Source organism: Coregonus clupeaformis, chromosome 28 (genome assembly GCF_020615455.1).
Source record: "Coregonus clupeaformis isolate EN_2021a chromosome 28, ASM2061545v1, whole genome shotgun sequence".
Lineage (NCBI taxonomy): Eukaryota > Metazoa > Chordata > Actinopteri > Salmoniformes > Salmonidae > Coregonus > Coregonus clupeaformis.
Window position 1 is genome coordinate 11,896,765 of NC_059219.1, and position 70,535 is coordinate 11,967,299.

General features: G+C 45.8%; 5 protein-coding genes across 7 annotated transcripts in view; 3 read left to right on the forward strand and 2 right to left on the reverse strand.

Annotated features, from left to right (window-relative positions):
- LOC121556926 (tubulin polymerization-promoting protein-like) overlaps positions 1 to 8,853 on the forward strand; it is a 28,974-nt gene extending 20,121 nt beyond the window's left edge. For both annotated transcript variants that reach the window (XM_041870810.2, XM_041870811.2), the window contains exons 4-5: positions 7,053 to 7,206; positions 7,591 to 8,853. In XM_041870810.2, coding sequence (XP_041726744.1) covers positions 7,053 to 7,206; positions 7,591 to 8,007 — 571 coding nt within the window. In that variant the 3' untranslated portion in view covers positions 8,008 to 8,853. The remainder of the gene's footprint in view (positions 1 to 7,052; positions 7,207 to 7,590) is intronic.
- Positions 8,854 to 15,961: 7,108 nt separating this feature from the next.
- On the reverse strand, positions 15,962 to 23,636 carry LOC121556915 (centrosomal protein of 72 kDa-like). The gene is given in 10 exon segments (XM_041870799.2): positions 15,962 to 16,559; positions 18,105 to 18,216; positions 19,080 to 19,486; positions 19,573 to 19,666; positions 19,990 to 21,651; positions 22,072 to 22,162; positions 22,165 to 22,176; positions 22,301 to 22,493; positions 23,094 to 23,221; positions 23,506 to 23,636. Coding segments are annotated over 6 exon segments (726 nt in total). The 5' UTR covers positions 23,579 to 23,636; the 3' UTR covers positions 15,962 to 16,559; positions 18,105 to 18,216; positions 19,080 to 19,486; positions 19,573 to 19,666; positions 19,990 to 21,422.
- Positions 23,637 to 23,647: 11 nt separating this feature from the next.
- Positions 23,648 to 24,863, forward strand: LOC121556916. The gene is made up of 3 exons (XM_041870800.1): positions 23,648 to 23,695; positions 23,971 to 24,103; positions 24,246 to 24,863. Exons 2-3 carry the CDS (start codon positions 24,014 to 24,016, stop codon positions 24,783 to 24,785), a joined length of 630 nt encoding a protein of 209 aa, XP_041726734.1. The 5' UTR covers positions 23,648 to 23,695; positions 23,971 to 24,013; the 3' UTR covers positions 24,786 to 24,863.
- Positions 24,864 to 34,261: 9,398 nt separating this feature from the next.
- On the forward strand, positions 34,262 to 57,970 carry LOC121556914 (kinesin-like protein KIFC3). Of its 2 annotated transcripts, none has more exons than XM_041870797.2 (20): positions 34,262 to 34,486; positions 34,934 to 35,126; positions 36,445 to 36,550; positions 36,993 to 37,165; positions 37,798 to 38,059; positions 46,078 to 46,271; positions 49,885 to 49,950; positions 50,255 to 50,392; positions 53,046 to 53,243; positions 53,402 to 53,575; positions 54,098 to 54,245; positions 54,441 to 54,571; positions 54,837 to 54,948; positions 55,076 to 55,260; positions 55,440 to 55,544; positions 55,711 to 55,841; positions 56,055 to 56,175; positions 56,692 to 56,821; positions 57,117 to 57,346; positions 57,639 to 57,970. In XM_041870797.2, exons 2-20 carry the CDS (start codon positions 35,028 to 35,030, stop codon positions 57,768 to 57,770), a joined length of 2,835 nt encoding a protein of 944 aa, XP_041726731.1. In that variant the 5' UTR covers positions 34,262 to 34,486; positions 34,934 to 35,027; the 3' UTR covers positions 57,771 to 57,970. The 2 variants fall into 2 exon arrangements, with proteins under 2 accessions (XP_041726731.1, XP_041726732.1); XM_041870798.2 differs by lacking the exon at positions 34,262 to 34,486 and adding an exon at positions 36,100 to 36,183 and having other exon boundaries at positions 35,042 to 35,126.
- Positions 57,971 to 59,527: 1,557 nt separating this feature from the next.
- Positions 59,528 to 65,201, reverse strand: LOC121556913 (coiled-coil domain-containing protein 12). The gene is made up of 6 exons (XM_045208320.1): positions 65,197 to 65,201; positions 64,063 to 64,136; positions 62,874 to 62,935; positions 62,708 to 62,742; positions 62,522 to 62,598; positions 59,528 to 60,000 (listed from the first exon to the last, which is right to left on the reverse strand). Exons 1-6 carry the CDS (start codon positions 65,199 to 65,201, stop codon positions 59,918 to 59,920), a joined length of 336 nt encoding a protein of 111 aa, XP_045064255.1. The 3' UTR covers positions 59,528 to 59,917.
- Positions 65,202 to 70,535: the final 5,334 nt, after the last annotated feature.

The window sequence follows — 70,535 nt, forward strand, 5'->3', positions numbered from 1 at the left end:
TTGCCCTCAGTAACAGTCATGTTGTGGGGTGTTGTTGCCCTCAGTAACAGTCATGTTGTGGGGTGTTGTTGCCCTCAGTAACAGTCATGTTGTGGGGGGTTGTTGCCCCTCAGTAACAGTCATGTTGTGGGGGGTTGTTACCCTCAGTAACAGTCATGTTGTGGTGGGTTGTTGCCCTCAGTAACAGTCATGTTGTGGGGGGTTGTTGCCTTCAGTAACAGTCATGTTGTGGTGGGTTGTTGCCCTCAGTAACAGTCATGTTGTGAAGGGTTGTTACCCTCAGTAACAGTCTTGTTGTTGGGGGTTGTTGCCCTCAGTAACAGTCATGTTGTGGGGGGTTGTTACCCTCAGTAACAGTCATGTTGTGGGGGGTTGTGTCCCTCAGTAACAGTCATGTTGTGGGGGGTTGTTGCCTTCAGTAACAGTCATGTTGTGGGGGGTTGTTGCCCTCAGTAGCAGTCATGTTGTGGTGGGTTGTTACCCTCAGTAACAGTCATGTTGTGGGGTGTTGTTGCCCTCAGTAGCAGTCATGTTGTGGTGGGTTGTTACCCTCAGTAACAGTCATGTTGTGGGGTGTTGTTGCCCTCAGTAACAGTCATGTTGTGGTGGGTTGTTGCCCTCAGTAACAGTCATGTTGTGGGGTGTTGCCCTCAGTAACAGTCATGTTGTGGGGTGTTACCCTCAGTAACAGTCATGTTGTGGGGGGTTGTTGCCCTCAGTAACAGTCATGTTGTGGGGGGTTGTTGCCCTCAGTAACAGTCATGTTGTGGGGGGTTGTTGCCCTCACTAACAGTCATGTTGTGGGGGGTTGTTGCCCTCAGTAACAGTCATGTTGTGGAGGGTTGTTGCCCTCAGTAACAGTCATGTTGTGGGGGGTTGTTACCCTCAGTAACAGTCATGTTGTGGTGGGTTGTTGCCCTCAGTAACAGTCATGTTGTGGGGGGTTGTTGCCCTCAGTAACAGTCATGTTGTGGGGTTTTTTACCCTCAGTAACAGTCATGTTGTGGGGGGTTGTTACCCTCAGTAACAGTCATGTTATGGGGGGTTGTTGCCCTCAGTAACAGTCATGTTGTGGGGGGTTGTTGCCCTCAGTAACAGTCATGTTGTAGTGGGTTGTTACCATCAGTAACAGTCATGTTGTGGGGGGTTGTTGCCCTCAGTAACAGTCATGTTGTGGGGGGTTGTTGCCCTCAGTAACAGTCATGTTGTGGAGGGTTGCTGCCCTAAGTAACAGTCCTGTTGTGGGGGGTTGTTACCCTCAGTTACAGTCATGTTGTGGGGGGTTGTTGCCCTCAGTAACAGTCATGCTGTGGTGGGTTGTTGCCCTCAGTAACAGTCATGTTGTGGGGTGTTGTTGCCCTCAGTAACAGTCATGTTGTGGGGGGTTGTTACCCTCAGTAACAGTCATGTTGTGGGGGGTTGTTGCCCCTCAGTAACAGTCATGTTGTGGGGGGTTGTTACCCTCAGTAACAGTCATGTTGTGGTGGGTTGTTGCCCTCAGTAACAGTCATGTTGTGGGGGGTTGTTGCCCCTCTGTAACAGTCATGTTGTGGAGGGTTGTTGCCCTCACTAACAGTCATGTTGTGGAGGGTTGTTGCCCTCACTAACAGTCATGTTGTGGGGGGTTGTTGCCCTCAGTAACAGTCATGTTGTGGGGGGTTGTTGCCCCTCAGTAACAGTCATGTTGTGGGGGGTTGTTGCCCTCACTAACAGTCATGTTGTGGGGGGTTGTTGCCCTCAGTAACAGTCATGTTGTGGAGGGTTGCTGCCCTAAGTAACAGTCATGTTGTGGGGGGTTGTTGCCCTCAGTAACAGTCATGTTGTGGGGTGTTGTTGCCCTCAGTAACAGTCATGTTGTGGGGTGTTGTTGCCCTCAGTAACAGTCATGTTGTGGGGGTTGTTGCCCCTCAGTAACATTCATGTTGTGGGGGGTTGTTACCCTCAGTAACAGTCATGTTGTGGTGGGTTGTTGCCCTCAGTAACAGTCATGTTGTGGGGGGTTGTTGCCCCTCAGTAACAGTCATGTTGTGGAGGGTTGTTGCCCTCACTAACAGTCATGTTGTGGAGGGTTATTGCCCTCACTAACAGTCATGTTGTGGGGGGTTGTGTCCCTCACTAACAGTCATGTTGTGGGGGGTTGTTGCCCCTCAGTAACAGTCATGTTGTGGGGGGTTGTTGCCCTCAGTAACAGTCATGTTGTGGTGGGTTGTTGCCCTCAGTAACAGTCATGTTGTGGGGGGTTGTTGCCCCTCTGTAACAGTCATGTTGTGGAGGGTTGTTGCCCTCACTAACAGTCATGTTGTGGAGGGTTGTTGCCCTCACTAACAGTCATGTTGTGGGGGGTTGTTGCCCTCAGTAACAGTCATGTTGTGGGGGGTTGTTGCCCTCAGTAACAGTCATGTTGTGGGGGGTTGTTGCCCTCAGTAACAGTCATGTTGTGGGGGGTTGTTGCCCTCAGTAACAGTCATGTTGTGGAGGGTTGCTGCCCTAAGTAACAGTCATGTTGTGGGGGGTTGTTACCCTCAGTTACAGTCATGTTGTGGGGGGTTGTTGCCCTCAGTAACAGTCATGTTGTGGTGGGTTGTTGCCCTCAGTATCAGTCATGTTGTGGGGGGTTGTTACCATCAGTAACAGTCATGTTGTGGGGGGTTGTTGCCCTCAGTAAGTCATATTGTGGGGTGTTGCCCTCAGTAACAGTCATGTTGTGGAGTCTTGCTGCCCTCAGTAACAGTCATGTTGTGGGGGGTTGTTGCCCTCAGTAACAGTCATGTTGTGGGGTGTTGTTGCCCTCAGTAACAGTCATGTTGTGGGGTGTTGTTGCCCTCAGTAACAGTCATGTTGTGGGGGGTTGTTGCCCCTCAGTAACATTCATGTTGTGGGGGGTTGTTACCCTCAGTAACAGTCATGTTGTGGTGGGTTGTTGCCCTCAGTAACAGTCATGTTGTGGGGGGTTGTTGCCCCTCAGTAACAGTCATGTTGTGGAGGGTTGTTGCCCTCACTAACAGTCATGTTGTGGAGGGTTATTGCCCTCACTAACAGTCATGTTGTGGGGGGTTGTGTCCCTCACTAACAGTCATGTTGTGGGGGGTTGTTGCCCTCAGTAACAGTCATGTTGTGGAAGGTTGCTGCCCTCAGTAACAGTCATGTTGTGGGGGGTTATTGCCCTCAGTATCAGTCATGTTGTGGGGGGTTGTTACCATCAGTAACAGTCATGTTGTGGGGGGTTGTTACCCTCAGTAACAGTCATGTTGTGGAGGGTTATTGCCCTCACTAACAGTCATGTTGTTGGGGGTTGTGTCCCTCACTAACAGTCATGTTGTGGAGTCTTGCTGCCCTCAGTAACAGTCATGTTGTGGGGGGTTGTTACCCTCAGTAACAGTCATGTTGTGGGGGGTTGTTACCCTCAGTAACAGTCATGTTGTGGGGGGTTGTTACCCTCAGTAACAGTCATGTTGTGGTGGTTTGTTGCCCTCAGTAACAGTCATGTTGTGGTGGGTTGTTGCCCTCAGTAACAGTCATGTTGTGGAGGGTTGTTGCCCCTCACTAACAGTCATGATGTGGGGGGTTGTTACCCTCAGTAACAGTCATGTTGTGGTGGGTTGTTGCCCTCAGTTACAGTCATGTTGTGGAGGGTTGTTTCCCTCAGTTACAGTCATGTTGTGGGGGGTTGTTACCCTCAGTAACAGTCATGTTGTGGTGGGTTGTTGCCCTCAGTTACAGTCATGTTGTGGGGGGTTGTTTCCCTCAGTAACAGTCATGTTGTGGGGGGTTGTTACCCTCAGTAACAGTCATGTTGTGGAGGGGTGTTACCCTCAGTAACAGTCATGTTGTGGGGGGTTGTTGCCCTCAGTAACAGTCATGTTGTGGGGGGTTGTTGCCCTCAGTAACAGTCATGTTGTGGAGGGTTGTTGCCCTCAGTAACAGTCATGTTGTGGTGGGTTGTTACCCTCAGTAACAGTCATGTTGTGGAGGGTTGTTGCCCTCAGTAACAGTCATGTTGTGGTGGGTTGTTACCCTCAGTAACAGTCATGTTGTGGGGTGTTGTTGCCCTCAGTAACAGTCATGTTGTGGGGGGTTGTTGCCCTCAGTAACAGTCATGTTGTGGGGGGTTGTTACCCTCAGTAACAGTCATGTTGTGGGGGGTTGTTGCCCTCAGTAACAGTCATGTTGTGGGGGGTTGTTGCCCTCAGTAACAGTCATGTTGTGGAGGGTTGTTGCCCTCAGTAACAGTCATGTTGTGGTGGGTTGTTACCCTCAGTAACAGTCATGTTGTGGAGGGTTGTTGCCCTCAGTAACAGTCATGTTGTGGTGGGTTGTTACCCTCAGTAACAGTCATGTTGTGGTGGGTTGTTACCCTCAGTAACAGTCATGTTGTGGTGGGTTGTTACCCTCAGTAACAGTCATGTTGTGGGGGGTTGTTGCCCCTCAGTAACAGTCATGTTGTGGGGGGTTGTTACCCTCAGTATCAGTCATGTTATGGGGGGTTGTTGCCCTCAGTAACAGTCATGTTGTGGTGGGTTGTTACCCTCAGTAACAGTCATGTTGTGGTGGGTTGTTACCCTCAGTAACAGTCATGTTGTGGGGGTTTGTTACCCTCAGTAACAGTCATGTTGTGGGGGGTTGTTGCCCCTCAGTAACAGTCATGTTGTGGGGGGTTGTTACCCTCAGTAACAGTCATGTTGTGGGGGGTTGTTACCCTCAGTAACAGTCATGTTGTGGGGGGTTGTTGCCCCTCAGTAACAGTCATGTTGTGGGGGGTTGTTACCCTCAGTAACAGTCATGTTGTGGGGGGTTGTTACCCTCAGTAACAGTCATGTTGTGGGGGGTTGTGTCCCTCAGTAACAGTCATGTTGTGGGGGGTTGTTACCCTCAGTAACAGTCATGTTGTGGGGGGTTGTGTCCCTCAGTAACAGTCATGTTGTGGGGGGTTGTTACCCTCAGTAACAGTCATGTTGTGGGGGGTTGTGTCCCTCAGTAACAGTCATGTTGTGGGGGGTTGTGGCCCTCAGTAACAGTCATGTTGTGGGGGGTTGTTGCCCTCAGTAACAGTCCGGGGGCAGGATTGTTCACTCTGCTGTTTCCCCAGATGCCTGATGTAGTCATCATCCTCTACTGCCACAGGGTCGAGGTCATTGATAATAGTATGCAATGACCTCAATAAGAACCCAACACACACTGACTGAACAGTGTTTGTTGTGGGGTTCTGTGTTCGTATGTTCTTTGTTGGGTATTGAATGGTTAAGATGCTTTGAAAGGCATGGGGGGATATATATGAGAGAGAGAGAGAGAGAGAGAGAGAGAGAGAGAGAGAGAGAGAGAGAGAGAGAGAGAGAGAGAGAGAGAGAGAGAGAGAGAGAGATTTATGGGGGAGGGGATGTGTTTTAAGCTGTTTCTGACTTGAGGCATGAGCAGAGCTGAGCTGGGGAGGACGTGCCATCGTGCCAGAGATGATGCAGATGGAGCCTTTCTTTTAATCAGAGAGTCAGAGCTCACATAAACAATTCAATGGCTTTATGGCCACTGTCTGATGACTATATGGCTCAGTAAATCCACATTTATTCAGGGTGGAGATTGTCTACTGTACCACTGGGTTTCTGTGCCATGATATAGACTATGTAATGAGGCTCTATTGTCATGCCATTTCATTCCAGTGATGATCCATTCCAATAAAACAGATCCAGGGCTGTATGTGTCAAGCTTCTCAGTGCTGATCTAGGATCAGGTCCCCCCTGTCCTTATTTATCGTGATCTAAAAGGCTAAACCGATCCTTAAATCAGCACTCCTACGCTTGGTACAAACTGTTATATATTTGTGATCCCGTCACACGCTCCTGAAAGGGTCATTTAATGGGTTTCCAGAAGACACAGAGCTGTCCTCCTCCTCTCTTCAGACGTGCCAGCTGGAAGTCCTATGTCCCATCTGACATTAGACAGCATGGAACAGGCATGGAGGAATGTAGCTCTGAACTGTTCAACACTGACGGATGGCCCAAACAAAAATCTGTCAAATTAATAATAAACCTCAAACAGGCCTGTTTACTGTAGCTTGTTGCTATGACAGCAGGTTACCCGGGAGACTGTTTGGCTTTATAGGCTTTTGTTTAGCAGATTTATCACCACAGCAATGGTTGTTTGTGTTTGTGTTACTATGCACGACGACGTCTGAACTGAGAAGCAGAATGGTGTATAGTCCGATTAAACAGCCGTACGCATGGCCCCTCGGTGGGGTGGATGTGATTGGTTGAACTATAATAACACCTGACATCATGTTGATGACTACTAGGCTGTATCCCAAATGGACCCTGGTTCGAAAGTAGTGCACCATATAGGGAATAGGATGCCATTTGGGACGTAGCCCTAGTAGAAAGCAGAACATGGAACTCCAGAAAATCTAAAAACTCTTGTCGCCGAGAAGTTCACTTTCACACATAAACACATAATCTGTCTCTGTCCAGGTAGTGCCGAAGACGCTTCTCCCTGTGTTTATCTGTAGAAAACACCATTACACGGCATGGCCATCAGATAGCTGACACGTTCATGCTATCACACGGCTTTGTATACAGTGTGGTCTATTCTCCTTTGAAGCTCTCAAACTGTGATGAGGGGCATTCAAATGACAAGCCAAATCATGTCTCGAATGGCACCCTATACCCTTTATAGTGCACTACTTTTGATCTGGGTACTATATAGGGAAAAGGGTGTCATTTGGGACATACACCCATAGGGCGGCAGGTAGCTTAGTGGTTAAGAGCGTTGTGCCAGTAACCGAAAGGTCGCTGGTTCTAATCCCCAAGCCGACTAGGTGAAAAATCTGTCGACGTGCCCTTGAGCAAGGCACTTAACCCTAATTGCTCATGTAAGTCGCTCTGGATAAGAGCGTCTGCTAAATGACAAAAAAAAAATATATATATATATATTTATGATGTGACACGGAGACAGAGGTCAATGTCAACAGCAGCAGAATTCTCTCACTGAGTTCAACAGACTCTTCACTCTGTGACATCTGTAGTTTGGCATTTCTAAGTGGCTGGTTGGTTGTTTTTACATTTCAGGAAGAAATCCTGTCGCACCATCACGTTTGACGAATTCAAGGCAGCGGTGGGAGAGCTGGCCAGAAAGAGATTCAAGGAGAAAACGGGAGAGGAGGCGGAGGGGGAGGTCTTCAGGATGATTGAGGGGAAAAAACCTGTCATTAAAGGAGTCACGGTAAGGTCCCAAAGCAGCAGGAAATGACACCCAATAGTACTGACGTTAGATAGGAATTAATACACGTATATAGATATGCTACGGACCAATGTGAGTTTGTCCGAGCCAGAACGGCCCATAGGGCCCATTCTGTAGCTTGAGGCAGCTTGAGGCACCAGTAGCAGTACATCCCCTGGATAGGATGCTAGTGACCACTGTGATGTGTATATAGAAACAACTGCTGGGTATCACTCAGGGATGCTTCCCAAATGGCACTCTAATCCCTTCATAGTGCACTACTTTTGACCAGGGCCCACAGGATGCCATTTGGGACGCATTCTCAGAACAAACTCAAATCATCATCATGCATGACCTTTTTTAATGTGACTTTCTTTCTGTCCACAGAGAGCGGTGGCTTCTCCGACCGTGTCTCGTCTGACGGACACCACCAAGTTCACTGGGTCACACAGGGAGCGCTTTGACGGGAGTGGCCGTGGGAAGGGGAAGGCAGGTCGCGTGGACATGGTGGACACATCCGGGTACGTCGCAGGATACAAACACCATGGGTCATATGAGAAGAAAGTCACCAAGCCCGCCGGGCCCCCTGGAGCCGGGCCCCCTGGAGCCGGAAACCCTGGAGGGCCCCCTGGAGGAGGGCCCGCTGGAGCCGGAAACCCTGGAGGGCCCCCTGGAGCCGGGCCCCCTGGAGCCGGAAACCCTGGAGGGCCCCCTGGAGCCGGAAACCCTGGAGGGCCCCCTGGAGCCAGGCCCCCTGGAGGAGAGCCCCCTGGAGGAGGGCCCCCTGGAGCCAAACAAGTGTGAGGACAGTAGGAAAGAAAGAAACAAACAGAAACCTAAGACCAACTACTAGGATAATACTTTTCTAAAGAAAGAACTCCATGAAAGCACAACAAAAATATAGGATTTCATATTTTCCCAGCCATCTTGTGTTTTCATTTTGCGCGTGGGATGTTTTGAGTTCCTCTCTTTCTGTGATGTGTGAGAACTGGAAAACTGTTTACATCTATTTTTTACATAGCTATCAGCATCTGGTACATTCCAAACAGATAGCAAGTTACTGCCAAACGTTAAAATGAACCCACCAACCAACAAGGGAAACCAACTGCTTTGCTCTGTATTTTTGAAACCTCTTTACTATGATAGGGCCTTAACATATTTATTATAAGCACTATGAATAACACGATGCCAAGAAAAACTAAGAGAAGAGGGAAGAAAGGGTTCGCCAAATAGTTTAACAAGATTGCACTTTGCTATGGAAAGGCTATAGCTTATTTTGCTATATTTAGTTGAAGAAATGCATCCTTCATTTCATACTTTTTTATAGTTAGATTTAATGTTTATTGGTGTAAATTGGTGAAGTAGATATACTGGTAGTTTGTTAGATTGATCATACCATCTTCAATATCAACAATCTGCCTTTCCTCTGGTCAATGAAGTCTGCTGTATGAGTCTTCATTTACTGTCTGGCTGTCTGTCTGTTCTCCTTTATAGTTCATCATAGTTTACACATATTGATGACTACATAGTTTGCCGTTCAATTGTTCTTAAAATAACTCAACCTTCAACAGGATATGTAGAAGTTCTGTGTCTTCTTGTCTTTAGATACATACAGTACCAGTCAAAAGTTTGGACACACCTACTCATTCAAAGGTTTTTCTTTATTTTTACTATTTTTTACATTGTAGAATAATAGTGAAGACATCAAAACTATGAAATAACACTTATGGAATCATGTAGCTCTGGATAAGAGCGTCTGCTAAATGACTAAAATGTAAATGTAAATGTAGTAACCAAAAAAGTGTTAAACAAATCAAAATATATTTTATATTTGAGATTCTTCAAATAGCCACCCTTTGCCTTGATAACACTTTTGCACACTCTTGGCATTCTCTTAACCAGCTTCACCTGGAATGCTTTTCCAACAGTCTTGAAGGAGTTCCCACATATGCTGAGCACTTGTTGGCTGCTTTTCCTTCACTCTGCGGTCCGACTCATCCCAAAGCATCTCAATTGGGTTGAGGTCGGGGGATTGTGGAGGCCAGGTCATCTGATGCAGCACTCCATCACTCTCCTTCTTGGTCAAATAGCTCTTACACAGCCTGGAGGTGTGTTGGGTTATTGTCCTGTTGAAAAACAAATGATAGTCCCACTAAGCCCAAACCAGATGGGAAGGTGTATCGCTGCAGAATGCTGTGGTAGCCATGCTGGTTAAGTGTGCCTTAAATTCTAAATAAATCACAGACAGTGTCACCAGCAAAGCACCCCCACACAATAACACCTCCTCCTCCATGCGTTACGGTGGGAACTACACATGTGGAGATCGTCCGTTCACCCACACCGCGTCTCACAAAGACACGGCGGTTGGAACCAAAAATCTCCAATTTGGACTCCAGACCAAAGGACAAATTTCCACCGGTCTAATGTCCATTGCTTGTATTTCTTGGCCCAAGCAGGTCTCTTCTTCTTATTGGTGTCCTTTAGTAGTGGTTTCTTTGCAGCAATTCGACCATGAAGGCCTGATTCACACAGTCCCCTCTGAACAGTTGATGTTGAGATGTGTCTGTTACTTGAACTCCGTGAAGCATTTATTTGGGCTGCAATTTCTGAGGCTGGTAACTCTAATGAACTTATCCTCTGCAGCAGAGGTAACTCTGGGTCTTCCATTCCTGTGGCGGTCCTCATGAGAGCCAGTTTCATCATAGCGCTTGATGGTTTTTGCGACTGCACTTGAAGAAACATTCAAAGTTCTTTAAATTTTCCAGATTGACTGACCTTCATGTCTTAAAGTAATGATGGACTGTTGTTTCTCTTTGCTTATTTGAGTTGTTCCTGCCATAATATGGACTTGGTCTTTTACCAAATAGGGCTGTCTTCTGTATACCCCCCCCTACTTTGTCACAACACAACTGATTGGCTCAAACGCATTAAGATAATAAATAAATAAATTCCACAAATTAACTTTTAACAAGGCACACCTGTTAATTGAAATGCATTCCAGGTGACTACCTCATGAAGCTGGTTGAGAGAATGCCAAGAGTGTGCAAAGCTGTCATCAAGGCAAAGGGTGGTGTCACGATCGTCTGATGAATGAACGGACCAAAGCGCAGCGCGTTGAGTGAACATGATAACTTTAATAAAGTAAAGCACGTAAATACAAAACAAACGACGATTCGTGAAGTCCTCTGCTAAACTGACAGAAACGGAACAATAACCCACAATGCCCACAAGAAAACATACAGAATAAATATGGCTCCCAATCAGAGATAACGAGCCGACAGCTGACACTCGTTACCTCCGATTGGGAGTCATATGACTAATCAACATAAAACCCAAACCTAGAAATGAAACAACTAGATCCCACATAGAAATACACCCAACAGAAAATGACAACCCTGGCTCACAACTAAGAGTCCCGGAGCCAGAACGTCACAGTACCCCCTAAAGGCGCGGACTGCGACCGCGCCACAACCCCACAATAGGGGGAGGGCTGGGTGGGTGTTGCTCCCCGGAGGCGGTTCCGGCTCGGGCTTGACCACCACCCCACTATAGTTACTACCCGCCTTCTTAACCTCCTCCCAATGACCACCCTCCACTTAAACCCACCTGGATTAATGGGCAGCACCGGACTAAGAGGCAGCACCAGGCTAAGGGACAGCACCGGACTAAGGGGCAGCACTGGACTAAGGGGCAGCACTGGACTAAGGGGCAGCACCTGACTAAATGGCGGATCCTGGCTGGCTGGCTCTGGCGGATCTTGGCTGGACGGCTCTGGCGGATCCTGGCTGGACGGCTCTGGCGGATCCTGGCTGGACGGCTCATGGCTGGCTGACGGATCTGGCTGCTCATGGCTGGCTGACGGATCTGGCTGCTCGTGGCTGGCTGACGGATCTGGCCACTCATGGCTGGCGGAAGGCTCTGGCTGATCCCGTCTGGCGGAAGACTCTGGCTGCTCCTGTCTGGCGGAAGGCTCTGGCTGATCCGGTCTGACGGAAGGCTCTGGCTGCTCCTGTCTGGCGGAAGGCACTGGCTGATCCTGTCTGGCGGAAGGCTCTGGCTGATCCTGTCTGGCGGAAGGCTCTGGCTGATCCTGTCTGGCGGAAGGCTCTGGCTGATCCTGTCTGGCGGAAGGCTCTGGCTGATCCTGTCTGGCGGAAGGCTCTGGCTGATCCTGTCTGGCGGAAGGCTCTGGCTGATCCTGTCTGGCGGAGAGCTCTAGCGGCTCCGGTCTGGCGGACGCCCGCTCTGAAGGCTCATGGCAGACGGGCGGCTTTGCAGGCTCAGTACAGACGGGCAGTTCAGACGGGCGTTGGGCCGACGGACAGTTCAGACGGGCGTTGGGCAGACGGGCAGTTCAGACGGCGTTGGGCAGACGGGCAGTTCAGACGGCGTTGGGCAGACGGGCAGTTCAGGCGGGCGTTGGGCAGACGGGCAGTTCAGACGGCGTTGGGCAGACGGGCAGTTCAGACGGGCGTTGGGCAGACGGGCAGTTCAGGCGCCGTTGGGCAGACGGGCAGTTCAGACGGCGTTGGGCAGACGGGCAGTTCAGGCGGGCGTTGGGCAGACGGGCAGTTCAGGCCCGTTGGGCAGACGGCAGACTCTGGCCGTCTGAGGCGCACCGTAGGCCTGGTGCGTGGTGCCGGAACTGGAGGTACCGGGCTGAGGACACGCATCTCAGGGCTAGTGCGGGAGAAGCAACAGGGCATGCTTGGCCCTGGGGACGCACCGTAGGCCTGATGCGTGGTGCCGGAACTGGAGGTACCGGGCTGAGGACACGCATCTCAGGGCTAGTGCGGAAGCAGCAACAGGGCATGCTTGGCCTTGGGGACGACATAAGGCCTAGTGCGGGGAGCAGCAACAGGGCATGCTGGACCCTGGGGACGCACATAAGGCCTAGTGCGGAGAGCAGGAACAGGCCGGGCTGGGCTGGCGACGCGCACCGTATCTCTGGTGCGAGAGGCCGGAACAGGCCGGGCCGGGCTGGCGAAGCGCACCGTATCCCTGGTGCGTGGAGCAGGAACAGGCCGGGCTGGGCTGGCGACGCGCACCGTATCCCTGGTGCGAAGTGGCCGGAACAGGCCGGGCTGGGCTGGCGACGCGCACCGTAGGCTTCGTATGAGGCTCAGGAACAGGCCGGGCTGGGCTGGCGACGCGCACCGTACACTTAGTGCGAGGGGCCGGAACAGGCCGCACTGCACTGGGGACACACACTACTGGCTGTACCTCGGGATTAGGAACGGGCCGGACCGGACTGGTTACACACCCCAGTACCTCTTGCCGTGCCTCTACACCTTCCTTCCCTGCCTTCCCAGTCGCCCCTTAACCTGGTAGCCTCCTGAATCCGTCCCTTCTCTGCCTCCGTCAGCCCCCTTAACCTGGTAGCCTTCTGAATCTGCCTTGTGGCAGCCTCCTGCTGCTCAGTCGCCCAAGCCATGTGCCCCCCCAAAAACTTTTGGGGGTTGCCTCTCGTCCTTCAGACAATGGCCCTGCCGATGCCGTTGCTCCTCTCCTGCCAGGTTCTCCCCCTTCATCGCCCTCCGGTACCGGACGGCCTCCTCCTGGGTAATATGTCCCCAGCCGAGGAGGACATCCACCAACGTTCTCTCCTGACCCGGCGCCTCCCATGTCCAGACCCTTTGCTCCTGGACGCGCTGCTTGGTCCTTTTATGGTGGGTTATTCTGTCACGATCGTCTGATGAATGAACGGACCAAAGCGCAGCGCGTTGAGTGAACATGATAACTTTAATAAAGTAAAGCACGTAAATACAAAACAAACGACGATTCGTGAAGTCCTCTGCTAAACTGACAGAAACGGAACAATAACCCACAATGCCCACAAGAAAACATACAGAATAAATGTGGCCCCAATCAGAGATAACGAGCCGACAGCTGACACTCGTTACCTCCGATTGGGAGTCATATGACTAATCAACATAAAACCCAAACCTAGAAATGAAACAACTAGATCCCACATAGAAATACACCCAACAGAAAATGACAACCCTGGCTCACAACTAAGAGTCCCGGAGCCAGAACGTCACAGGTGGCTATTTGAAGAATCTCAAATATAAAATATATTTGGATTTGTTTAACACTTTTGTGGTTACTGCATGATTCCATAAGTGTTATTTAATAGTTTTGATGTCTTCACTATTATTCTACAATGTAAAGAATAGTAAAAATAAAGAAAAAACCCTTGAATGAGTAGGCGTGTCCACATTTTTGACCAGTAGTGTATATCATATGAATGACAATAACATTTTATTTTAGTTCATTCTACTGTCAGATATTAAGTTTGTTATCTATGAGTCAACTTCCCTTTCTCGTGCATCTTGCTTTTATTAATGTTCTGTGAAGTTATATCGGTACTGTACCTTATGTATTTACAACACAAGGAGAAGAATGATGCTCGGAATTATTTGATATCCTAAGGCAACGTCTTATCTTGTTCATTCTGAAACCCTCATCAATTATTTACACCCAACATATTAAATAAGATAATAGGTCCATGACCCTGAAATTATTATCTCTAATCGTTAATCTAAATCACACACAGCGTTTTGCTAACGCTCCACAGTTCGTTCACACTACGTTGGTTGTATTAGCTTGACCTCTGCAACTAAGAGGTGAGCTGGGGTGTTCAGGTTTGTATTGTTCAATATTTAACTGATATGATATTGCTATGCCGTCAGATTTATATAGTTCTAATATATTGGTGGTAAGAGTGTGGCCGCATGGCTTAATTTAAGACACTGACTGCATTTATGTTTTTCTGTCTATTGCTGTATCTTATGCATGATGTAGTGGAATGCTACTACGTTTGATTCGGAAGTTACCATTAACAATAGGAAACACAGACAACATGTTTCAGATGTCTCATTTGAACTGCCGTGTTAGTGACTCAGTTTTAGTGACTTGCTCTGCTCCTATGTTCTGGTAGAGTAGTCGGACCAATGAAATTAAAACAAAACAACTTCATTTTGAGAGGACCAAGTTGTGGTTAAATTGTGAGTGTACAGAGACCATAGAGATCCTATAAATTACTATGGTATTGACTTAACATTTCAAGAATATCAAAAGGGACATGTGTGGCCAAGGAGTTGGGTGACATTATCAGGTGATATTATCATTGAACAAAACTTCCAACAGTATTATTAACCATAGATGATAGGCTACAAAAGCAATGCCAGCAATTTGAATTGTGTCAAATCGATGCATATCAAACTAGAACGTTTACATTCTAAATGAAAAAGACTGACATGCCCATAGCTAATACAGTTAGGTACATATGACTAGTGACTCCATCAGTATTGCTTGTGACCCTTGAACTCTTGTCTTTGAAGAAGTTTTAGAAAACCTTTTAGTTGAAACACTGTTATTCTGACAATTTCTATGGCACACGTTCAACAGAATACAAAAGCAGGGGTAATATAGTACTGTAATATTTGATGGAATTACTGTATGGGGGTAAAGGGGATGGGCAAAGAAGAAGGCTTTTGTAGGACATTTATTTTTCCAGCATAATGATGACGTCCTCTCCCTTTCATACTGGTCACCCTACCTTACTGTATGTAGCCACTGCTGACCAATAAGACTCACGCATTGATTGAGATCAAACCAACACCCGTTAACTAGTGGAATCGTAGTCACTTTAGTATGATTTGTGTTGTGTGCTTAATGCCAAATACTTTGCACCTTTCGTGTGGAGGAGCAATACTGTCTTATTTTTCCTAAAATAACTTGTTAATGTACTATTATTGGTTCCTGGTGCATGCTTTGTGTTTTGGTTCTTGTTCTCGAGACCTGTGTGTTCATGATTTGTAGCATTATTGAAAATAAAAACTCCCCATCCCAGAGAATCATAGGTGTGTTTCTAATTTCCTCTACTGATCTGATTACTTATTGAGAGGATCAGTTGTCTCCTCTACTGATCTGATTACTTATTGAGAGGATCAGTTGTCTCCTCTACTGATCTGATTACTTATTGAGAGGATCAGTTGTCTCCTCTACTGATCTGATTACTTATTGAGAGGATCAGTTGTCTCCTCTACTGATTACTTATTGAGAGGATCAGTTGTCTCCTCTACTGATCTGATTACTTATTGAGAGGATCAGTTGGCTCCTCTACTGATCTGATTACTTATTGAGAGGATCAGTTGTATGTTATTACCTCCCGTCTGGACGGAATCCTTCCTTACATTTTCATATTATTATTCGTTTTTTCCTTGCCAGAAGTTCAGGACCATAAAGGGCACACTAACCACAATTCAGATCCCCATGCCAGTGTGACTGACAAGCTGCATTCATACTGATCTGGTTTAAGTGTAAGAGTGTGTGTGTGTGTAGGCATCTCTTGAACCCTGAGGCAGAAATAAGGCCACGGTGCAGCTGTAATCTAGACACATCCATTCCACCACGGCCGTGATCAGCAGGACGGAGAGGCCACGGTGCAGCTGTAATCTAGACACATCCATTCCACCATTGCCGTGATCAGCAGACGGAGAGAAGAGAACTGACCTCAGAACCAGGCTACATATCTGGCTGGGGGAGGCCTCATCTAGCCCCTGACTCAGGAAAAGGTACACCATGCCTGTTCTCTCCTCATATGTTATAATAATATATTATCCCCAAAATATGTTCAACCGAGACAGGCCTTACATGCTAGAACTGACCCCAAGCAGCATTGTGTTTAGTGAAGAAGCTCTTTCCCCCACTTCAGTTTCCGTAAACAACACAAAGGCAGAAACACCTTTAACACAATAAATACTTTATCATTTAAACATGTCTAGTCATAAATATTGAGATTGTAAAGGGTGTGTAAAGTGTAAAGGTGTGGATACAGTCAGTAAGGAACAGTGTAAAGGTGTGGATACAGTCAGTAAGGAACAGTGTAAAGGTGTGGATACAGTCAGTAAGGAACAGTGTAAAGGTGTGGATAGTGGATACAGCATGATGATATACAGAAGTTTTTAAAGACAAGTTTACGTGCTCAACATGAATCCCAAAGCGTCAGAAGAACAGTGTAAATGCTGGCACCAGTATATATGGAGCTAAGATGAAGGAATCTGGTGCTGGTGCTCGTTCAGCAGGACAATGTCGTGGAACGTTCAGATAGGAATGTAGAACTAACACTCCTCTCTGACATCATGTAGAATAAGGAATCGGCTCTACTCATGACATTTCTACCTGCAATCTTCCATAACATTTAGCTACTGAACATGGCCCTGGGGTTGTAGTTGTGGGCCTGCTGGTTGTTGTAGTTCTGACGTGAAGCTGCCCCTCCCTCTCCTGCTCAGAGCCGTCTCCCAGTCCCCTCCAGTTCTCTCAGCAAACGCTCATTAGTTGCAACCAGTGACCTGCAGCACAAACACAACACCATTTATTTAGTCACAAACACTAACAAGCACTTTATTCACCCATTGGGGTATAGTCTAAACTTTATATTAGAATAAACAATCTGGCATCTCTTATAATGAATATCTCATTAGGTTGCTTTTAGTCAGACCGTGTTAAGATTTGTATTATCCCAAGTGTCAAGGACTTTTACTGTCCCTAGAGTGGTTGTATGCTTTTCTTAGCTCCAGGTGGTACTGGACATAGTGTAGTGTAGTGTCTTAGCTCTTGGTGGTACTGGACATAGTGTAGTGTAGTGTCTTAGCTCTTGGTGGTACTGGACATAGTGTAGTGTAGTGTCTTAGCTCCAGGTGGTACTGGACATAGTGTAGTGTAGTGTCTTAGCTCCAGGTGGTACTGGACATAGTGTAGTGTATTGTCTTAGCTCTTGGTGGTACTGGACATAGTGTAGTGTAGTGTCTTAGCTCCAGGTGGTACTGGACATAGTGTAGTGTCTTAGCTCTTGGTGGTACTGGACATAGTGTAGTGTAGTGTCTTAGCTCCAGGTGGTACTGGACATAGTGTAGTGTAGTGTCTTAGCTCTTGGTGGTACTGGACATAATGTAGTGTAGTGTCTTAGCTCCAGGTGGTACTGGACATAGTGTAGTATCTTAGCTCCTGGTGGTACTGGACATAGTGTAGTGTCTTAGCTCTTGGTGGTACTGGACATAGTGTAGTATCTTAGCTCCAGGTGGTACTGGACATAGTGTAGTGTAGTGTCTTAGCTCCAGGTGGTACTGGACATAGTGTAGTGTAGTGTCTTAGCTCCAGGTGGTACTGGACATAGTGTAGTGTAGTGTCTTAGCTCTTGGTGGTACTGGACATAGTGTAGTGTCTTAGCTCTTGGTGGTACTGGACATAGTGTAGTGTAGTGTCTTAGCTCTTGGTGGTACTGGACATAGTGTAGTGTAGTGTCTTAGCTCCAGGTGGTACTGGACATAGTGTAGTGTCTTAGCTCCAGGTGGTACTGGACATAGTGTAGTGTAGTGTCTTAGCTCTTGGTGGTACTGGACATAGTGTAGTATCTTAGCTCCTGGTGGTACTGGACATAGTGTAGTGTAGTGTCTTAGCTCTTGGTGGTACTGGACATAGTGTAGTGTAGTGTCTTAGCTCCAGGTGGTACTGGACATAGTGTAGTGTAGTGTAGTGTCTTAGCTCCAGGTGGTACTGGACATAGTGTAGTGTAGTGTAGTGTCTTAGCTCCAGGTGGTACTGGACATAGTGTAGTGTAGTGTCTTAGCTCCAGGTGGTACTGGACATAGTGTAGTGTAGTGTCTTAGCTCTTGGTGGTACTGGACATAGTGTAGTGTAGTGTCTTAGCTCTTGGTGGTACTGGACATAGTGTAGTGTAGTATCTTAGCTCTTGGTGGTACTGGACATAGTGTAGTATCTTAGCTCTTGGTGGTACTGGACATAGTGTAGTATCTTAGCTCTTGGTGGTACTGGACATAGTGTAGTATCTTAGCTCTTGGTGGTACTGGACATAATGTAGTGTTGTGTGTGCTCACCTATGGTTATACTGCAGCATATATGCCAGCTCCTTGACTCTCTCCCCCTCCTGGACCTTCTCCCTCAGCTCTGATACCTTCCTCCTCAGCTCATCCACCTCTGCCTGCCTCTCTGGAGAGAAAGACACATGGACCACAGTTAGCACATGATGCTAGCAGCAATACAGAACCACATGGATCACAGTTAGTTAGCACATGATGCTAGCAGCAATACAGATCCACATGGACCACAGTTAGCACATAATGCTAGCAGCAATACAGATCCACATGGACCACAGTTAGCACATGATGCTAAAGCTGCAGCAACACAAATGCACACTGACACGCAACATCAACGGATATAACAGACTGAAATCAAATCAGATTTGTGGAACATCTTGCATTACTCTTACATGTGCTCTACGTCACGGTTACATGTGCTCTACGTCACGGTTACATGTGATCTACGTCACGGTTACATGTGATCTACGTCACGGTTACATGTGCTCTACGTCACGGTTACATGTGCTCTACGTCACGGTTACATGTGCTCTACGTCACGGTTACATGTGCTCTACGTCACGGTTACATGTGCTCTACGTCACGGTTACATGTGCTCTACGTCACGGTTACATGTGCTCTACGTCACGGTTACATGTGCTCTACGTCACGGTTACATGTGGTCTACGTCACGGTTACATGTGATCTATGTCACGGTTACATGTGGTCTATGTCACGGTTACATGTGATCTATGTCACGGTTACATGTGGTCTATGTCACGGTTACATGTGCTCTACGTCACGGTTACATGTGCTCTACGTCACGGTTACATGTGCTCTACGTCACGGTTACATGTGATCTACGTCACGGTTACATGTGCTCTACGTCACGGTTACATGTGCTCTACGTCACGGTTACATGTGGTCTACGTCACGGTCAGACTCTGCCCAGTATAGTGACCAGGTATATCAAAAAGCTGCTTTTATTTCACTCACCAAATATCTCAGTGTTAGGTGAACTTTTCATCATAGAGTTGAGATATTGTTGTTCTAATTTGATCATCTGTTTCTGTAGAGAGACGTTATCGTCCAATAGCATCCTCAGCTGCTCATTCAAGCAAAAGACATTGAACATAATTCCATCCATCCATTCTCAACTCTTTGTGGAGTCAGGGTCTCATGCAATTTTCAAACATGAGGTAATATAATTGAAGATGCTGCTTTGAACAGTCTGAAGCTTACAACAGACATGTGCTTCCTTCAGCTGTGTAGTTAGTCTATAGGTCTCTGTCCTGTGGTCTTGGTCTCGTATCTCTGCCTGCTCCTTCAGCTCTTCAACGTTCCCTCTCAACGTCCTGACCTCGTCTTCTCCACTGGAGATGTCTTGTTCCATCATGCCTGAGCTGGAGGTAGGTCAGATAAATACTAGTAGACCCAGATTCTCCATTAAGCAGGTAAGCTATACAGTACATGGGGGGTTCATACTCACAGAGGAAGTTGTGGTCATGGTTCAGTGGCCTCTCCCCTGTCCAGTGCTTGTCCACTAGGCTCAGCAGCATCTCCATTGGTTTCCTATAGCTTCCCTAGGAGACAGATTTGATACAATTACAAATGACTGGTTATAATGAACAGTAAGATCTAGGATGAATGAATGGTACGGTAGGGATAGGTGGGTTTTCTCTAGGATGAATGAATGGTAGGGCAGTGATAGGTGGGTTTTCTCTAGGATGAATGAATGGTACGGTAGTGATAGGTGGGTTTTCTCTAGGATGAATGAATGGTACGGTAGGGATAGGTGGGTTTTCTCTAGGATGAATGAATGGTACGGTAGTGATAGGTGGGTTTTCTCTAGGATGAATGAATGGTACGGTAGTGATAGGTGGGTTTTCTCTCTGAAATGTCTCACCGTCTGTTGCTTGGCATGTTTCTGTGGTGAGGTGGAGCCCCCTGCTGTCTGCTGAGTGTTATGGTAGGACAGTCTGGGAGGGTGCAGGATGGGGTTGGAGGCATCAGCGCTATTTGGACAGAGACTTCGTGGACTGGGGGGGCGGATCTTCACTAAGGAAGACTTAGGCTGGTCTGCTTGATCTAAAGGAGGATGAAGCCAGTGCAAAATACTCTGAATATTGTATTAGGATATCACAGGAGGTTGGTGGCACCTTAATTGGGGAGGACAGACTCGTGGTAATGGCTGGTTCCCATGTGTTTGATGCCATTCCATTTCCTCTGTTCCAGCCATTATTATGAGCCGTCCTCCCCTCAGCAGCCTCCACTGTAGGACATTCATGCCACCTGGTTTGTGTGACAGCTGTGACACCAAATTTCTCAGAGAGGATATTCAGTGTGATCTCACCAGGGTGAGGGGTGAAGTGGCCTTTGGCTGTGACTCTCAAGTGTTTGGGGAGTTTCTCTCGCTCCTCCCCTCCCGTCCAGAGCTAGCCCCGCTGTGTTTCTCTACACAGGGGTTAAAGGTTACCCTTGGCCCCTCTGACGTTTTCAACGAGGAGGAGGAAGAACCTTTCCTTCGAGATCCTTCTCTTAAACGTAGCCCATTGGACTGGGAATGACAAGCTGATAATATGCATATTTTAGAGGTAGACCATAATGAATGTAACTAGTTAAACATGCAATTCATCAAGTGCTGAATGAAATCAATTAAGGGTAAATCTCTGAAATCTTGCCATAAATGAGCAAAATCCCCCATGTTCCTAGGCAAAACTAAAGACCATCTAAACACTTGTCTCCCCCTGGTGGACTTTCCTTACACTAACAGTCATGGTGTACATCAAGCTCCAATACCAATTCATACGGTCATTTGTCAATGTAAAAAATAATGTACTATTCTGTGATGAAACAACAAACTCACACTCATCTTTGATCTGATGATAGAGCTGGGACTCTGGTCTATCTGATGATAGAGCTGGGACTCTGGTCTATCTGATGATAGAGCTGGGACTCTGGTCTATCTGATGATAGAGCTGGGACTCTGGTCTATCTGATGATAGAGCTGGGACTCTGGTCTATCTGATGATAGAGCTGGGACTCTGGTCTATCTGATGATAGAGCTGGGACTCTGGTCTATCTGATGATAGAGCTGGGACTCTGGTCTATCTGATGATAGAGCTGGGACTCTGGTCTATCTGATGATAGAGCTGGGACTCTGGTCTATCTGATGATAGAGCTGGGACTCTGGTCTATCTGATGATAGAGCTGGGACTCTGGTCTATCTGATGATAGAGCTGGGACTCTGGTCTATCTGATGATAGAGCTGGGACTCTGGTCTATCTGATGATAGAGCTGGGACTCTGGTCTATCTGATGATAGAGCTGGGACTCTGGTCTATCTGATGATAGAGCTGGGACTCTGGTCTGATGATAGAGCTGGGACTCTGGTCTGATGATAGAGCTGGGACTCTGGTTCATTGTGGAAAGAGCCAGTAAGGAACAGAGGTTCACTTTGGTCCCAGTTGCACTTAGCAACAAGGTTCAACACTATGTCATCGTTGTCATCCAGGACTGAGAGCTTCTTGGACAGGCGATTTACTGAGGCCAACCTCGGCTTACTGCTCCTGGAAGACACCAATCCAACACTTATTACATCACAACATAGCAGTATTAGAAGAATATTGTATAATACAATCTATAACACTGTAATATGACAGTTGTTACACTGTACAGACTATTGGAAACAATGCCTTATAAAGAACAGTTTACTTGTTTTAAAAAAATGACATCTGAAGTTTGTCTTTCCTGATGTTTTATAATACAAATCAATATCTAATGAAGACAAGAGACCTTGGTGTGCAAACAAGACCTCCTTACATTAGCAAGCTGATGTATTAACACTGTGTAGAGTACAGTACCTCTGGTCAGTGATGTCTGTCTAACCCTGTAGTGTACAGTACCTCTGGTCAGTGATGTCTGTCTAACCCTGTAGTGTACAGTACCTTTGGTCAGTGATGTCTGTCTAACCCTGTAGTGTACAGTACCTTTGGTCAGTGATGTCTGTCTCCGAGGAGCTCATCTGTTGGGGTCCGAGCGCAGAGTCTGAGGAGAAATGCATGATTGAAACTCTTCTCTGACTGGACAGTCATCTGCAGGAAAAAACACAATAAGAAAACAAACGTCAAATTTCAGATTGGTAAGAAGAACTATCTAACAGCAATATCATTGGACAGCCAATCGGACTCAAGATGAAAATATTGTAGCTATAGGTACCAAGCTTGCGAAGGTTGAACAGTGCGTGCACCAAGTACAGGCGGTAGTGTGGATCTGTTTTAGCCAGAGGGTTGAGCCTCAGGTCCAGCTCTCTCAGAGCAGTCAGCTTGCAGAGCACTTTGACCTCCTGAAGGGAGGGAATGCTGTTGTAGTACAAGTTCAGCCTCTCCAGCATCTTCAAGTGTTGGACCCCCTTTAGATGAACAAACATAGAAAGAAACAAATGTGACTTACACATTCAGCGTGTGTCCCAAATGTCACCCTATTCCCTACAGAGTGAACTACTTTTGCCCAGAGCCCTGGTCAAAATAATGCACACTATATGGGGAATATATTATTATATTGTCTCCTGAGTGGCGCAGTGGTCTAAGGCTGTGCCACTAGAGATCCTGGTTCGAATCCAGGCTCTGTCGTAGCCGGCCGCGACCGGGAGACCCATGGGGCGGCACACAATTGGCCCAGCGTCGTCCAGGGTAGGGGAGGGAATGGCCGGCAGGGATGTAGCTCAGTTGGTAGAGCATGGCGTTTGCAATGCCAGGGTTGTGGGTTCATTTCCCATGGGGGGCCAGTATGAAGAAAAAATATATATATAATAAAATAATATATATATATATATATATATAATGTATGCACTCACTAACTGTAAGTCGCTGTGGACGTCTGCTAAATGACGTAAATGTAAATATAATATGGACTAGAGTACAATTTTGGACACAAGAAGATCTACACATTCAGACTTCAGTCACCATTTCACCATGTACTGTATACATTTGTCTGTGGAGAGACATCTCACCTCGACAGAGATGAGTGCATTACAGGAGAGGTTCAGGGTTTTCAAACGGACAAAGTTCTTTAGTGAGATTCCCAGATGTCTGATTTTCTCCTTGTACGAGCCTGGGAGGCTCAGTGATCTCACATCCGCTGTAAAGTGGTCATGAATGTTAGTAGCCAGCAAGCAGAGTAGAGTTGTTGGGTAGTTGTAGACCCATGGTAACGTTGTCCATCTTTCGCTAGATAGCTAGTTAGCTACCTGTTGCCAGGTAAATGCAAAGTACTGTTTAGCTGGCGAGCTAACGTTAGCATTGAGCATAGTCTCTGTGCGTTAGTTCGCTATTAATGGCAGTATAAAACTTTTTTTAAATCAAACTCATCATATATCTAGGCTACCAATTTACAAGCTACAAGTTAAGTGTCAAAGATATTACCAAGGCAGTGGTGATTTAGATGTAGCTTCTCTCGTATCCACTCCTCTGTTATTGTTGTCAACAGCGCCGCCATATTGTTCGAATTTGGTGGAAGATCGAGCCGAGCATGCGCAGTTCTTTAACGTCTGGGAACGCCCACATCCTGGTACTGCTTGCCTCACGTGGTCAAACAAGCGGAACAGAGACAGAGGTAAGATTGAGTGAAAACTGATATTTTTCAGCTCACATTTTAAAGTTTCAATATTGACTTTGGTTACATCAAGAGTATAAACGTGGCTAGTAACCTGAAACATAGCTGTTTGCAATGTTAACACTGTACACATTGCTACGGTGTAAGACAAGTATCCTAGCTAACTTTCAACAGTGTTTTCTCAACTTTGGTATGGGATTCGACAGTTTCATTGCAGATATCTTACAACTTCTCTTTCACAAATCCCATTCAATCTCTTCACATCAAATGAACAGGGTGATTCGGATTTGAGTCCTCTCTTACCAGTCGTCAAGACCAATGGCAGGCTCTCTGACAGAGTTGATCACAGCATGTTCCAACGTCACACTGTCGGTCTCTGCTCTGTACACAGCATATCAGCTCTTCAAGGTAATTTTAGGATATATTGGTGTTCACTTGAGTGAGGCACTTGAGTGTAACTCTTGTGTACCATTAAACCATTCTCCACCCCTCATGACTCCTTATTTCTCCTCAATCTGACTGTTTCCTCATCTCCCTCTTTCTCTTGTAGGACCACAGAGCTCCAGCGGTGGGTTTCTTCCTGCTTGGTCTCTCCTCAGGCCTCTGCACTCTGCCTTTCTCCATCAGCCCATACCTGACCTCTATACAGGGGGACCTGGAGTGGGCCGGCGAGGTCCTGGCTCCACCGCTGGTCTCCTTCGGCTTCCTGTGGCTCAGCGAAGACCGCACCACAGCCAACATCCTCCTTATTGGCTCAGCTCTCCTCCCGGTGCTCTGCGATTGGCTGTCAGCGGATGAGTTGATGCTGATGTCACGCTGCCTGGCGTTGTCAGCCCTCTCCTGCTCGCTCACCGTGTGTCTGTTTGCGGGAAACGCTGTCGGGGCCCTGGGTTGTGTGGCCCTCAGCCTGCCCCAAATGGTGGCCCCCAGGGTGGGGGTCAAGACTCTGGCTCCCCTTGTCTCTCCAGGGGCGACTGTGGGACTGCTTAAGTGGCTCCTGAAGGGCTCCATGGCTGTAGGGTGCTGGGCCTCTGAGAAGGCGCTTAGCAAGTACCTGTTGGAACTGAAGGAATTGGACTCACCATTTTAACTTGTTACATTTAAGTCATTTAGCAGACGCTCTTATCCAGAGCGACTTACATTTAGTGCATACATTTTCATACTGGCCCCCCCCGTGGGAAACGAACCCACAACCCTGGCGTTGCAAGCGCCATGCTCTACCAACTGAGCTACAGTGGAGTTACCACTGTAACACAGGGTTTTCCCAAATTCGGTCCTCGGGAACCCAGGGTTAAACATTTTTCCCTAGCACTACACAGCTGATTCAAATAATCAACTAATCATCAAGCTTTGATAATTTGAATCAGCTTTGTAGTGTTAGGGCAAAAACCAAAACGTGCACCCCTTGGAGTCCCGAGCATTGGGAAACGCTACTGTAACATCTCTGGAACAGCTACTCACTGTCTGAACAGATCAATGGTCTCTCACACATGATAGTGACTGATAGTTAAGTTGATGTGGTCTCATGATGTGCACATAGAGCTACTGACAGAAGAGAACGAGATGGATGGTCTATTTATTTTGTCCTACAGGGCCTTGCCTCGTAGAAATAGAATGAATAGAACGGTCTTGGAACCTCTGGCGATTTGACTGGTAAAGTCAATCACTGGCCAATCACCTTTACAATTCCTACTGGCCAATGACCATTCCAAGAGATTATCCATATGATGATGTCAGTTTGCCAACTTGGAGGTCATGTGATCCAGCAAGTGGCTCTTGCCAGCACTGTCAAGGGCGTTGTTCTATTTGTTGTTCAGCTTATTGTCATGGCCAGAGCGCTCTGCTCTGTTATCCAAGTACTTTCATCTGCTGTCTAATTCTAAAACATAATTGATGATATTAGGAACAGGGGTTAATAACATTTTATGTGCCAAAATATTGATTTGATAAGCTAAATTATCAACAAAAGGAGTAGTGCTTGGATCTATAAGGAGCATCCAGACGCTGCACTTGATGAATTTATGAAATTGCTTCTTCCAATTATTGATAAACATGTACCTGTTAGGAAACAGACTATTAGAACTGCTAAGGCTCCATGGATTGATGAGGAATAGAAAAACTGAATGGTTGAAAAAGATGGGGCAAAAGGAGTGGCTAATAAGTCTGTGTAACAATGACACTGTGAGTCGAGAAGCAGGTGCAGGTGAAACGTTTAATAAAACGAGACAGCGTAACAGTGGCGATATAGCATAAACACAGGAACAATACCGACTGAGGACTAAACGTAAGGGAGGGACATATAAAGGGGAGGTAATGAGGAAGATAATGGAGTCCAGGTGTGAATCATAATGATCTGCAGGTGTGCGTAATGATGAATCCCAGGACCGGTGGTTAGTATTCCGGCGACGTCGCACGCCGGAGGGGAGGAGCAGGAGTAGACGTGACAGTCTGACTGGTTGACTTACTGTAAATTGAGAAATTATGTGACTAAACTCAACAAAAAGAAGAAGAAACTCTATTATGAAGCCAAGATCAATGATATAAAGAATGATGGGAAAAAAAACGTTGGATTACTTTAAATGAAATGATGGGCAGAAAGACAAATTCAACTCCATCTTTCATCGAAACAGATGGCTTATTCATCACAAAACCATTTGATGTTCCCAATTATTTAAATGATTATTTCATTGGCAAAGTGGGAAAACTTAGGCAGGAAATGCCAACAATGAACAATGAGACATCGTATTCATGCATAAAAAAACAAATAATGAAAGAAAAGCATTGCAAGTTTGAATTTTGTAAAGTTAGTGTGGGAGAGGTGGAAAAATTATTGTTATCGATCAATAATGACAAACCTGGCATTGACAACATAGATGGAAAGCTACTGAGGATGGTAGCTGACTCTATAGCCACTCCTATCTGTCATATCTTTAATCTAAGCATAGAGGAAAGTATTTGTCCTCAGGCCTGGAGGGAAGCCAAAGTAATTCCGCTACCCAAGAATGGTAAAGCGGCCTTTACTGGTTCTAACAGCAGACCTATAAGCTTGCTGCCAGCTCTTTGCAAACTGTTGGAAAAAATTGTGTTTGACCAAATACAATGCTATTTCTCTGTAAACAAATTAACAACAGACTTTCAGCATGCTTATAGGGAAGGGCACTCAACATGCACTGCACTGACACAAATGACTGATGATTGGTTGAAAGAAATTGATAATAAGATTGTGGGAGCTGTACTGTTAGATTTCAGTGCAGCCTTTGATATTATTGACCATAACCTGTTGTTGAAAAAACGTATGTGTTATGGCTTTTCAACCTCTGCCATATCGTGGATTCAGAGCTATCTATCTAATAAAACTCAAAGGGTGTTTTTTAACGGAAGCTTCTCTAATGTCAAACAAGTAAAGTGTGGTGTACCACAGGGCAGCTCTCTAGGCCCTCTACTCTTTTCTATTTTTACCAATGACATGCCACTGGCATTAAATTTAGCATGTGTGTCCATGTATGCTGATGATTCAACCATATACGCATCAGCTACCACAGCTAATGAAGTCACTGAAACCCTTAACAAAGAGTTGCAGTCTGTTTTGGAATGGGTGGCCACTAATAAACTGGTACTGAACATCTCTACAACTAAGAGCATTGTATTTTGTACAAATCATTCCCTAAGTTCTAGACCTCGGCTGAATCTGGTAATGAATGGTGTGGCTGTTGAACAAGTTGAGGAGACTAAATTACTTGGTGTTACCTTAGATTGTAAACTATCATGGTCAAAACATATAGATTCAATGGTTGTAAAGCTGGGGAGAGGTCTGTCCGTAATAAAGAGATGCTCTGCTTTTTTGACACCACTCTCCAAAAAGCAAGTTCTGCAGGCTCTAGTTTAGTCTAATCTTGTGTATGTAGTTCTGTCCTTGAGCTCTTCTTGTCTATTAATGTTCTGTATTATGTCATGTTTCATGTTTTGTGTGGACCCCAGGAAGAGTAGCTGCTGCTTTTGCAACAGCAACTGGGGATCCTAATAAAATACAAAATCTAATGCTTGTACAGTGGGGAAAAAAAGTATTTAGTCAGCCACCAATTGTGCAGGTTCTCCCACTTAAAAAGATGAGAGAGGCCTGTAATTTTCATCATAGGTACTCGTCAACTATGACAGACAAATTCAGAAAAAAAATCCAGAAAATCACATTGTAGGATTTTTTATGAATTTATTTGCAAATTATGGTGGAAAATAAGTATTTGGTCACCTACAAACAAGCAAGATTTCTGGCTCTCACAGACCTGTAACTTCTTATTTAAGAGGCTCCTCTGTCCTCCACTCGTTACCTGTATTAATGGCACCTGTTTGAACTTGTTATCAGTATAAAAGACACCTGTCCACAACCTCAAACAGTCACACTCCAAACTCCACTATGGCCAAGACCAAAGAGCTGTCAAAGAACACCAGAAACAAAATTGTAGACCTGCACCAGGCTGGGAAGACTGAATCTGCAATAGGTAAGCAGCTTGGTTTGAAGAAATCAACTGTGGGAGCAATTATTAGGAAACGGAAGACATACAAGACCACTGATAATCTCCCTCGATCTGGGGCTCCACGCAAGATCTCACCCCGTGGGGTCAAAATGATCACAAGAACGGTGAGCAAAAATCCCAGAACCACACGGGGGGACCTAGTGATTGACCTGCAGAGAGCTGGGACCAAAGTAACAAAGCATACCATCAGTAACACACTACGCCGCCAGGGACTCAAGTCCTGCAGTGCCAGACGTGTCCCCCTGCTTAAGCCAGTACATGTCCAGGCCCGTCTGAAGTTTGCTAGAGTGCATTTGGATGATCCAGAAGAGGATTGGGAGAATGTCATATGGTCAGATGAAACCAAAATATAACTTTTTGGTAAAAACTCAACTCGTCGTGTTTGGAGGACAAATAACACCATACCTACTGTGAAGCATGGGGGTGGAAACATCATGCTTTGGGGCTGTTTTTCTGCAAAGGGACCAGGTCGACCGATCCGTGTAAAGGATGAATGGGGCCATGTATCGTGAGATTTTGAGTGAAAACCTCCTTCCATCAGCAAGGGCATTGAAGATGAAACGTGGCTGGGTCTTTCAGCATGACAATGATCCCAAACACACCACCCGGGCAACGAAGGAGTGGCTTCGTAAGAAGCATTTCAAGGTCCTGGAGTGGCCTAGCCAGTCTCCAGATCTCAACCCCATAGAAAATCTTTGGAGGGAGTTGAAAGTCCGTGTTGCCCAGCAACAGCCCCAAAACATCACTGCTCTAGAGGAGATCTGCATGGAGGAATGGGCCAAAATACCAGCAACAGTGTGTGAAAACCTTGTGAAGACTTACAGAAAATGTTTGACCTGTGTCATTGCCAACAAAGGGTATATAACAAAGTATTGAGAAACTTTTGTTATTGACCAAATACTTATTTTCCACCATAATTTGCAAATAAATTCATAAAAAATCCTACAATGTGATTTTCTGGAAAATTTTTCTCATTTTGTCTGTCATAGTTGACGTGTACCTATGATGAAAATTACAGGCCTCTCTCATCTTTTTAAGTGGGAGAACTTGCACAATTGGTGGCTGACTAAATACTTTTTTCCCCCACTGTATGTATTGATTATTGTCATGGGTCACAGTGCTGTGTTAATCTTCCTTGAGAAACGGATTTGCAGCATTCTAACACTCCTAACCTATTTTACACCACATATTAGAAAGTCTAATTAATCTATGGATGTTGATTTACAGGACATTGTAATTACCAATTGGCTATAAAATATTCTATCTGCTTACTCTGTGAAAATAGCCTCCAACAGTGGCTCAATGAGGAGGATGGAAGTGCCTTCCAGACATGTATTACAGTCTTTGTCTATGAGGATGCCTCCCAAATCACACCCTATTCCCTATGTAGTGCACTACTTTTAATCAGAGCCCATTTCGGGAATAGGGTGGCATTTGGGGCACACTCTGGGTGAACCTGGGCTGGCTTGACTTCAGTGTCTTGTCCTGCGATGAGCACCAAACAGCTTGTACTGGACTATGCTCACTGTGAAGCCAATTTCATTGACACACAGGACACGTCTGAGAACCAATAGCTTTAGTGCCTGAACATGGACCGCGTCCCAAATGGCACCCTATCCCCGATATAGTGCACTACTTTTGACCAGAGCTCTATATGGGCCCTGGTCAAAAGTAGTGCACTATAAAGAGAATAGGGTGCCATTTGGGACATATCCCTCAGTCCCCTCAGATTCAGGATCCTGTTCATTCTGCAGCCTCAGCAGATAGCTACTGTGTACAGTGAGATCTAACTAGATACAGCACCTGTAGTGTTTAGACCACTATCACTATTGATCTATATTAATTGAATCTTCAGATATACTACATATTATATCCACATACTGTCCATAATGTCTATACATCCCATCATATAAACATATATTGATACTCTGGACTCCGACATTGCTCGTCCTAATATGTCTATATTTCTTAATTCCATTCTTTTACTTTTAGATTTGTGTGTATTGTTGTGTATTGTTAGATATTACTGCACTGTTGGAGCTAGGAAATCAAGCATTTCACTACACCCACAATAACATCTGCTAAATATGTGTATGCAACCAATAACATTTGATTTGATACTGGTTGGAGGATTGTGCATTGATTTCGGGATGCAAATTGACTAACCCTTTGTGTATGGTATGTTGTATTTGTGACGTACTTTGATTAACTTGTGAATAAATGAATATTTGATTGTCTGATAGATGCTCAGTTTGATGCATTTTGGGATGCATTAAGATTTCCTTCTCCTCAAAGCACAGCCAAGGAAGAATGTATTTCTGTATTGGATAGAGACGCTGAGTGGACACTGCAGAACGGAACTGCTGTAATTCCCAGGGCTCCAGGATAGCACAGCGCCAGCCTCCATCAGCACTTTACAAGACTTGCTGTTTTCTGCAGACTTCCTTCCAAAGCTCTAAGCCCAGCTCAGCCAGACATAAATAGCGCCAGACTTAACTAAGGATATCTACCTGTTAATTAATGTCCTTATTTACATTGTGTGGCTTCAGCTTTAGTGTCTTTAGTGGATGAGCAATACATATAGTCAATAGACGTTTGAATTAACCTTTTACATGCCACCATTGATGAGTGACCAATGTAGTATAAAATTAATGATGCATATTGGCATTGTTTGTGATTGAAGTCATTTGTGTACTGGTATATCATTTGTTCACTAAAATGACAATGTGTTGTTGTGTAAACACACAGAAACAGTAATTGTCTGAAACATCGAACCAATGATGTAATTTGATCCTTAGCTTTCCACCCTACTGTTGTGCCTCTACTTAGGTCAAAACAATGGGGTAGTGGTGACTTGTGTCTGTACATACATAAACAATGGGGTAGTGGTGACTCGTGTCTGTACATACATAAACAATGGGGTAGTGGTGACTCGTGTCTGTACATACATAAACAATGGGGTTAAGGTGACTCGTGTCTGTACATACATAAACAATGGGGTTGTGGTGACTCGTGTCTGTACATACATAAACAATGGGGTTGAGGTGACTCGTGTCTGTACATACATAAACAATGGGGTTAAGGTGACTCGTGTCTGTACATACATAAACAATGGGGGTAGTGGTGACTCGTGTCTGTACATACATAAACAATGGGGTAGTGGTGACTCGTGTCTGTACATACATAAACAATGGGGTAGTGGTGACTCGTGTCTGTACATACATAAACAATGGGGTAGTGGTGACTCGTGTCTGTACATACATAAACAATGGGGTTGTGGTGACTCGTGTCTGTACATACATAAACAATGGGGTTAAGGTGACTCGTGTCTGTACATACATAAACAATGGGGTTGTGGTGACTCGTGTCTGTACATACATAAACAATGGGGTTGTGGTGACTCGTGTCTGTACATACATAAACAATGGGGTTGTGGTGACTCGTGTCTGTACATACATAAACAATGGGGTTGTGGTGACTTGTGTCTGTACATACATAAACAATGGGGTAGTGGTGACTCGTGTCTGTACATACATAAACAATGGGGTTGTGGTGACTCGTGTCTGTACATACATAAACAATGGGGTTGTGGTGACTCGTGTCTGTACATAAACAATGGGGTAGTGGTGACGCGTGTCTGTACATACATAAACAATGGGGTTGTGGTGACTCGTGTCTGTACATACATAAACAATGGGGTTGTGGTGACTCTTGTCTGTACATAAACAATGGGGTAGTGGTGACGCGTGTCTGTACATACATAAACAATGGGGTTGTGGTGATGCGTGTCTGTACATATATAAACAATGGGGTTGTGGTAACTCGTGTCTGTACATACACTACCAGTAAAAGGTTTGGACACACTTACTCATTCAAGGGTTTTTCTTTATTTTTGCTATTTTTTACATTGTAGAATAATAGTGAAGACATCAAATCTATGAAATAACACATCACAATCATGTAGTAACCAAAATAGAGTTAAACAAATCAAAATATATTTTATATTTGACATTCTTCAAATAGCCACCCTTTGCCTTGATGACATCTTTGCACACTCTTGGCATTCTCTCAACCAGCTTCATGAGGTAGTCACCTGGAATGCATTCAATTAACAGGTGTGCCTTCTTAAAAGTTAATTTGTGGAATTTATTTCCTTCTTAATGCGTTTGAGCCAATCAGTTTTGTTGTGACAAGGTGGGTGGGTGGAGGGGGGGGGGGGGTATACAGACGATAGCCCTATTTGGTAAAAGACCAAGTCCATATTATGGCAAGAACAGCTCAAATATGCAAAGAGAAACAACAGTCCATCATTACTTTAAGACGTGAAGGTCAACACAGAACATTTCAAGATCTTTGAAAGTTTTTTCAAGTGCAGTCGCAAAAACCATCAAGCACTATGATGAAACTGGCTCTCATGAGGACCGCCACAGGAATGGAAGACCCAGAGTTACCTCTGCTGCAGAGGATAAGTTCATTAGAGTTACCAGCCTCAGAAATTGCAGCCCAAATAGATGCTTCACAGAGTTCAATTAACAGACACATCTCAACATCAACTGTTTAGACGAGACTGTGTGAATCAGGCCTTCATGGTCGAATTACTGCAAAGAAACTACTACTAAAGGACACCAATATGAAGAAGAGACCTGCTTGGACCAAGAAACACGAGCAATGGACATTAGAGCGGTGGAGGTTTGTCCTTTGGTCTGGAGTCCAAATTTGAGATTTTTGGTTCCAACTGCCTTGGCTTTGTGAGACGCGGTGTGGGTGAACGGATGATCTCCGCATGTGTATTTCCCACCGTAAAGCATGGAGGAGGAGGTGTTATGGTGTGGGGGTGCTTTGCTTGTGACACTGTCTGTGATTTATTTAGAATTTAAGGCACACTTAACCAGCATGGCTACCACAGCATTCTGCAGCGATACACCATCCCATCTGGTTTGGGCTTAGTGGGACTATCATTTGTTTTTCAACAGGACAATAACCCAACACACCTCCAGGCTGTGTAAGAGCTATTTGACCAAGAAGGAGAGTGATGGAGTGCTGCATCAGATGACCTGGCCTCCACAATCCCCCGACCTCAACCCAATTGAGATGCTTTGGGATGAGTCGGACCGCAGAGTGAAGGAAAAGCAGCCAATAAGTGCTCAGCATATGTGGGAACTCCTTCAAGACTGTTGGAAAAGCATTCCAGGTGAAGCTGGTTGAGCGAATGCTATTTGAAGAACCTCAAATATAAAATATATTTTGATTTGTTTAACACTTTTTTGGTTACTACCTGATTCCATATGTGTTATTTCAAAGTTTTGATGTCTTCACTATTATTCTACAATGTAGAAAATAGTAAAAATAAAGAAAAACCCTGGAATGAGTAGGTGTGTCAAAACCTCTGACTGGTACTGTACATAAACAATTAGTTGTTGTGACTCGTGTCTGTACACATAACCAATGGGTTGTTGTGACTCGTGTCTGTACACATAACCAATGGGTTGTTGTGACTCGTGTCTGTACACATAACCAATGGGTTGTTGTGACTCGTGTCTGTGCACATAACCAATGGCTACTGATCCTTTCCATGCGAGTGCCCATTAGATAGTATCAGTGACTGGCTTGTCTCTCCTCTCCTCCAGCATGCCCTACAACCCCCCAACACAATCAATCTCCATCTCAGCTGCTTGCTTCACCACTGCAGAGAGCTGCACTGAGCATGCCCGCTGCATCTGCAGCCCGTGGATGGATGGAGTGGAGAGGAGGAGGAGAGAGAGAGAGAGAGGGGAGAAGAGAAGGAGAGAGAGAGAGGGGAGAAGAGAAGGAGAGAGAGAGAGAGGGGAGAAGAGAAGGAGAGAGAGAGAGAGAGAGAGAGAGAGAGGGGAGAAGAGAAGGAGAGAGAGGGGAGAAGAGAAGGAGAGAGAGAGGGGAGAGGAGGAGGAGAGAGAGAGAAGGGGAGAAGAGAAGGAGAGAGAGGGGAGAAGAGAAGGAGAGAGAGAAAGGGGAGAAGAGAAGGAGAGAGAGAGGGGAGAGGAGGAGGAGAGAGAGAGAGAGGGGAGAAGAGAAGGAGAGAGAGAGAGGGGAGAGGAGGAGGAGAGAGAGAGAGAATCACACAGGAGCTGCTGTTCAGTGCAGGGATGCTGCTGCAGCAGAGAGGAGAGGGGCTGCAAGGGGGGCTCCAGCATTAACAATAACAGACAAAACAGGGAGGACACGGAATGTTGTGGTGGAATGTCTGGAATGGACATCATTAATGAAATGAAGACAAGTATGGGTAAGAAAGGAGAAGATAAAATGCTTCAGAGGGATGAAGGAGAGGAGAGGAGGAGCGTTTTAAGATCAGAAAATGGACAAAGAGGAGGATGCAAGGATAACCTCTGGGGAAAGATCAAGCGTAACCAGCCAGATCTATTTTGACAGATCTATGCTAATCGGTCTTTCTCTGTGGTATCCTCATCCGTCAGCATTTGATATTTTAGCTGCCAGAGCCTTTGTTGTCAGTCAATGGGCTTCACTCCTTGGGAATAGATTTGGTGTCTTGAAAATGAACGGGCTATAGAACGACATTGTCATCCTCTCTCTCTCTCTGTCTCTCTCTCTCTGTCTCTCTCTGTCTCTCTCTCTGTCTCTCTCTCTCTGTCTCTCTCTCTCTGTCTCTCTCTCTCTCTCTCTCTCTCTCTCTCTCTCTCTCTCTCTCTCTCTCTCTCTCTCCTTTCTGCAGAGTGAGCCGAGGCAGTGTTGGAGTGTGACAGTGTCTCCCTGGGTATCTAGTTCTGCAGCTGTCACTGTAACAGTGACTCCCAGACGGAGGGGAGATGTATGCCTTCTACTCCCTGCTAGTTTACATTTTCTACACTGTCTTCAAGAAGGAGGAGGAAGAAGCCCTGGAAGCTGCCCAGTATGGAACCTCAGCGGTGAGTCTAGTCACAGCGTCTGCATCCCACTACTATAGTGCACTTTGAAGCTCACAATGTATAGTATGTAGATGCCTCAGTAGTGAGTCTGGTAACAGTGTGTAGCTACAGTCCTCAGTAGAGTCTAGTAACAGTGTAGCTACAGTCCTCATTAGAGTCTAGTAACAGTGTAGCTACAGTCCTCAGTAGAGTCTAGTAACAGTGTAGCTACAGTCCTCAGTAGAGTCTAGTAACAGTGTAGCTACAGTCCTCAGTAGAGTCTAGTAACAGTGTGTAGCTACAGTCCTCAGTAGAGTCTAGTAACAGTGTAGCTACAGTCCTCAGTAGAGTCTAGTAACAGTGTAGCTACAGTCCTCAGTAGTGAGTCTGGTAACAGTGTGTAGCTACAGTCCTCAGTAGAGTCTAGTAACAGTGTAGCTACAGTCCTCAGTAGAGTCTAGTAACAGTGTAGCTACAGTCCTCAGTAGAGTCTAGTAACAGTGTGTAGCTACAGTCCTCAGTCGAGTCTAGTAACAGTGTAGCTACAGTCCTCAGTAGAGTCTAGTAACAGTGTGTAGCTACAGTCCTCAGTAGAGTCTAGTAACAGTGTAGCTACAGTCCTCAATAGAGTCTAGTAACAGTGTGTAGCTACAGTCCTCAGTAGAGTCTAGTAACAGTGTAGCTACAGTCCTCAGTAGAGTCTAGTAACAGTGTAGCTACAGTCCTCAGTAGAGTCTAGTAACAGTGTAGCTACTGTCCTCAGTAGAGTCTAGTAACAGTGTAGCTACAGTCCTCAGTAGAGTCTAGTAACAGTGTAGCTACAGTCCTCAGTAGAGTCTAGTAACAGTGTAGCTACAGTCCTCAGTAGAGTCTAGTAACAGTGTGTAGCTACAGTCCTCAGTAGAGTCTAGTAACAGTGTAGCTACAGTCCTCAGTAGAGTCTAGAAACAGTGTGTAGCTACAGTCCCACTGGGTTCCTTTGTCTTGTCATCAGAGGATGACAACCAACCGGTAACCAGCACCAGGACCACCAATCCCATGACAGCAGGGAAACTGCTATAGATACTGAGCAATTTATGTAAGTCTACTGTCTGGGGGATATGTTACTGGTAGTCTCACAAATGTACAGCTGAAATGCTATTTTATGTAGGTAGAGAGAGATGTTAATGCTGGTCATACATATTATGTAGGTTGATTGTATATGGGGAACATCAGCTGGGCTAACATTGACATTGCAGGCTGGCAGTGTGTCTGTGTTGGAGGTAAATACAGTATTTAGTAACACTAACGTCTGTTTCTGCTCTCTGCCATCACCCTGTCTGTCTGTTGCTGTGATCAGGAGCCAGGACGGGTTTCCATGGAAACAAGGAGCAGGAGGAAGAAAGGCCACACCCCCAGGATGGAGAGGAAGAAAAGGGGGCGTGGCAGCAGGTTGAGTGACTCCAGTGAGTGGATGCTTTACGACAACAATGTCTATAAATAGAAGCATCTATAACACCGGTTAAATACTTAACTACAGTACTTGCTACTGACAGATATCAGTGATAATTGCTGTTATTATGGTATAGATAGATATTTCTCATAGTGATCGATAAATACTTAAATATCAGGCCTAATGATAATAGCTACTGTACAATAGGAATATCAGGAATGATAATAGCTACTGTAGAATAGGAATATCAGGAATGATAATAGCTACTGTAGAATAGGAATATCAGGAATGATAATAGCTACTGTAGAATAGGAATATCAGGAATGATAATAGCTACTGTAGAATAGGAATATCAGGAATGATAATAGCTACTGTTTTGATGTGGTATAGCTCTCATGGTGATTGATCGTATGAATTCATGCCCTTCATTAAAATGCTGATGTATTTTCTTCAAGGCAGTAGCAGTGATAGTGACGGCCTGTCCCTGAGTGACGAAGGTGATGATGGTGGTGGAGGCGTTGAAATGCCCGATATCCCAGCATGCACTCCTCTGGGTGCCTTCCTGTCCTTTAAGCAGGAGGACGAGAAGAGGAGGGAGGCCCAGGTACAGCTGGAGACGGCAGGAAAGGTAGGCTTCACCACAAACACCTTGGCGCCCTATTCCCTATAGGTCCACAGGCCACTGGTCAAAAGTAGTGTACAATATAGGGTCCCGTTTACACAATAGTACTGTTTGCTTCTAGTTCTAGCCATGACCTTCTTAGAACTGATGCATTATCTAAACTTTCTGAAGCCACATTTCCCTCCTGGTCTAGTAAATACTCCCGAGTGGCGCAGTGGTCTAAGGCACTGCATTGCAGTGCTAGCTGTGCCACTAGAGATCCTGGTTCGAATCCAGGCTCTGTCGTAGCCGGCCGCGACCGGGAGACCCATGGGGCGGTGCACAATTGGCCCAGCGTCGTCCAGGGTAGGGGAGGGAATGGCCGGCAGGGATGTAGCTCAGTTGGTAGAGCATGGCATTTGTAATGCCAGGGTTGTGGGTTTGATTCCAGTATAAAAAAAGTAAAATGTATGCACTCACTAACTGTAAGTCGCTCTGGATAAGAGCGTCTGCTAAATGACTAAAATGTAAATGTAAATGTAGTTGTGGGAGTCTCCCTTGTTTTAGTACACACAGACAGTAGTTCACGCAGTAAATAGTCCAGTTGCTTCTAGCCTTGGCCTGAAATACATCTAAACCCACATTTCCTCCTGGTCCAGTTGATGTCTGAGTCTCCCTTGGTGGCGGTGATGTCCCACTTGCTGAGTTTTCTGGAGCAGTACTCCCACCTCCAGCAGCTGCAGCAGCAGGCTGATCAGTACCGGGTCCAGCTGAAGAGGCACCGGGCCCAGCACCGCCACCAGATGAAGGCCCTGAGGACATCGTACCGCCAGAGGCTGAGAGATAAGAACAGCGTCATCGACAGCCTGGAGGAGGCCATCACCACCCAGCAATACACGCCGAGCACCCCGGGGAGCGACGGTGAGAGGGGGGGCAGTGTTAGGTGGGGAGAGAAGATGAAAGGAGTCATTTTAAGAAGATTCATGGTAAAAGGTCATAAATGGGATGATATGGGATGGAGGGAAGGGGTGTGGCAGGGAGCATGGATTCTAGTTTATACTAGGGAGGTGTTAACATGGTGTGAAATGGCCTAAGTGGGGGGGTTAAATTTAAGTGGGTTTGAGTCCAGGATCAGAGGGAGAGAAGGAAAGACAGAGTGAGAGAGGTGGAGGGGGGTGGAGGTGTTAGGTGGGGAGAGAAGATGGAAAGAGTCATTTTAAGGGAGGGAGGGAGGGAGGGAGGGAGGGAAAGAGGGAGGGAGGGAGGGAGGAGGGAGGGAGGGAGGGAGGGAAGGAGTGTGGCAGGGAGCGTGGATTCTAGTTTATACTAGGGAGGTGTTAACATGGTGTGAAATGGGGGGAGGTGTGGGGAAGGGGGGTTAAATTTAAGTGGGTTTGAGTCCAGGATCAGAGGGAGAGAAGGAAAGACAGAGTGAGAGAGGTGGAGGGGGGGTGGAGGTGTTAGGTGGGGAGAGAAGATGGAAAGAGTCATTTTAAGGGAGGGAGGGAGGGAGGGAGGGAGGGAGGGAGCGTGGATTCTAGTTTATACTACAGAGTAAAGAAGACAGGCTACACTTGACTGAGATATTAACTATTTATTTAGTGCTTGTATGAAAAAACCCAGTGGATGGTTATAATGTCTTGCACCACTTGGTGAGAGTGGCTATGGAAACTCAGGTATTTGCTGTTACTGTAGAGAGACTAGGGACAAGACAGTGTTAGACTCATAGAGAGCAGAGGTGGGTAATATCCCCATAGGGCCCTGGTCAAAAGTAGTCCACTATAATAGGGTGCCATTTGGGACAAAGTATAGGGCAGAGAGTTTAGGAGAAAGACAATCTATTCCACCATTTTCAGATATACCCCTCTACAAAGTAACTATAGTTTCTATGTTAAATAATTTCACTGTTTGTCTGTCTGAATACACAGTAGAGAGATATTTTCATGTGTAGCAGGCTTCTCAGAAGAGGGCTGTTGGTGTAAATCAAGTTGGAATTAGGGACGAGGAATGACATCAGACTGTGGCTATGTCCCAAATGGCACCCTATTCCCTATATAGTGGCCTTTGGCTGGTCAAAAGTAGTGCACTACGTAGAGAATAGGTTACCATTTGGGATGCAAACTAACTGATCTAAAAGCAATGGATGGTTTTGAGGGATCTGCTCTCCTTTAGATTTGACCAATGTTCTGTTCTGGACATGGAACAGAAGGACAGCCCTCCCTCACCCTATCAGTGTGTGTGTGTGTGTGTGTGTGTGTGTGTGTGTGTGTGTGTGTGTGTGAGAGAGAGCAGCATATACGCACATACTTGTGTGTGTTGCTGTATGTGTATAATATCATGAATGTACTGTAACGTGTGTGTTGGGCTCTTATGTGTGACAGTAATCTCGGCACCCAAAACCAAATCAGCTACTCATTTGAATGTTTAGGATGTCACGAAAGACTGGTGTGACAGTGACAGTGAGCTCTGCTAAGTAAGTGATCCCTCCTCTCTCCTAATGCAGTATACTCCTCTCTGACTAGCACCATATAACCCTGGAGAAACATGCCACTAGATGACCCAAAGGAGGATCTCTCTGCTCTGCAGCAGAATGTGGGGCTTTCCTAAGTGGGAGACCTCAGGCATTACTGCTTCTCATTACGCGTTAGACAGCGTTAGATAAAGAGATGGATGGATGGATGGATGGATGGATGGATGGAGGTACTATGGTTCTATGGTACTTGGCCAGTGAATCAGTTGTTATATCATGAATAAACTATCCCTGTGAGTGCTGCTTTCTCTCCCCTCCACTGTGAGTAGAGCACTTACTTACCAGCCTCCGGCACATGCTAGATGCTAGACCTCCACGTGTACCGTGTCAGATATTAATAACCCTGGGACAGGGATGGGAGGGGGGCACTTCCCACAGTTCCCAGTGTTATGATCCTGGTGGAGGAAAGGAAAGCAGACTGGGATGCAGACTGTGTGTTATGGTGGTGGAGGAAAGATAAAGCTTTTTGGTTGTTTCTGTGATCTGTTTTGAGCAGAAAAGCAGTGGTGTAAATACTTTAAAGTATTTTTATTTAAGTACTTACTTAAGTAGTTTTTGGGGTATCTGTACTTTACTATTTACTTTTACTCCACTACATTCCTAAAGAAAATAATGTACTTTTTACTCCATACATTTTCCCTGACACCTAAAAGTACTCGCTACATTTTAAATGCTCAGGCATTTGTCACGATCGTCGACTGAAGACACGGACCAAGGCGCAGCGTGATAAGCGTACATTTTATTTCGTACACAACACGAACAAAACAACAAACCAAACGATACGTGAAGTCCTAGGTTAATACAAAACAAATCTTACGGAACAAGATCCCACAAATACTAGTGCAACACAGGCTGCCTAAGTATGGTCCCCAATCAGAGACAACGAGCTACAGCTGCCTCTGATTGGGAACCACCCTGGCCAACATAGATCTAAACGATCTAGAACGAAAACATAGAAAAACTAAACAAAGCAAATCCACACCCTGGCTCAACATTTAAGAGTCCCCAGAACCAGGGCGTGACTGTACCCCCCCCCCAAAGGCGCCGACTGCGACCGCGCCACACAAACACAAGAGGGTAGGGGCCGGGTGGGCATTCCGCCTCGGAGGCGGATCCGGCTCTGGGCGTGACCACCACTCTCTCTCCACCCCCCCGTTGCGCCCCTGATCTGGTCTGGCCCTGCTGGCCGGAGCTGGACTGGACACCGGTGGAGCGGATTGCTCTGGCTCCGGAGTGGAGCAGCTGACCGGTGCCGGACCAGGCACCGGTGGAACAGGCACGGGCCATGCCGGACTGGACACACGCACCACTGGCTTGGTGCGGGGAGCAGGAATGGGCCGGACCGGGCTGACGACGCGCACCACTGGCTTGGTGCGGGCAGCAGGAACGGGCCGGACTGGGCTGACGACTCGCACCACTGGCTTGGTGCGGGGAGCAGGAACGGGCCGGACCGGGCTGACGACGCGCACCACTGGCTTGGTGCGGGGAGCAGGAACGGGCCGGACCGGGCTGACGACGCGCACCACTGGCTTGGTGCGAGGGAGCAGGAACGGGCCGGACCGGACTGACGACGCGCACCACTGGCTTGGTGCGGGGAGCAGGAACAGGCTGGACCGGGCTGACGACGCGCACCACTGGCTTGAGTGCGGGGAGCAGAACGGGCCGGACCGGGCTGGCGACGCGCACCACTATCTTGGTGCGGGAGCAGGAACAGGCCGGACCGGCTGACGAGCGCACCACTGGCTTGGTGCGGGGAACAGGAACGGGCGGACCGGGCTGGCGGACGCGCACCACTGGCTTGCGCGGGAGCAGGAACGGCCGGAGTGCGCGCACCACTGGCTTGGTGCGGGGGAGCAGGAACGGGCCGGACGGGCTGACGGCAGCGCACCACTGGCTTGGTGCGGGGAGCAGGAACAGGCTGGACCGGGCTGACGACGCGCACCACTGGCTTGGTGCGGGGAGCAGGAACGGGCCGGACCGGGCTGGCGACGCGCACCACTGGCTTGGTGCGGGAGCAGGAACAGGCTGGGACCGGGCTGACGACGCGCACCACTGGCTTGGTGCGGGAGCAGGAACAGGCCGGACCGGGCTGGCGGCCGCACCACTGGCTTGGTGCGAGGGACAGGAACGGGCCGGACCGGGCTGGCGACGCGCACCACAGGCTTGGTGCGAGGGACAGAACAGGCCGGACCGGGCTGACGACGCGCACCACTGGCTTGGTGCGAGGGGCAGGAACAGCCTGGACAGGGCTGGCGACGCGCACCACTGGCTTGGTGCGAGGGGCAGGAACAGGCCGGACCGGGCTGGCGACGCGCACCACTAGCTTGGTGCGGGGAGCAGGAACAGGCCGGGCTGGACTGGGAACACGCACCATTGGCTTGGTGCGGGGAGCTGGAACGGGCCGGGCCGGACTGTGGAGGCGGACTGGAGATCTGGAGCGGAGAGCTGACACAACCCGTCCTGGCTGAATGCCTATTTCCGCACAATATGTGTGAGGCATCAGCACAGGACGTACAGGGCTGTGCACTCGTACTGGCGCTACAGCACGTGGCACTGGCGCAGGATATCCGGGACCGAGGAGGGGTACTGGAGGCCACGAGCGTTGAGCCGGCACACCCCGTCCTGGCTGCATGCCCACCTTTGCCCATGGCCCTTTGCCCGCGAAGATCTCCTCCCAAGACCACCATTTGCCCACCTGGGACATCGCCATCTTCTCCTCCTGGGCACGCTGCTTGGTCCTCTTAAGGTGGGATCTTCTGTCACGATCGTCGACTGAAGACACGGACCAAGGCGCAGCGTGATAAGCGTACATTTTATTTCGTACACAACATGAACAAAACAACAAACCAAACGATACGTGAAGTCCTAGGTTAATACAAAACAAACCTTACGGAACAAGATCCCACAAATACTAGTGCAACACAGGCTGCCTAAGTATGGTCCCCAATCAGAGACAACGAGCTACAGCTGCCTCTGATTGGGAACCACCCTGGCCAACATAGATCTAAACGATCTAGAACGAAAACATAGAAAAACTAAACAAAGCAAATCCACACCCTGGCTCAACATTTAAGAGTCCCCAGAACCAGGGCGTGACACCTGGCAGACTCACTAAACCCAAATGCTTCATTTGTAAATGATATCTGAGTGTTGGAGTGTGCAACTGGCTATCCGTACAATAAAAAAACAAGAAAAGTGTGTCGTCTGGTTTGCTTAATATAAGGAATTTGAAACGATTTATACGTTTACTTTTACTTTTGATACTTAAGTATATTTAAAACCAAACACTTTTAGACTTTTACTCAAGCAGTATTTTACTGGGTGACTTTCACTTTTACTTGAGTCATTTTCTATGAAGGTATCTTTACTTTTACTCAAGTATGATAATTGGGTACTTTTTCCACCAATGCAGAAAAGCGCTCTGCCTCTCTGAGGTGAAGTCAACATCAGCTACTGTAGTGTGTTGTGCTGTTCTCCTGCTTTGGTGTTGGTTTTTGAAGACGGTGTTCTACCACTTCTAACCTGATGTGTTTTGACGATGATCTACAAAGTGTGTGAGTTGGGGATTCTCCTAAATCACCAGTCATTCATATCCAAACACTCTCTATAATGTTGTAAGTGAGCATGTTGTGCAAAGCTGAAACACCTTCCACATTTCTCATACCATTAGTGGTATGCACCCTGTTCATCATCTAGCTAGTGTACAATCACCACCTCACCCCATCTCCTAAAACAGTGACACAGCACAGCAGAGCTGACAGAGGCCTGCCTGGTTGATTAGTGTAGAGCTCGGGAAAGAGAAACAGAAACAGTCCTGGCAGAGACAGAACACCATAAATCATGCAGCAGGAGGAAACTGATTAAAAAGCTACTGGGCACGATGTTCTGAGAGGCTTGCGTCCCAAATGGCACCCTATTCCCTCTATAGTGCACTACTTTTGACCAGAGCCCGATGGGCTCTATGTAGGTAATAGGGTACTAATTGGGATGGAAACAGGATGTGGGTGACTACACTAGTCTCTGGGGACTGACATTATGGCTCGAGATCATGTGACTACTGTGAGACTACCGTGCGGCTACCATATGACTACTGTGAGACTGTAGCTCAATTGGTAGAGCATGGCGCTTGTAACGCCAGGGTAGTGGGTTCGATCCCCGGGACCACCCATACATAAAAATGTATGCACACATGACTGTAAGTCTACTACTGTGTGACTGATATGTGACTCCTGTGTGACTGATATGTGACTCCTGTGTGACTACTATTTGACTGCTATGTGACCACTATGTGACTGCTATGTGATTACTATGTGGCTGACTATGTGACCACTGTGTGACCACTATGCGACTGCTATGTCACTGCTATGGACTACTGTGTGACTGCATGGTGTGACTACTGTATGAGTACTACTAGACTACTATGACTACTGTGTAAACTACTGTGTGACTACCATGTATGTGTACATCGTGTGTGTGATTACTATACACAATGAGTTTCATTAATATTGCAACACTTACACATACCCTGGTAGAGAGTATGTATCCAATCTTTCCTGGATATATTTAGAAAGAGGTCAGGTAATAGTAATGTTGATATATTGAATTTCTACTTGATGATGATAGTGGTGATAGTGGTGATGATGATAGTGGTGAGTGATGAGATAGTGGTGATAGTGGTGATGATGATAGTGGTGATAGTGGTGGTGATGATAGTGGTGATAGTGGTGATGATGATAGCAGTGATAGTGGTGGTGATGATAGTGGTGATAGTGGTAGTGGTGATAGTGGTGATAGTGGTGATCTTGATGATGATAGTGGTGATGATGATAGCAGTGATAGTGGTGATGATGATAGTGATGATAGTGGTGATGATGATAGTGGTGATAGTGGCGATGATGATAGTGGTGATAGTGGTAGTGGTGATGGTGATAGTGGTGATAGTGGTAGTGGTGATAGTGGTGATGTGGTGATGATGATAGTGGTGATGATGATAGTGGTGATAGTGGTGATGATGATAGTGGTGATAGTGGTAGTGGTGATAGTGGTGATAGTGGTAGTGGTGATGATGATAGTGGTGATAGTGGTGATGATGATAGCAGTGATAGTGGTGGTGATGATAGTGGTGATAGTGGTAGTGGTGATAGTGGTGATAGTGGTGATCTTGATGATGATAGTGGTGATGATGATAGCAGTGATAGTGGTGATGATGACAGTGGTGATGATGATAGTGGTGATGATGATAGTGGTGATAGTGGTAGTGGTGATGGTGATAGTGGTGATAGTGGTGATCTTGATGATGATAGTGGTGATGATGATAGCAGTGATAGTGGTGATAGTGGTGATAGTGGTAGTGGTGATAGTAATAGTGGTAGTGGTGATGGTGATAGTGGTGATAGTGGTGATGATGATAGTGGTGATAGTGGTAGTGGTGATGGTGATAGTGGTGATAGTGGTAGTGGTGATGGTGATAGTGGTGATGATGATAGTGGTGATAGTGGTGATGATGAAGGTGGTGATAGTGGTGATAGTGGTGATAGTGGTGATGATGATAGCAGTGATAGTGGTGATAGTGGTAGTGGTGATGGTGATAGTGGTGATGATGATAGTGGTGATAGTGGTGATGATGATAGTGGTGATAGTGGTGATGATAGTGGTGATGATGATAGCAGTGATAGTGGTGATAGTGGTGATGGTGGTGTAGTGGTGATGATGATAGTGGTGATAGTGGTGATGATGATAGTGGTGATGATGATAGTGGTGACGTTGATGTTGATGATGATGATTGTGTTGATGATGATAGTGGTGATAGTAGTGATGATGATGCTAGTGGTGATAGTGATGATGATGATGATGATGGTGATGTTGATGAGGATGATGGTGGTGATGATGATGCTGGTGATAAAGATGATGAAGATGATCATGATGATAATACATTTACATTTTATATTTTAGTCATTTAGCAGACGCTCTTATCCAGAGTGACTTACAGTTAGTGAGTGCATACATTTTTCATACTGGCCCCCCGTGGGAATCGAACCCACAACCCTGACGTTGCAAGCGCCATTCTCTACCAACTGAGCTACAGGAGGCCAGCCTGTAATAATACTGCTGCTGATGATAATGAGTATAATGATGAAGATGATGAAGATGATGAAGATGATAATAATACTGCTGCTGATGATAATGAGTATAATGATGAAGATGATGAAGATGATGAAGATGATCATAATACTGCTGCTGATGATAATGAGTATAATGATGAAGATGATCATGATGATAATAATACTGCTGCTGATGATAATGAGTATAATGATGAAGATGATCATGATGATAATAATACTGCTGCTGATGATAATGAGTATAATGATGAAGATGTCTATCCTAATCCTAGAGTATTGTCTGCCTTTAGGTGAGTGTGGTGCTGATGTCCCTGGGGCCGGGGCTGGGGCCGGGGCTGGGGCAGGGCTCCACAGGCTGGTAGAGTCTCTGTATGGACTACAGGGAGAGAAGAGCCAGCTGAGGGGAGAACTACGGCTGCTGCACTCCCAACTGGAGCAGAGAGAACAGGACCGACACTCACGAGTACAGGTCTTCCAACAGCAGGTACAGTACATCACACATGTATACGCACACACGAATGTAAGCACACACACACACACACATATATGCATGCAAGCGCGGACTCACACACACACATGCACGTACACATGCACACACATCACACAGAGAGAGAAAGAGAGAGCGCGAGAGAGAGACAGAGGGAGAGAGAACGAGACAGAGAGAAAAAGAGAGAGAGAGAAAGCTACATGGATGCATACTTACAGACAAACACCCAGCACCCCATACAAAAAACTAATATATGGCAATATACAGTACCAGTCAAAGGTTTGGACACACCTACTCATTCAAGGGTTTTTCTTTATTTTTTACTATTTTCTACATTTGTAGAATAATAGTGAAGACATCAAAACTATGAAATAACACATCATGTAGTAACCAAAAAACAAAATCAAACAAATCCAAATATATTTTGCCACCCTTTGCCTTGATGACAGCTTTGCACACTCTTGGCATTCTCTCAACCAGCTTCATGATGTAGTCACCTGGAATGTATTTGAATTGACAGGTGTGCCTTGTTAAAAGTTAATTTGTGGAATTTATTTCCTTCTAAATGCCTTTGAGCCAATCAGTTGTGTTGTGACAAGGTAGGGGAGTATACAGAAGATATCCCTATTTGGTAAAAGACCAAGTCCATATTATGGCAAGAACAGCTCAAATAAGCAAAGAGAAACGAGAGTCCATCATTACTTTTAAAGTTTCTTCAAGTGTGTCGCAAAAACCATCAAGCGCTATGATGAAACTGGCTCTCATGAGGACTGCCACAGGAAAGGAAGACCCAAAGTTACCTCTGCTGCAGAGGATAAGTTCATTAGAGTTAACTGCACCTCAGAAATTGTAGCCGAAATAAATGCTTCACAGAGTTCAAGTAACAGACACATCTCAACATCAACTGTTCAAAGGGGACTGTGTGAATCAGGCCTTCATGGTCGAATAGCTGAAAAGAAACCACTACTAAAGGACACCAATAAGAAGAAGAGACTTGCTTGGGCCAAGAAACACGAGCAATGGACATTAGACTAGTGGAAATCTGTCCTTTGGTCTGATGAGTCCAAATTTGAAATTTTCGGTTCCAACCGCCGTGTCTTTGTGAGACGCAGAGTAGGTGAACGGATGATCTCTGCATGTGTGGTTCCCACCGGGAAGCATGGAGGAGGAGGTGTGATGGTGCTTTGCTGGTGACACTGTCTGTGATTATTTAGAATTCACGGCACACTTAACCAGCATGGCTACCACAGCATTCTGCAGCGATACGCCATCCCATCTGGTTTGGGCTTAGTGGGACTATCATTTGTTTTTCAACAGGACAATGACCCAACACACCTCCAGGCTGTGTAATGGCTATTTGACCAAGAAGGAGAGTGATGGAGTGCTGCATCAGATAACCTGGCCTCCACAATCACCCAACCTCAACCCAATTGAGATGTTTTGGGATGAGTTGGACCGCAGAGTGAAGGAAAAGCAGCCAACAAGTGCTCAGCATATGTGGGAACTCCTTCAAGACTGTTGGAAAAAGCATTCCAGGTGAAGCTGGTTGAGAGAATGCCAAGAGTGTGCACAGGTTACATCAAGGCAAAGGGTGACTACATTGAAGAATCTAAAATCTAAAATATATTTGATTTGTTTAACACTTTTTTGGTTACTACCTGATTCCATATGAGTTATTTCATAGTTTTGATGTCTTCACTATTATTTAACAATTTAGAAAATAGTACAAATAAAGAAAAACCCTTGAATGAGTAGGTGTATCCAAACTTTTGACTGGTACCGTATGTGCTCATGTGTGACACATTTAGTATTCAAATGTTTATTACATATATGTCCCTTTATATGTAATAATATAATAATAATAATATGCCATTTAGCAGACGCTTTTTATCCAAAGCGACTTACAGTCATGCGTGCATAATTTTTTTTTTTGTGTATGGGTGGTCCCGGGGATCGAACCCACTACCTTGGCGTTACAAGCGCCGTGCTCTACCAGCTGAGCTACAGAGGACTACATCTTAACAATACATCTTAACAATATGTGTTAATGTATATATGTTACGGGAGCATTATTTCAGTGATACTTGTAGTCATGGTAATAAAACAAATGGCAGAAAACACCAAAAAAAAACGTAATTTTAATTCCTGTTCTTTTTTCTTCTTCTCAATTCAGCCATTTGACTGTTTTAAGACGGTCCCTTTGTTGCACCTTGGGAAGCGCTTCATGACAGTCCCTTTGTTGCACCCTGGGAAGCGCTTCATGACAGTGTCTTTGTTGCACCTTGGGAAGCGCTTCATGACAGTGTCTTTGTTGCACCTTGGGAAGCACTTCATGACAGTGTCTTTGTTGCACCTTGGGAAGTGCTTCATGACAGTGTCTTTGCTGCACCTTGGGAAGCGCTTCATGACAGTGTCTTTGTTGCACCTTGGGAAGCGCTTCATGACAGTGTCTTTGTTGGACCTTGGAAAGCGCTTCATGACAATGTCTTTGTTGCACCTTTGGAAGCGCTTTTGACAGTGTATTTGTTGCACCTTGGGAAGCTCTTCATGACAGTGTATTTGTTGCACCTTGGGAAGCGCTTCATGACAGTGTCTTTGTTGCACCTTTGGAAGCGCTTTTGACAGTGTATTTGTTGCACCTTGGGAAGCGCTTCATGACAGTGTCTTTGTTGCACCTTGGGAAGCGCTTCATGACAGTGTCTTTGTTGCACCTTGGGAGGCGCTTAATGACAGTGTCTTTGTTGCACCTTGGGAAGCGCTTCATGACAGTGTCTTTGTTGCACCTTGGGAAGCGCTTCATGACAGTGTCTTTGTTGCACCTTGGGAAGCGCTTCATGACAGTGTCTGTGGAGGGAGAGCAATGACTAGAAGATAACGAACACATTGAACAGTTAGGGGTTGAGTTTGGCTCATAAATACAATCAGATTCAGTTTAATAAGAAATCCTTGACCATTAATGCCCTATTTGCAATGATTGATTTGTAAATTAATTTAAGGGATAGTTAACTTTTTTACACCTTATAATCATTCAGATGGTTTCTTACCCTGAAAGTAGTCTATGGGCCAAGATAAACTGTATTCCATGGTTCAGAGTGGTTTAAATAGCCACTATTAACTTGAGGGGATTCGACCATAAACACTGAACTTTGTCTAATTGCCCCCATCACCCCCATAGTTTTTTTGCTAGCCATCTGACTATAAGGTGTAAACAAGTTAACTATCCCTTTAACATCTTTAATTAATTGAATTGAAATCGGCCCCAACCCTGTTGTGGGGTATTCATGTTTAAAGGGACTGGGAGATTTAGAGAATTAGGTCATTTTTCTACTCCTTCAGTCAGATGAACTCATGAATACCATTTTTATGTTTCTGCGTGCAGTTTGGAGATTATTGAAGTTAGCGTGCCATGAGTAACTTATAAGTAATATTCTTTTTAAAATATCATGACAATACCTGCACACTGTCAAATGCACACATTTGCAATCGATGAACAGAAACCTACTCTCCTGTTATTGTGGTCACTTTTTCAGTCCTTTTTCTCCCCGTCTTTTTCCCTTTAAGCTTCTTGTACAAGACTACAGACTACAGACTTTCCCTGTTTCCTCCCCAGATTGACGAGCTGAAGAGCTGCATCGAGGAGCGGGAGGAGGAGCTGTCCAGATTAAGAACTGACTCTGTAAGCATTCAAGAGAATCTGCTCCATTTGTTATCAGTAAAGCTGCCACAAGGCATTTTAACACTGCTGATGTAGTCTGAGACGAAATGGTGTAGTGTGAAAATCCTTATGGTGTGTCAGCATTGTGGTATCTTTCAATGGCTTGGTTTTAAACCTATAGGGAAATCATACTGGTAAGGCAACAAGCAGGCAATATTGTGGAACCAGTATTGACAGGTAGAACATATCCATCATGCTTTAAAGTATGATGTAACTTTTTCATCATGCTTTAGTGCTTACTGTAATCCATTGTGTTCCTCTTCAGGGAGCCACAGACTCGGAGAAGCGGGTTGTGTGTCTGTCAGCAGAGAACGAGAGTCTGAAACAGAGTCTGACTGTCACCCAGGGCCTCCTGCAGCAGCTCTCTGTCATCCCCTCCCAGTCCAGCTCTGTACTCATCAAGGTGAGAGTCAGGCAGAGTCCCAAACCACACCCTATTCCCTATACAGTATATATATATACAGTGAGGGAAAAAAGTATTTGATCCCCTGCTGATTTTGTACATTTGCCCACTGACAAAGACATGATCAGTCTATAATTTTAATGGTAGGTTTATTTGAACAGTGAGAGACAGAATAACAACAACAAAATCCAGAAAAATGCATGTAAAAAATGTTATAAAATGATTTGCATTTTAATGAGGGAAATAAGTATTTGATCCCTCTGCAAAACATGACTTAGTACTTGGTGGCAAAACCCTTGTTGGAAATCACAGAGGTCAGACGTTTCTTGTAGTTGGCCACCAGGTTTGCACACATCTCAGGAGGGATTTTGTCCCACTCGTCTTTGCAGATCTTCTCCAAGTCATTAAGGTTTCGAGGCTGACGTTTGGCAACTCAAACCTTCAGCTCCCTCCACAGATTTTCTATGGGATTAAGGTCTGGAGACTGGCTAGGCCACTCCAGGACCTTAATGTGCTTCTTCTTGAGCCACTCCTTTGTTGCCTTGGCCGTGTGTTTTGGGTCATTGTCATGCTGGAATACCCATCCACGATCCATTTTCAATGCCCTGGCTGAGGGATGGAGGTTCTCACCCAAGATTTGACGGTACATGGCCCCGTCCATCGTCCCTTTGATGCGGTGAAGTTGTCCTGTCCCCTTAGCAGAAAAACACCCCCAAAGCATAATGTTTCCACCTCCATGTTTGACGGTGGGGATGGTGTTCTTGGGGTCATAGGCAGCATTCCTCCTCCTCCAAACACGGCGAGTTGAGTTGATGGCAAAGAGCTCGATTTTGGTCTCATCTGACCACAACACTTTCACCCAGTTCTCCTCTGAATTATTCAGATGTTCATTGGCAAACTTCAGACGGCCCTGTATATGTGCTTTCTTGAGCAGGGGGACCTTGCGGGTGCTGCAGGATTTCAGTCCTTCACGGCGTAGTGTGTTACCAATTGTTTTCTTGGTGACTATGGTCCCAGCAGCCTTGAGATCATTGACAAGATCCTCCCGTGTAGTTCTGGGCTGATTCCTCACCGTTCTCATGATCATTGCAACTCCACGAGGTGAGAGCTTGCATGGAGCCCCAGGCCAAGGGAGATTGACAGTTATTTTGTGTTTCTTCCATTTGCGAATTATCGCACCAACAGTTGTCACCTTCTCACCAAGCTGCTTGGCGATGGTCTTGTAGCCCATTCCAGCCTTGTGTAGGTCTACAATCTTGTCCCTGACATCCTTGGAGAGCTCTTTGGTCTTGGCCATGGTGGAGAGTTTGGAATCTGATTGATTGATTGCTTCTGTGGACAGGTGTCTTTTATACAGGTAACAAGCTGAGATTAGGAGCACTCCGTTTAAGAGTGTGCTCCTAATCGCAGCTCGTTACCTGTATAAAAGACACCTGGGAGCCAGAAATCGTTCTTATTGAGAGGGGGTCAAATACTTATTTCCCTCATTAAAATGCAAATCATTTTATAACATTTTTTACATGCATTTTTCTGGATTTTTTTGTTGTTATTCTGCCTCTCACTGTTCAAATAAACCTACCATTAAAATTATAGACTGATCATGTCTTTGTCAGTGGGCAAACGTACAAAATCAGCAGCGGATAAAATTCTTTTTTCCCTCACTGTATATACTTTTCACCAGGACCCATAGGGCTATGGTCAACGGTAGTGCACTAAATAGGGGAAAGGGTGCTATTTGGGACGCAGCCCCAGCAGCACTGCTGTCTGTCTGTGAGCTCATCACTAACAGACGAGGAGCTGTCCCACTATATCGGCCAAAACCACAAATGATTCTGTGTTTTGATTTGCTAATGGTGTCTTTAGAAATCGCTCTGTCATTTCCTGGTTGCTAACATTCTAATAGTTCGCCTAATTTCAGTTTATGTGCCAAAACAAGCAGGTATAGTGTAGAGAATCATTGTACCATCTAAACCGCTGTGAAGTATCTTTTCCATTACCAAAAAATATTGCATTTTCAGCTGTTTGAAGCTGGTGTACAAAACCAAAAGTGAAAAATGCTCCCTGTAGGAGAATGTTCTCTCTAATGGTGCTCTGTGTCTCCCCCTGTAGGAGAATGTTCTCTCTAACGGTGCTCTGTGTCTCCCCCTGTAGGAGAATGTTCTCTCTAATGGTGCTCTGTGTCTCCCCTGTAGGAGAATGTTCTCTCTAATGGTGCTCTGTGTCTCCCCCCTGTAGGAGAATGTTCTCTCTAACGGTGCTCTGTGTCTCCCCCTGTAGGAGAATGTTCTCTCTAATGGTGCTCTGTGTCTCCCCCTGTAGGAGAATGTTCTCTCTAACGGTGCTCTGTGTCTCCCCCTGTAGGAGAATGTTCTCTCTAATGGTGCTCTGTGTCTCCCCCTGTAGGAGAATGTTCTCTCTAATGGTGCTCTGTGTCTCCCCCTGTAGGAGAATGTTCTCTCTAATGGTGCTCTGTGTCTCCCCCTGTAGGAGAATGTTCTCTCTAATGGTGCTCTGTGTCTCCCCCTGTAGGAGAATGTTCTATCTAATGGTGCTGTGTCTCCCCCTGTAGGAGAATGTTCTCTCTAATGGTGCTCTGTGTCTCCCCCTGTAGGAGAATGTTCTCTCTAATGGTGCTCTGTGTCTCCCCCTGTAGGAGAATGAGAACCTGCGCAGCCGGGTGCAGCAGCTGGAGAGTTCCCTGCAGCAGCGGGCTGATCAGCTGTCTTGCCTGGAGAGACAAAGCGAACAAAGCGAGTGGAGGAGAGGAGAGGAGCAGAGGAGAAGAGAGGAGAGAGTGAGGGCGCTGCAACTAGAGCTGGATAAAGAGAGGGCCAAAGAGCCACAGGTCAAGGTAGGGATAGTCTGTAAGAGACACCTTACTGTCTATACAATACGTTTTCATTCAAATGAAGCTGATAACAGGTTTCTGATTGTTTGGAATCAGAAACCGGTCTTGTTGAATAAATTGATTAATATTAAATGAAGTTTCATGGGTATTTTCCCTGCCAGATTGTTACTCAAACTGTGGAGGTGGAGTCACCGGCGACGCTGAGGCAATTGGCTGAGGCCACAGAGAGGAACGAGCAGCTGTCAGAGAAACTGACCAATCAGAACGAGAAGTGCAGACAACTTGAGGAGCACATCAGGAAGTCAGATGAATTCAGCTGTAACCTGCAACACAAGGTGAGAACCAATTAAAAGTCACCTGCAACACAAGGTGAGAACCAATTAAAAGTCACCTGCAACACAAGGTGAGAACCAATGAAAAGTCACCTGCAACACAAGGTGAGAACCAATGAAAGGTCACCTGCGACACCAGGTGAGAACGAATGAAAAGTCACTGTATTGGTTTGAATGTCCTCAGAAAAAGGTGAATATGTTGTGTGAAATATTCATGAAGAAATATTACATTTCTGAGAAAACTGTATTCTACTTCAAAGTTCACGATGATGAGATTTAACAGTGAAATTATTAACAAATGAAGAAACTAAAAAGTGTATTATACTAACTTCCATTCCTACCAAGCTATTGTCTGCATTCCATACGGCACCCTATTCCATATATCACGTACTACTTTAGCCCCAATGGGCCCTGGTCTATAGTAGTACACTATATAGGGAATAGGGTGCCATTTGGGACGCATCCAATTGATGAACCTCATCATCATTATCGTATGCTGAATGTGAATGTGACTGCCTCTCCCAGATTGCAGCGTACGAGCGCGAGATCAGCGTGCTGCAGGAGGAGCTGCTGAAGGAGATAGGTCACCTGGAGGAGAAGAAGGAGGAGGCTGTGAAGGCAGCAGCGACCTGCTCAGTAGAACACTTCCAGAGCCTGCAGGACCAGTTCTTTAGTGAGTCCCATCTAATACAACCTTCAGAAGCTTCTACAGGTTGTGCTACACATGTATGCTGTGATGGGGCTTGTCGAATCTGGGTGCTGATGATTCGTAGAATATAGGAGAATAATATTGTGTTTCGTGGTCATCACATCACCACTGAGCAAGCTGTGACAGTCTCTCTCTGTGTGTGTGTGTGTCCTATGGCAGACCTGCAGAAGCGCCTGACAGCGCTCCCTCCGACCCTGCGCACCATGAAGACAGACTACGCCAGCCTGAGGAGCCAGGTCCGCAACTTCTCAGACTTCTATGGAGCAGCCATCACCGACGCCAAGAAACAGGTCCCACAAAACACCGCTGCTGGAATAACAAGCATTGTTTCAAGTCAAATCAAATCAAACTTTATTTAAAGTGCATTTAAAACCACAAAACAGTACATTTAATAAAACGAAGGAGATATAAAAAACAGAAGGCAATAAAAGAGATGAATAAAAGAACATGGAAGAAAAAATGATGTTTAAAGTAACAGTAAAGACAGAACACTGATTAAAGGCCAAGCTCAAAAGGTGTGGTATGTATTTACCGTTCTATGGTCTGTCTGTGTAGATATCAGCCGCTATGAGTGAGATGTCGGAGGCCAACAAGGACCTCCTGGAGAAGTACAGGAAGGAGGTGGCACTGCGGAGGAAGTACCACGAGCAGCTGGTCGAGCTCAAAGGTACGGTGAAACAAAGTCCGGATGAAGGAAAGAAGACTGGAGGAGGAAGCCTATTTATTCTATTGGGGGAAAAAAAACATTATATATGAGGTTGTATCATTATTAAATAAACTGTCATTGTTGCTAGGCAACATCCGTGTGCTGTGCCGTGTGAAGCCGGTTCTGAAGGAGGACCAGCATGAGGAGGGCCAATCGGTGGTGGTAACCACGGACCCCAACAACGAATCAGCTCTCTCCGTGCTGAAAGGGCAGGGCCGCAGCCACAACTTTGAACTGGACCGTGTCTTCCACCCTCAGGCCACTCAGGAAGAGGTACTGAGAAACTCAGCCTCCATTACGAGACACAGTGCGGTCACTTCTCTATCTATTTAAATGAGTGGACGCCATTATGGCTCAGGGGTGGTTTTCCAGTTTCTGTGGTGTGACTCAAAAACAGCAGTGACTGTGAACGATAAACACTTGCTAACCTTTGGCTTTTTATTGTGTCTAAGGTCTTCCAGGAGATCGAGCCCCTTGTGACATCCTGTATAGATGGATATCACGTCTGCATCTTTGCCTATGGGCAGACTGGCTCTGGGAAGACCTACACCATGGAGGTATGTTGTAGCACTGCGTAATGTAATGTATGGTTTACACATGTGTTCTTAAGTCCTAAGCCTTCATCTAAAGTGTTACCACAGATTGTAATGAGAAAGAAGGCTGAATATTTGATTTTAAAAAATTACTCATTGTATCAAAATCTCCATAATTTGTTGTCGTCAGGGCAGCACAGAGAACCCAGGCATCAACCAGCGTGCTCTGAAACACCTGTTCAGTGAGATAGAGGACAGGAAGGACATGTGGACGTACACCGTGAGTGTCAGCTCTGTGGAGATCTACAACGAAGTGCTCAGGTACCTTCCCTCTCAATGGCTGGCAGAAAAATACCCAGCATTTAGAAGTGGTGATATGTTTCATTATTCATTATTCTAATCTTCTGTTTTTTATTATTATAGTAATAAACAAGGCCTAGGAGTTAAATATATGAAAAGTGCTTTAAGTTAGGATTAGTGATAAACTGACAATAGAGCTACTTTCTAACTCACCTGTTCCTGTTCTGTCCCCAGAGACCTGCTGAGTAAGGATGGAGAGAAGTTGGATATTAAGATCAACCCAGACGGGACAGGACAGCTGCACGTCCCTGGACTCAGGGTCATCGAGGTCAAGAGCTTCCAACACATCAAGAAAGTGAGGAGACTCACGTTTATTTTTCTTAGGGTGAAAGTCCTGGTAACTTTCCCAAAATTCCAGGGATTTCCTGCTTATTCCCTGCTGATTGGTGGAATCTTCCAACCATGATTTCTGGAAAACCTCAGAATGCGGGGAAAGTTACCAGAATTTTGCAACCATACACTTTTTTCAGTGAGACTGATTTCTCCAACTATATTAATATATATTTTCCTTGACTTTTCGCCTTGACCTTAATAATAATTTAATATACTGTATATGCCATTTAATAGATGCTTTTATCCAAAGCAATTTACAGTCATCCGGCATACATTTGTTGTATAGGTGGCCCAGGGAATAGAACCCAAAATCCTGGCGCTGCAAGCGCTATGCTCTACCAACTGAGCCATATATCTCCATTAGAACCCTAATGGTTAATTTACTGTAACGTATACAATCATATGAAAGTATGCCACGTGCAAGTTTCCTATAATTCCACACCACATTTCCATGAACTCTGTCACTGTTCCTGTGCAGCTTCTGGCGCAGGCGCGTCGTAACAGAATCACCTTCGGGACCCAGATGAACCAGCACAGCTCTCGTTCCCATGCCCTTCTCATGATCACTGTGCTGGGGACTGACCTGGCCAGCGGGGCCAAGACCACAGGTACGTAACACACACCTTTGAGACTGGACACAGTCCCAACTAACTGTTATAAGCAGCAGGTGGCAGCCCTATCACCTCTGACCAGAACAGCAGCTGATATTTTCTGTTAATTTCCCGGCGATTCTACGTGCGGAATCGCAACTGCTCATCGACACCCGCTACTTTTCAAGGTGTGTTTTGTCCGGGATGCGCAACTCATTTGGCAAGTGGGTCGGTTTCAGATATTGACACGATTCAAGGGACCAGAAAATGTTCCGTTAACGACGCACGGGCGATTTTTTTGTGCCATCTGCAGGCAAGTTGAACCTGGTAGACTTGGCTGGCTCTGAGAGGGTCTGGAAGTCAGGAGCTGAGGGAGAGAGGCTGAAGGAGGCCCAGAACATCAACCGCTCCCTGCTGGCTCTGGGGGACGTCATCCAGGCTCTGAGGGGGAAGGAGAAACACATCCCCTTCAGAAACAGTCGCCTCACATACCTGCTGCAGGACTCACTGGGCAAGGGCAACAAGACGGCCATGGTAGTGCAGGTATGGACAAACACAACAGTACATCTGATACACACAGATTATAATGTCTGTATATCCATCTATATGTACACTCATAGGGCTGGCTTCCCGGACATTAAGCCTGGTCCTGGACTATAAAGCATTCTGAATGGAGAAGTCCATACTGTGTTTAGCCTACACATGACAAGACAACTAGGCTATGGTGGTGCAGCCAGGTATACACAGCATAGAGGACAGTACATCAAACACACTGATTACACTGTCATTGTTTGTCTGGAAGTGTATTCTATCTGATCCTCTGGTCCCCCTCCAGGTGTCTGCTCTGGAGAGCAACGTGGGAGAGACCATGTGTTCTCTGAAGTTTGCTGAGCGGGTTTGTAAGGTGGAGCTGGGGCCTGCAGCCAGGAAGATACAGAGAGGAGGGGGAAGCCATCAGTGGGAATAGAACTCCACTCCCTGAAATCATCCAACTTCCTGTTCCCATGGACAATGAGGACTACAGGGACTCAACAGACACACAGCCAACTAAATACATCAACAAGCAATAACAACAACAAGCAACTGCTCTGCCCAGTCAGCCAGTCAGTCAATCTATCAGTATGTCTATCAGTCAGCCAGTCAGTCAATCTATCAGTCTGTCTATCAGTCAGCCAGTCAGTCAGTCAGTCAGCCAGTCTATCAGTCTGTCTACCAGTCAGTCAATCTATCAGTCAGCCAGTCAGTCAGTCAGCCAGTCTATCAGTATAAAAGCTACCAGGTGTGTATTCAGTGAGATGAAATAGAGAATATTGCAGATATTCTACCGATCATAATGTCTGTTCATGTCATGCACAGGAGGTTGGTGGCACCTTAATTGGGGAGGACAGGCTCATGGTAATGGCTGGAGCGGAATAGGTGGAATGGTATCAAATACATTAAACACATGCTTTCCAGGTGTTGGACGCCATTCCATTTGCTACGTTCCGGCCATTATTGTGAGCCGTTCTCCCCTCAGCAGCCTCCACTGATGTCATGTCAATTGAACGTTCTGTAACGTTACACCCTCCTGAACAGACCCCAGCTGTCTAAAACTATCCTGATAAAGAGGGGCTATAATTTGAGGTTTCCGTGACAACGTCATCAGGATAACAGATAAGAGTCAGGGATAAGAAGGCTCTACTCTCTCCTGTCTGCTGCTGTTTAGATAAGGCTCTACTCTGTCCTGTCTGCTGCTGTTTAGATAAGGCTCTACAGTCTCCTGTCTGCTGCTGTTTTAGAAATGGCCCTTGTCTATCAGCTCATCGGCATGATGCACCAACCAGTATGACATCATCATCAACAACACACTAACCCGAGTGCCAAGACAACCTTTGAAACTTCCTACCAGAACCACAACTAAACAACAAATGCTGTTTCCTTTGACAGAATCGCCAGAAGTTCTTCATCAGGGGTTGTATGCTCCAAGCATCTCAGAATAGGAGTGCTGGTCTGGGATCAGGTATTCCCTGTACTGTAATCTTATTCATTATGACCTGAGAGGCAAAACTGATCCTAGATCAACACTTCTACTCGGAGACATTTTGTGAATACAGGCCCTGAATGCGTTTTCCACCGTCACAATGCTTAGAGATGCTGCTTCATAATCAAATATGTTCGCCAAGAGAGGAGTGGCCACAGTAGACACATTTGTGCTGTTCTATTCTTGAAGTACGGTATTAATAAATCAAGCTATATCTTCTATATAATAACACATTTTCCTGCTGTAGCAACCTGGCTCAAATTAAGATCCTACATATGTAGCCTCCTTTGATAGGGAAATGTTGGTCTGTTTGGGGGGACTGGTGGGAAGCACTTTGTGAAATAAATAATAGTTTTTTGCGCTTTTCAGATCAATTTAGGTGCTTTAGATGTATAATTAGTGAAATATCATCATACCAAAAATGGCTTTATTCATTGTAATCTGTTTTCCATCTTAGTTGAACCTGACGGTCAACTGTTGGGTTAATAGTAACTTTTAATTAAATAGAGTAGCAATAACATTTCCTTTTGCAGTAACTTATTATACAAGTGGATTAGGGTCACTTTACAATCTGATTGGTTAAGGATCAGTTTTCAGCTGATTTTCCAAATAAATCTGGAATTTTAAAATGTGGGGTACTCATTCTGTGTTGTCTCTTGTACATAATATTCACAGACTCAAAGGAAAAGGTCACAAGTCACAAAAACGTTGGGAAAATCCAAATCATTTTACTGGAAAAATATAATTATAAAGATGCATGAACAGCAGACGATCCTTACAGCAGCTCTATACAATACAACAGTCCCCAATGAGCCTCTAGCTAGCACTACACTGAAACAGTCTGGTCGGACTTTCACACAGGGTCTGCATCCCAAATGGCACCCTAGGGTGCCATTTGTGACGCATACTAGGACTAGAGTTCAGAAGTCATTAAGGTGACATATCTAACTGGCATATTCACTCCCCAGTAGCTTCAACAGCTACTGAAACCGACCGTCTCTGATTCCCACAACAAACATTCAGCTGTACAGAACAGGAACAGACACATTGGTAGGGTCAGCTCCAGGATTGCCGTGTGTCTCTGGATTAAGGGGTCAGTCCGAGTCCCCTTCTGCTGTCACCCCTACGGCCCCCACCGCTCCAGCCAGCTCCTCCTCACTGCCTTTCAGACGGTCACCTGGACACAAATCTAGACTTTAGAAACGGGGCTTGCACAAAGCACCAGTTAGGTAATATTGAGGTAGAGGCAAAATAACTGTAGTGTCAAAGCTGTTGTCACTTCGTACACGTCATTGTCTTTAGCTCCTACTGCGTTTATCATTTCACAATAAAACACCTGGAATCAACCATTTTAGATTGCCACTCCAGACTGAATCTAGCGCTTGGTGATTTCTGATGGAATTTGTGGGCCAAAGCAAGATCTATTCTGAGAATATAGATCCCAGGAGGACTGGAGGAATCACATCAATGATGTCATCAAGTGGCGTCAAGCCTCCCTGGACTCTGGAATCCACAGAGCAATTAGTCTGATTCAGTAAGTAGCTACATGTGACCCCAAACTTTTGAACGGTAGAGTATATGGCTGGTCTGAACATGTAGCTACTGACTGTATCAGACTATATATGGCTGGTCTGAACATGTAGCTACTGACTGTATCAGACTATATATGGCTGGTCTGAACATGTAGCTACTGACTGTATCAGACTATATATGGCTGGTCTGAACATGTAGCTACTGACTGTATCAGACTATATATGGCTGGTCTGAACATGTAGCTACTGACTATCAGACTATATATGGCTGGTCTGAACATGTAGCTACTGACTGTATCAAACCATATATGGCTGGTCTGAACATGTACAGTGGGGAAAAATAGTATTTAGTCAGCCACCAATTGTGCAATTTCTCCCACTTAAAAAGATGAGAGAGGCCTGTAATTTTCATCATAGGTACACGTCAACTATGACAGACAAAATGAGAGAAAAAAAAATCCAGAAAATCACATTGTAGGATTTTTAATGAATTTATTTGCAAATTATGGTGGAAAATAAGTATTTGGTCAATAACAAAAGTTTCTCAATACTTTGTTATATACCCTTTGTTGGCAATGACACAGGTCAAACGTTTTCTGTAAGTCTTCACAAGGTTTTCACACACTGTTGCTGGTATTTTGGCCCATTCCTCCATGCAGATCTCCTCTAGAGCAGTGATGTTTTGGGGCTGTCGCTGGGCAACACAGACTTTCAACTCCCTCCAAAGATTTTCTATGGGGTTGAGATCTGGAGACTGGCTAGGCCACTCCAGGACCTTGAAATGCTTCTTACGAAGCCACTCCTTCGTTGCCCGGGCGGTGTGTTTGGGATCATTGTCATGCTGAAAGACCCAGCCACGTTTCATCTTCAATTTCCTTGCTGATGGAAGGAGGTTTTCACTCAAAATCTCACGATACATGGCCCCATTCATTCTTTCCTTTACACGGATCAGTCGTCCTGGTCCCTTTGCAGAAAAACAGCCCCAAAGCGTGATGTTTCCAACCCCATGCTTCACAGTAGGTATGGTGTTCTTTGGATGCAACTCAGCATTCTTTGTCCTCCAAACACGACGAGTTGAGTTTTTACCAAAAGGTTATATTTTGGTTTCATCTGACCATATGACATTCTCCCAATCCTCTTCTGGATTATCCAAATGCACTCTAGCAAACTTCAGACGGGCCTAGACATGTACTGGCTTAAGCAGGGAGACACGTCTGGCACTGCAGGATTTGAGTCCCTGGCGGCGTAGTGTGTTACTGATGGTAGGCTTTGTTACTTTGGTCCCAGCTCTCTGCAGGTCATTCACTAGGTCCCCCCGTGTGGTTCTGGGATTTTTGCTCACCGTTCTTGTGATCATTTTGACCCCACGGGGTGAGATCTTGCGTGGAGCCCCAGATCGAGGGAGATTATCAGTGGTCTTGTATGTCTTCCATTTCCTAATAATTGCTCCCACAGTTGATTTCTTCAAACCAAGCTGCTTACCTATTGCAGATTCAGTCTTCCCAGCCTGGTGCAGGTCTACAATTTTGTTTCTGGTGTCCTTTGACAGCTCTTTGGTCTTGGCCATAGTGGAGTTTGGAGTGTGACTGTTTGAGGTTGTGGACAGGTGTCTTTTATACTGATAACAAGTTCAAACAGGTGCCATTAATACAGGTAACGAGTGGAGGACAGAGAATGACCGTTGGCAGAGCAACACACCAGTGACTGTATTGTTGTTGAATTATATCTCAACCAGCGAGTGTTGCTCGGCCAACGGATTGTGTGAAAGACAAGTGAACGGGCTTTGATAAATTAATTTGCTCAAGATTTATTTTTATTCTTAAAGAAGAAGTTACAGGTCTGTGAGAGCCAGAAATCTTGCTTGTTTGTAGGTGACCAAATACTTATTTTCCACCATAATTTGCAAATAGATTCATTAAAAATCCTACAATGTGATTTTCTGGAAAAAAAATCTCAATTTGTCTGTCATAGTTGACGTGTACCTATGATGAAAATTACAGGCCTCTCTCATCTTTTTAAGTGGGAGAACTTGCACAATTGGTGGCTGACTAAATACTTTTTCCCCCACTGTATATAGTCTGATACAGTCAGTAGCTACATGTTCAGACCAGCCATATATAGTCCCAGCACACATTCACTGTATTGAATACAATAACAAATACTCACGGATAAGTTCAGCGATGGCCTTCTGGGTTCTCCTCTCAAGCTTCTCCAGCTTCTTCGCCACGTCTCTCTTCAAATCCCTTCATTCAGAAACAGGACATTAGACCACAATAACAAGGCATAGGGAAATTAACCAATTATTATACTTGTTATACTATGAAGTATAACGTCTTAGTCAAAATGTCTTACCAGTCAGGTTTCCTGGGGGCTAGGTTGGCCAAATCCTATGGAGGAAATATGATCACATGTATTTAAAATGGTGGAAACTTAACATGAACACTAATCAAACAGTAGGCCATCTACTGACTTATCACAGAGGGCTTTGGATATTTTAACTGTCAAGATCACTACTTACCACTTCTTCAATGACAGACTCTGGTTTAGCTGCCTCTAGCTGGTCCTTCACTTTATCCTCCACTGGAATAACAAAGCATGCATTATGTACAGCTGCATCAGAAAGTATTCAGACCCCTTGACTTTTTTACAAATTTTGTTACGTTACAGCCTTATTCTAAAATTGATTAAATAGTTTTATTTCCCTCAATCTACACACAATACCCAATGACGACCAAGCAAAAACAGGTTACATTTTGCAAATGTATAAAAAACAAAAAACGTAAATATCACATTTACGTAAGTATTCAGACCATTTACTCAGTACTTTGTTGAAGCACCTTCGGCAGCGATTACGGCCTTGAGTCTTCTTGGGTATGACGCTACAAGCTTGGCACACCTGTATTTGGGGAGTTGCTCCCATTCTTCTCTGCAGATCCTCTCAAGCTTTGTCAGGTTGGATGGGGAGCGGCTTCCGTCTGGCCACTCTACGATAAAGGCCTGATTGGTGGATTGCTGTAGAGATGGTTGTCCTTCTGGAAGGTTCTCCCATCTCCACAGAGGAACTCTGGAGCTCTGTCAGAATGACCATTGGGTTCTCGGTCACCTCCCTGACCAAGGCCCTTCTCCCCCGATTGCTTAGTTTGGTCGGGCGGCCAGCTCTATGAAGAGTCTTGGTGGTTCCAAACGTCTTCCATTTAACAATGATGGAGGCCACTGTGTTCTTGGGGACCTTCAATGCTGCAGAAATGGTCTACGGACAATTCCTTTGACCTCATGGCTTGGTTTTTGCTCTGACATGCACTATCAACTGTGGGACCTTGTATAGACAGGTGTGTGCCTTTCCAAATCATGTCCTATCAATTGCATTTACCACAGATGGACTCCAATCAAGTTGGAGAAACATCTCAAGGATGATCAAGGGAAAAAGGTTGCACCTGAGCTCAATTTCGAGTCTCATAGCAAAGGGTGTGAATACTTATGTAAATAAGGTATTTCTGTTTTTTTACTATGGGGTATTGTGTGTAGATTGATGAGATTTTTTTATTTTTTTTATACATTTTAGAATAAGGCTGTAACGTAACAAAATGTGGAAAAAGTCAAGGGGTCTGAATACTTTCCGAATGCACTGTATGTGCTCAACATCACCACAGCAGGGCTTTCCCCAAGCTATTCTCTAGATATAACTCCTCATCACTGAGATGTCTCACCTGAAGCAGGTTTGGCCTTGGGCACCTGTCTCTCCTTCAGCTCTTCATCCTCTGGGTGGGGACTGGCTTTAGTGCTTTATATCCATTTAGAGGTTTAAACTGTAAGCTATACTATAAGGCAGATATACAAACGAGAGAGAGAGAGAGAGAGAGAGAGAGAGAGAGAGAGAGAGAGAGAGAGAGAGAGAGAGAGAGAGAGAGAGAGAGAGAGAGAGAGAGAGAGAGAGAGAGAGAGAGAGAGAGAGAGAGAGAGAGAGAGAGAGAGAGAGAGAGAGAGAGAGAGAGAGAGAGAGAGAGAGAGAGAGAGAGAGAGAGAGAGAGAGAGAGAGGGGGGGACGAGAGAAAGAAGGTGGGGTGACAGAGAGAGAGAGAGACAGATAGAAAGAAGGTGGGGTGACAGAGAGAGAGAGAGACAGATAGAAAGAAGGGGGGGTGAGAGAGAGAGAGAGAGACAGAGAGAAAGAAGGGGGGTGACAGAGAGAGAGGACGGAGAGAAAGAAGGGGGGGTGACAGAGAGAGAGGACGGAGAGAAAGAAGGGGGGTGACAGAGAGAGAGGACGGAGAGAAAGAAGGGGAGGTGACAGAGAGAAAGAAGGGGAGGTGACAGAGAGAGAGAGAGAGAGAGAGAGGACGAGAGAAAGAAGGGGGGGGGTGACAGAGAGAGAGGACGGAGAGAAAGAAGGGGGGTGACAGAGAGAGAGAGAGGACGGAGAGAAAGAAGGGGAGGTGACAGAGAGAAAGAGGACGGAGAGAAAGAAGGGGAGGTGAGAGAGAGAGAGAGGACGGAGAGAAAGAAGGGGGGTGAGAGAGAGAGAGAGGACGGAGAGAAAGAAGGGGAGGTGGAGAGAGAGAGAGAGAGGACGGAGAGAAAGAAGGGGGGTGAGAGAGAGAGAGGACGGAGAGAAAGAAGGGGGGTGAGAGAGAGAGGACGGAGAGAAAGAAGGGGAAGGCAGTCTACAGGCCTAAACCAAAACACAGCTGCACAGCTTTTGTCTCCTGAGGTTTTTATACCAGTCCAGGGAATAAGGCCTCCCTTTATTCTGTTGAACACATCCCATTAGCATGAGCCATCTGCTCAATGGGTTAGTCGGTCTCCAGGACAGTATATAATAGCTGAGGAGAGAGCTGGTTTACCACATGCTACGATAGATTGTCATCTTTCATCAAGGCTCCTCTTGGTGGAATTCTTAGCGAGCTTGGATGACATCTATGTAGGATAGATAGATTGAGCCCAAAGACAGGAGAAAACCCAACCCTCAATGTATGGAGAATGAGAACATGTATGCATCCCAAATCACCCTATTCCCTATATAGGGTCCTGGTCAAAAGTAGTGCACTATATAGGGAATAGAATACCATATGGGACGCAGCCTGAGAACATTACTTTGAATAGGGATTCCTCCTGAGGGAGTGAACAGTGATCGGAGCATGGATCAGTGCTGGGATGTAGGCTAGGTTAGCTGGAGGAGACACACAATACCCCATAATGACAAACTGTAACAAAAAGGTTTTTAAGAATTATTTTGCAAATGTATTAAAAATAGAAAACAGGCCTCCCGAGTGGCACAGCGGTCTAAGGCACTGCATCACAATGCTTGAGGTGTCACTACAGACCTGGGTTCGATCCCAGGCTGTGTCACAGCTGGCCATGACCGGGAGACCCATGAGGCGGTGCACAATTGGCCCAGCGTCGTCCGGGTTAGGGAAGGGGTTTGGCCGGCCGGGATTTCCTTGTCCCATTGCGCTCTAGCAACTTCTTGTGGCGGGCCGGGTGCCTGCAAGCTGACTTCAGTCGCCAGCTGGATGGTGTTTCCTCCGACACATTGGTGTAGCTGGCTTCCGGGTTAAGCGAGCAGTGTGTCAAGAAGCAGTGCTGCTTGGCAGGGTCGTGTTTCGGAGGACGCATGGCTCTCGACCTTTGCCTCTCCCTAGTCCATGGGGGGGAGGGGGGTTGAAGTGATGAGACACTTCTGATAACCAGGTGGCGAATCGCATCTCTGCATGTCTGGCAGACATATCAGTATGGATGACGGATCACCACCTCAAGCTGAACATTGGCAAGACGGAGCTGCTCTTCCTCCCGGGGAAGGACTGCCCGTTCCATGATCTCGCCATCACGGTTGACAACTCCGTTGTGTCCTCCTCCCAGAGTGCGAAGAGCCTTGGCGTGACCCTGGACAACACCCTGTCGTTCTCCGCTAACATCAAGGCGGTGACCTGATCCTGCAGGTTCATGCTCTACAACATTCGGAGAGTACGACCCTGCCTTACACAGGAAGCGGCACAGGTCCTAATCCAGGCACTTGTCATCTCCCGTCTGGATTACTGTAACTCGCTGTTGGCTGGGCTCCCTGCCTGTGCCATTAACCCCTACAACTCATCCAGAATGCCGCAGCCCGTCTGGTGTTCAACCTTCCCAAGTTCTCTCACGTCACCCCGCTCCTCCGCACACTCCACTGGCTTCCAGTTGAAGCTCGCATCTGTTACAAGACCATGGTGCTTGCCTATGGAGCTGTGAGGGGATCGGCACCTCTGTACCTTCAGGCTCTGATCAGTCCCTACACCCAAACGAGGGCATTGCGTTCATCCACCTCTGGCCTGCTGGCTCCCTTCCTCTGCGGGAAGCATAGTTCCCGCTCAGCCCAGTCAAAACTGTTCGCTGCTCTGGCACCCCAATGGTGGAACAAGCTCCCTCACGACGCCAGGACAGCGGAGTCACTCACCACCTTCCGGAGACATTTGAAACCCCACCTCTTTAAGGAATACCTGGGATAGGATAAAGTAATCCTTCTACCCCCCCCCCCCATAAAAAATAAATAAAAATAAAATAAAAAATAAAATAGATATTGTAAAGTGGTTATCCCACTGGCTATAGGGTGAATGCACCAATTTGTAAGTCGCTCTGGATAAGAGCGTCTGCTAAATGACGTAAACGTAAACAAGACTACCTACCAATTGGATATCATCAAATTGGGGAGGAAAGGGGGTAAAACATTTACAAATGTAATAAACAGATATACCTTATTTACATACACTACCATTCAAAAGTTTGGGGTCACTTGTCCATTAAAATAACATCAAATTGATCAGAAATACAGTGTAGACATTGTTAATGTTGTAAATGGCTATTGTAGATGGAAACGGCTGATTTTTTATGGAATATCTACATAGGCCCATTATCAGCAACCATCAGTTCTGTGTTCCAATGGCACGTTGTGTTTGCTAATCCAAGTTTATCATTTTAAAAGGCTAATTGATCATTAGAAAACCCTTTTGCAATTATGTTAGCACAGCTGAAAACTGTTGTGCTGATTAAAGAAGCAATAAAACTGTCCTTCTTGAGAGTAGTTGAGTATCTGGAGCATCAGCAATTGTGGGTTCGATTACAGGCTCAAAATGGCCAGAAACAAAGAACTTTCTTCTGAAACTCAGCAGTCTATTCTTGTTCTAAAGAAATGAAGGCTATTCCATGCAAGAAATTGCCAAGAAACTGAAGATCTCGTACAACGCGGTGTACTACTCCCTTCACAGAACAGCGCAAACTGGCTCTAACCAGAATAGAAAGAGGAGTGGGAGGTCCCGGTGCACAACTGAGCAAGAGAACAAATACATCAGAGTGTCTAGTTTGAGAAACAGACGCCTCACAGGTCCTCAACTGGCATTAATAGTACCCGCAAAACACCAGTCTCAACGTCAACAGTGAAGAGGCAACTCCGGGATGCTGACCTTCTAGGCAGAGTTGCAAAGAAAAAGCCATATCTCAGACTGGCCAATAAATAGAAAAGATTAAGATGGGCAAATGAACACAAACACTGGACAGAGGAAGATTGGAAAAAAGTGTTATGGACAGACAAATCGAAGTTTGAGGTGTTCGGATCACAAAGAAGAACATTTGTGAGACAGACCAAATGAAAAGATGCTGGAGTGCTTGATGCCATCTGTCAAGCATGGTGGAGGCAATGTGATGGTCTGGGGGTGCTTTGGTGGTGGTAAAGTGGGAGATTTGTACAGGGTAAAAGGGATCTTGAAGAAGGAAGGCTATCACTCCATTTTGCTATGCCATGCCATACCCTGTGGACGGCGCTTGATTGGAGCCAATTTCCTCCTACAACAGGACAATGACCCAAAGCACTGCTCCAATATATGCAATAACTATTTAGGGAAGAAGCAGTCTGCTGGTATTCTGTCTATAATGGAGTGGCCAGCACAGTCACCGGATCTCAACCCTATTGAGCTGTTGTGGGAGCAGCTTGACCGTATGGTACGTAAGAAGCGCCCATCAAGCCAATCCAACTTGTGGGAGGTGCTTCAGGAAGCATGGGGTGAAATCTCTTCAGATTACCTCAACAAATTGACAACTAGAATGCCAAAGGTCTGCAAGGCTGTAATTGCTGCAAATGGAGGATTATTTGACGAAAGCAAAGTTTGAAGGACACAATTATTATTTCTATTAAAAATCATTATTTCTAACCTTGTCAATGACAACATTTCATTTGCATTTTGCTATATTTCCTATTCAAACTCATTTCATGTATGTTTTCATGGAAAACAAGGACATTTCTAAGTGACCCCAAACTTTTGAATGGTAGTGTAAGTATTCAGACCCTTTAGTATGACTCAATTGTTGCTCAGGTGCATCCTGTTTTCATTGATCATCCTTGAGACATCCTTTCTACAACTTGATTAGTCCAAATTAAATTGATTGGACATGATTTGGAAAGGCACACGTCTATATAAGGTCTCAGTTTCCAGTGCATTTCAGAGCAAAAACCAAGCCATGAGCTCAAAGAAATTGTCCGTAGAGCTCCGAGACAGGATTGTGTCGAGGCACAGATCTGGGGGAAGGGTACCGATGTTCACTCTGACAGACCTCCAGAGTTCCTCTGTGGAGATGGGAGAACCTTCCAGAAGGACAACCATCTCTGCAGCACTCCACCAATCAGGCCTTTTTGGTAGAGTGGCCAGAAGGAAGCCACTCCTCAGTAAAAGGCACATGACAGCCCGCTTGGAGTTTGCCAAAAGGCACCTAAAGAACTCTCAGACCATGAGAAACAAGATTCTCTGGTCTGATGAAACCAAGATTGAACTCTTTGGCCTGAATGCCAAGCGTCACGTCTGGAGGAAATCTGGCACCATCCCTACGGTGAAGCATGGTGGTGGCAGCATCAGGCTGTGGGGATGTTTTTCAAAGGCAGGGACTGGGAGACTAGTCAGGATCGAGGGAAAGATGAGCAAAGTACAGAGAGATCCTTGATGACAACCTGCTCCAGAGCACTCAGGACCTCAGACTGAGGCGAAGGTTCAGCTTCCAACAGGACAACGACCGTAAGCACACAGCCAAGACAACGCAGGAATGGCTTCGGGACAAGTCTCTGAATGTCCTTGCGTGGCCCAGCCAGAGCTCAGACTTGAACCCAATCAAACATCTCTGGAGCAACCTAAAAATAGCTGTGCAGCGACTCTCCCCATCCAACCTGACAGAGCTTGAGAGGATCTGCAGAGAAGAATGGGAGAAACTCCCCAAATACAGGTGTGCCAAGCTTGCAGCGTCATACCCAAGAAGACTCGAGGCTGTAATCGCTGCCAAAAGGTGCTTCAACAAAATACAGAGTAAAGGGTCTGAATAATCATGTAAATGTGATATTTCAATTTATTTATTTTAATAAACCTGCAAAACTTTATACAAACCTGTTTTTGCTTTGTCATTATGGGGTATTGTAGGTAGATTGATGAGGAAAAAAAACAATTTAATCAATTTCAGAAAAAGGCTCTAATGCAACAAAATGTGGAAAAAGTCAAGGGGTCTGAATACTTTCTGAATGCGCTGTACTTTCCATGGACCTACAGTAGTGTAGCAGTAACCTACACGTTGGCCCTAGTTATCAGAAAACGGGAGAAAATCGAACTGTTCACAATCAATCAGGCTACATGAAAGCAACAGGAAGACTTTGAGGACAACCACGTTTGCTGCATCACAACGATCTTGGTCTTTGATACCGCTGTTCTGCAATCTGAGCTCCCATGCAATTTTAATAACTACACGGCTGGTCACAAGATATTTATCTCTGAAGACTAACAGATGGGGGGGGGGTAAAACATTTCCCAAGTAGCAAAGTGTTTGTAACAAACGTCCATAACACGACCTGCACTACCCCACTCTCTTCAGAAGTACATTCTGAGTTTGACCCACAAAACACCAGGCTGCATCCAACATGGCACGCATAGGGCTCTTGTCAAAAACAGCGCACTAAATAGGGAATAGGGTGCCATTTGGAACGCAGATGTTGCAATGGCCTGCCTGTGAGTGTACTGCCAGCACAGTGCTGCCTGGACTATCATTAAACATAAACAATGGAAAAAAGTGTCTGTCCTGTAGGAGGGAGGGAGGGAGGGAGGGGGAGAGGAAGAGACGGCTGCTCTTGTTCCTGTAGCTGAAATAGAGCCCAGTAAGCTGCAGGATATTGGAGCAGCTA

What these genes read in the sequence shown, in the direction of transcription:
- LOC121556916 (XM_041870800.1), top strand. Translation starts at nt 24,014, where the DNA reads ATGGCAGGCTCTCTGACAGAGTTGATCACAGCATGTTCCAACGTCACA. An exon ending in CAGCATATCAGCTCTTCAAG is followed by an intron (nt 24,104 to 24,245) that starts GTAATTTTAGGA and finishes TTTCTCTTGTAG; the next exon opens with GACCACAGAGCTCCAGCGGT.
- LOC121556914 (XM_041870797.2), top strand. Translation starts at nt 35,028, where the DNA reads ATGTATGCCTTCTACTCCCTGCTAGTTTACATTTTCTACACTGTCTTC. An exon ending in TCACCGACGCCAAGAAACAG is followed by an intron (nt 54,572 to 54,836) that starts GTCCCACAAAAC and finishes CTGTCTGTGTAG; the next exon opens with ATATCAGCCGCTATGAGTGA. An exon ending in ATCTACAACGAAGTGCTCAG is followed by an intron (nt 55,842 to 56,054) that starts GTACCTTCCCTC and finishes TTCTGTCCCCAG; the next exon opens with AGACCTGCTGAGTAAGGATG.
- LOC121556913 (XM_045208320.1), bottom strand. An exon ending in AGTCTGTCATTGAAGAAGTG is followed by an intron (nt 62,743 to 62,873) that starts GTAAGTAGTGAT and finishes TTTCCTCCATAG; the next exon opens with GATTTGGCCAACCTAGCCCC. An exon ending in GGCCATCGCTGAACTTATCC is followed by an intron (nt 60,001 to 62,521) that starts GTGAGTATTTGT and finishes ATTTGTGTCCAG; the next exon opens with GTGACCGTCTGAAAGGCAGT.